Raw genomic sequence first — 72,089 nt, forward strand, 5'->3', positions numbered from 1 at the left:
CAAAACAGATAAATCAAAAATCATTTTCACAAAAAAATTAAAATAATCATTTAGAAAGATGCCAAAAAAATTATGAAAATATATCAGAAATAATATCATAATAAAGCAGGTTAAAATGGTTCTTTTTTTTTTTTAATTTTTGTTTTTCAAATTTCTTTTTTCTTAAATATTACTCTATCAATCAAAAACTTATACAGTATTTATATAATCAAATGTCTTATATATATATATATATATATATATATATATATATATATATATATATATATATAAAAGACACATTTAGTCATATAAATATTATTTTATTTTATTATAATTAATAATTAAAACTAAATTATTAATAATTTAGTTATATTGCTATTATATATTTACATTATTTAAATAATATAATAAAAAATTAATTTTTTAAGTTATTTTTTTTTATTTTTAATATAAGGAAATGGGTTGGCGATACAACCCACTGGGAAAAGGCTTTAGAAAATCTCTACCGCAGTTCAGCAAGGTAGGATTATACATGTTACATATTACAAATATATCTGGTTTGAGGAAAATTTAAAATCAGTTTGAATTTAATTTCCAAAACCAGAGTCTGATCTCCTTGTGTATTCAGCAACCAGTAGAGCTAGAGATGAAGATTTGTTCTTAAGCAGTTTCTTTGGTGAATCATATTCTTCAATCAACCCTGAAGCATCAATATGAAACGAAATCATATGATTGAAGTTAAGACAAGACCACATTGGCAAGAAGAAAGAGACAGAGTGATGCTTACCTTGATTTAAAAACAGAACCATGTCACTGTCAATGATTGAAGTTATCCTATGAGCAATGGTGAGGACTGTGCATTCTGCAAAATGATGCTTAACTGTTTGCTGAATAATATTATCTGTGGCTGTGTCAACAGATGCAGTAGCTTCATCAAGCACCAAGATCTTGCTTTTCTTCAGTAGAACACGGCCAAGGCAGACCAATTGCCTTTGACCCATGCTCCAATTTTCTCCATTTTCAGTAACTGTAAAAGCTCATAATGATAAGTAATACGCTCCCATTTCATTTAGGCATATGATTGTGACTTGTAACACCTGTTATGTCTATGTTCAAAGTTTTGAGAAGTCAAACCTGTGGAGTCAAGTTTCCCTTCTTTTTTCCTTACATCATCTCCAAGTTGGCACATCTCTAAAGCCTGAAAACATGTCTTAAAAAAAATTAGTATGTATACCATGCAGGAACTAAAGAGATGAGTTCTTCCTAATATCAAACAAACTCAACTTACCTGCCAAATCTGTTCATCTGTGTACTCTTCCAGTGGATCCAGGTTGCTTCTTACAGTCCCTGCAAACATTGTTGGCTCTTGAGGAATAATGCTTAGTCTGGACCTCAAATCATGAATTCCAATCGAAGTGATGTTAATGCTATCTATCAATATTTGTCCCGCAACAGGTTCAACAAGTCGGAAAAGTGTTTGCACTAGAGTTGTTTTTCCACTTCCTGTTCTTCCTACAATACCAGTTTTTGATCCAGCAGTAAAAGTGCAAGTAAGGCCTCGTAGAACAATAGGCAAGTGAGGAGCATATCGAACCTGCATAACCCAGCTCCTGATTACAGTTGTATACCACCAAGAAAATATAATTGTAGCCTTCAATTCATAATGGAACAAATGAATAACCATTGGAATATACCTGTAGATCCCGGATATGAACCTCACCAAATGATGGCCAATAATATTCCGGCTGGTTGTCTTTAATCACAAGAGGAGCTTCACTTGGGAGAGATGTGTATTGAAGTATTCTTTCAACAGATATAATTTTGTTCTCCAAAGTGCAAAGAAACCAGATTATATTAGTTTGTAGAGAGTTTAGATTAAGTCCATATGTCACAGCCAGTCCAGCAATGCCTTGAAAAAGACAACAATTGAAGTGAAAAAGGGAATGAAAGCTTTTAGTGTCATAAGCAGTAAAATTTGACTACTAAATGTATGCAGTTTGAAGTACTCACCTGGAGCAGTAAATGAGTTTGGAAAAGATATCAAGAAAACCAAACAGAAGGCAAATGTGAGAGTGGATAAAATATCCAATCTGAAATTCAACCATTCAATTGCAGCAGCACTGTATAATTTAGGTTGGGAATATCTGTCTATCAATTTCATATTTATGTCATTAAATCTTGATTCTTGTTCAAAACATTTTATGGTTGTTGATCCTGAAATTGTTTCTGAAAAATGTTGTATAACTGGAGCTTGACATGTACCAACTAATCGTGCCAGTTCCCTTGCAGATGCAGAATAGTATCGCTGCATTTATAGAAGCTCTATTTTAGCATAAATGATATCTTAGCACAATAACATCAGTCAGATTCATATTATTTTCCCTCTGAACGTGAGAAATATGATAAAATTATGTGCTCTTTAAACACTGATGAGGAAATCAGGCACAATGAAAAATTAAACAGAGGAAATGAAAGTCAGAATCAAATTCACTTGGTGACATCTGCAGTTCTTGTTGCTGAATAATGTAGTTCAGATCTATAAAATTACCTGGTACCATATGCATGCTGCCATTACAGGAATCAATACTAGAAAGACCTGCCATACCGCTTGAGAAATTATAACAATATTTCCGAAGATTTGAATCAAATTTAGGGTAATTGCCCATACTAATGATGGAATGCTCATATCTAGTTCACTTTGGTCTGTTGAAGCCTGCAACAAAAGGAAAAACTATATTGAATATAGTAATTTAGGGGAAAAAAATAAAGAATTGAACTCTCTAATAGAATGCAATAAGCAATATGATCAGGTAAATAAGTTCTCTCTTCAAATTAAACCATTGAAGAATTATGAACATACTATAACATACTCTATTCAGGATTCGACCACTTGGGGTGGCATCAAAAAAAGATATTGGTGCTCGAAAAACACAGAAATGCATTTTACTGAAGAGCACAGTGGCTGTTTTATATCCAGCTATCACAGCAATAAATGCTCTGGCAAGGGTGAAAATTGAACTTCCGATTGCCAATGCGACATAGACAAGCATAAGTGTAAGGCTTCCAATATCAGGTTCAGCAGTTCCTGAAACAGGAGTTGCCACAGTCATCCAGTAATTGCTTGCAATTTGAAAACCCACGGTGAGTATCTGAGCTAGTAATATGAAGGGCACAAGAGCTCCTCCATAAGCTGTTGTGATGTATTTCCAGTATACATTAAACCCAACTCTACCCTTTTCCCGTTCTTCTTCTTGAACAAGTTGTCCTTTTGATTCATTTGTGTCATCTTTATTATCCTTCTTATCATGAATGTTTTCCTCATTTTCCTCATATTCAAAATCAGTTAATGAATTTTTGTTCTCCTTGGTGGTACTTTGTTGTTTAAATGTTGGTCTTCTCTCTAGGGACTTAATTGATGAAGATAAAGCTGCTCTGTGTGCATCTACAAGTTCCATAAAATCAGTCCCTGACCTGAGAATGTCATTGAATTTTCCCTTTTGAGTTATTCTTCCTTCTCTCATGACCTGTAAGCAAGAGAAAGTTACTGTTACATAGACAAAATAATTGACCAAATGTGGATGTTTGAGTTCCTGAGCATGAAATTTATGAATTACTCACCAGTATTAGATCAGCATCAGGTAAGAATTCTACTTGATGGGTTACGTATATCACAGTTTTGGATTTTAAAAGGTCAAGCAAGCACTCCTGAAACAGTGTAGAGTAAAGGGAAAATCAGATTACAGCCTTTGTATCCAAAGGCAAAAGGAAAACTAGCATATCTACGTTTAAACTATATCATCTATTGAAGAAAAAGGAAGAATCCAAATCTGTAAAGAAGAAACTGTTGGAAAATAGCACCTTAAAAAGATGAGATCCCGTATGAGCATCCACCGCACTGAATGGATCATCAAAAAGATATATATCAGCATCTTGGTATATAGCACGCGCTATTTGCACTCTTTGCTTCTGTCCACCACTCAAATTGATCCCTTTCTCTCCAACAATGGTCTGATCTCCAAATGGTAGAACCTCAAGGTCTTTTTTCAAGGAACATGCTTCTAGCACCCTCTCATACTTTTCCCTGTCCATCTCTTTACCAAACAATATGTTCTCTTCTATCTTGCCACTCTGTATCCATGGTGATTGAGAAACATAGGCCTTTGTTCCACATATTTTCAGACTCCCAGATATCTTTGGTACTTCCCCTATAATGCAAGAAAGTAAACTAGACTTTCCTGATCCAACAGTACCACATACAGCAACCCTCGTACCATGAAAAACTGTGAGATTGATGTTTTTCAATGTTGGATTAGAGGAAGATAAATCCCATGAGAAATTTCCATCTACTAATTCAACTGCCTTATCAGAACTACCCCAAGGAAGCTTCTCTACTACATCAGTCTGCAACTCTTCTAAACGAAGAAATGATGCAATCCTTTCAAGAGAAATCCTACTTTGTGCAATCATTGTAACCGTGTCAGGAAGACCGTAGATAGGCATTTGAAGAATTCGGAATGTTGCAAGTGCAGATAAGACCTTTCCTGATTCAAGTGGGATGCCTACAAGAACACAAGTACCAAAAGTAACCACTGCGATAAAAGTGGGGGCATTATGGAAAACAAATCTAACAACTGCTGAGCCAGCTAGAAATTTCTTCAGCCATATCTCCTCTGTTTTCCTAAGCTGAATAATCTTTGATAAGAACTTCATCTCCCATGCTTGCAGTTTTAGAATCCTCATATTCTTAAGAATCTCAGACGTAGCCTTCATTCTATTATCTTTGGACTCCATTACCTTGCCTTGAAACTTTTCTTGCAATGATGCCACGGGATGGTTTAAAAACATTACAATTACAGTGGCAGCAAGAGCAGCTATTGAAGCAACCCCTACACTTCTATAGAGAATCAACAAGGCCAGAGCAACTTGCAAAACACACATCCAGGGTCGATGCATATACCAACAAAATTCTCCAATCCTTGAAGCATCAACAGTCATTAAGTTGATGATTTCCCCTGTGCTATGAACCTCCATTGATTGACATGAAAGAGTCAAACCTTTAGCATAGATCATTGCCACCAACTTTGATTGAATTTGAACCCCAACCTGCTGGAACCTGAACATGCAGTGCCTGTCTGCAAGACTCTCCAAAAGCTTTGCAGCAATAAATGCCGCAGTCAAAACATATCCTTCATTTTTAAACATGTGTTCTCCGTTGAGGTATTGAACAAGGATATCAATAAGAAAGGGTCCTACATAAGAAGCACACGTATACAAGAATGCAAATAAACCTGATAAGAAGATCCCTTGCCATGTCGACAAGAATAAAACCTTGGCCAGCTTAAGAGTTGTCACATTCCTAACACTACCACACTCTGACTCTAGTTTGCTTCTAAAAGTTTGAAAAATCCCGTAGGCACTGTCATCAGTACCAAGACGTGGGATGTCTTCATGGTTTAAAGTCCTCTCATTGCCTACTGTTATTAATGGACTGATCCACGAGAAAGTGAGAATATTGAAAAATCCAGCATTTGAATTTCGGCTTAAATTTTCATTTCCTTTTGTCTTAATGGGATCAGACTTGCTGCTTGTACAGGAGTCACCTTTTAGAAGGGCCTCTTCAAGAGGGGAAAGCTTAGCCATGTTGTTAACACAACAACCTGTGACAGAGGATCCTATATAAGAATCAAGGTATATAATTGGCAAGAAAACATGTTTTACATAGACATGTTTACAAAGTCAACCACAAAAGAATAGACACAGCACCAAATTCTTAACAAACATGGGAAGCTACGATCCTAAGCATTGGAGTCTCCGGTATGCAAGCACAAACAACACCAGAAAGTATTTTAGTAAGCATAACACACGATTGAACACAAAAAATAACTAAGTTACAAACTGCACTTGAATTACAAGAAACCAAAACTATGGAATCCAATGCTCTCACTCTTTTGTCTGAGGTAGTCTTTCACTTCTTTTCATTGCCACAACACAGGAAGCAATTAACAAGACTTGGTAGAGTAAAGGAAACACATCACTTGTGAAAAGTGGTGAGGTTGGTGAATGAGATAGATGGTGCATCACAAGAAGAATAAGAACAGTAGTGAGAGAAGAAAAAGGGCAGTAGAACGTGATATGGATATTCCTTTACTTATGAAAATATCGTAACCAAAGAAGCTTCATTATTGAATAGATTTTTCTTGTTGAAGAATAGTGATTGACGTATTGACGTAAGAGTTCTTAAAGAATAAAACACCATCGAGTAAGCGCTCTTTGAACCAAACATTAATAACACACTATAATACAAAATATATTAAATAGTATAATATCATACTGATATGACAATACAAGCTATTTCAAAGTATATACAAAATTTAAATCAAATATAGTATGTTATTTAAGTGAAGTTTTCAATGTTTATTACTTTTATATTTAAAATAAAAAAATTAATAAATTTTTTGGTTTTTCTATTTTTAAGAAAAAATAGAATAATGTTGTATTAAATTTATTGATTTGTTATAAAGTAATATTTTGTCGATTATTTTATTTATTTTTATTTAATGGATACCCTAAATAAAAATAAACTTTGTGAATATATAATCTTTGCTAATCTATTTATTAGTAGTCTTCCATAATGGGTACAATTTTCTGAGTGGTGTATGAATGCTCAGATAGCTAAGTGACTATATTAGAATTACGATATTTATATATCAAAACTTTATAATAATTTGTTAATTAGTACTAAACAAAATACATACAATTATTCAATGAAGCACGTAGGGACAAAGACAGGTGTATTTGGATAGGGTATGGGTGAATTTATTATTCATTAAATAAAATTGTGAATGTTGTTTTGAATTTGTTTGAGTTTTTGTAATTTTATTGTTTAATTCAAACAAAATCACTTTGATTACAAACATATTAGATTGCTCTAGATCAACCGGGTTTAAACATTCAAATGTTTTAAAGTTTAAACAAAGTATTACCAATTAAAATGTTTTTTAATTCAAAACTCTTAACTATAACAACTACTACTATTTGAGTAATCTTTTAAGAGTAATAATGTTCTAGACAAATCTAAGCTAACAATATCAACCACATGAACATATATATATATATATATATATATATATATATATATATATATATATATATATATATATATATATATATATATATATATATATATATATATATATATGAAAAAAGAGACATATAAAGTTGATAGAGAAGAGAGTGTGAATTTTAAATACTATATAAAATTTGAAATTTTCTAATTTTAAGCAATTAAATTATTATTATAAATTTCAAAAATTTTAATTTTTTAAAAAAAGTATTCAAACGGTGTATTTTATTACAAAGCATTTAAATTCTTTTACAAAGACTCTTCATCTAATTACAAGGTTATAGTAATAAAGTTAATGATTTTCTTGTATGACTATTTGTGATTGAAGATATTATAGCAAAAAATATTTATGAACAGTTTGAGCTTATTCCTGATGGAGTAATTAAAAATTTGCGAACATTATAGATTCGCTTATCATTTTCCTTAAAAACGTGAAGGATCGAAACATTTGGAGTGAATTAGGGTTTGTGATGTGAGATTGGCGAAGTCAATGCTTTCGGTCATCAGTGTTGGCGTGGTCCTACTAATAATGCAAGGCTTTGTGGCTTTTCTTGAAATCAACTTTGTTTCTTTCTGTTGCACGTGCTTTGACTCACTTTTAAATCTCACAATGCATTGAAGGACCAAGCCATTTTGCTTCATCCCATCACTTCAAAATAAAATCTATCAATTCAAAGTTACTTTTTGTAATGATTTTATTGGATATAACAAGTAGAAAAGTTTAAATTATTTTTGACAAAAGACATTGATAGGTTGGATTACTTAGAAAAAGAGTTAACTTAAGTATATAAAACGTAAGGTAGAAATTAGAAAATTGGAAGATGTTAAAATCATGGATCACCTAATATGTTTCTCCTTTTGCACTTGAAAAGTATATGCTCTGAACAAAGAACAAGGATACAAGCGATAGAAAGGTATGGCTGTGGAAAAAGAATGAATGTGGAGGTTGCAGATGTAGGACAAAAGTCATTGAGGTTGAAGCATGCGCATGAGAATTTTCTAAAAGTATATTTTCTTTTCTCTTTATCCTGATTAATATCATGGTATGTGAGCATTGATAATGTTAATATATTCAAATTTGAACTGATCAGATGACATAATGAACTTTCAGAGACTATTATTTTTCTCAGTTCTTCTAATTTATTTATTTTTGTTTAAGGATAGAAGAAAACAATTGAACAAGAAAACAAAATATTTTGAATTTCAGAAGCCTATAATTTTTATTGAACCTAACTTATATGTAATACACGTAAAATAACTGAATAGAAATTAATCACGTTCCATAGTTTTAACAGTTTATCAAAGAAAGAAAGTTGGAGCAAAGAAAGCACTCATGGCAACAGCGAGGGAGAAAAACATAGAAACAAAAAAACGTTGAACTAGAAGACTCATGTAATCTGTTTATTGTTGTTTGTATGTGTTACAAGAGAGAAAAGGGAACTAAGTTTATATAGGATTCCTACAAAACAGAGAGAAAGTGGAAATATAGGAAAACCCTCAAATCCTAACTAATCACAAACTTTAACTGACTAATTGCTTAAGCAGTAATATTAACTAACAACCGTTTTGATAGTCTCCTCTCAAGCTGAATGATATATATTGACTAATCCAAGCTTGGGGATAATAGATCGAAAGTGAACACAGTGAAGAAATTTTGTGAAGATATCAGCGAGTTGTTTATCTGAGCGAATGGGAGAAGATGCAGAAGATTGACTTGGATCTTCTCTGAGTAGTGCAAGTCAATATGCTTCATCTTTTTATGGAATCTTTTGTTGTGAGCTATATGCCCGACACATTTATTATTGTAGTAAAGGGCAGTTGTGATAGCAATTTGGATGTGAAGATCTTGAAGAATATAGTAAAGTCATTGTATCTCACACATGGTAGCAACTAGAACATGATACTCGACTTTAGTTGAGAACTTGGAAACAATATTTTGTTTCTTAGATGTTGAGAGAGTAACCTAGGAAGATGTAGAAACATGTAATGGACCTTCTAGTCTTGAGACAAGTGGCCCAATCAGAGTCATTAAAAACATTTATTTGAATTTGAGAGTCAGCAACAAAGAAAAGTTAGATAATGATATTTAGTAGGTGTTTGCATAAATTGACTTAACAAATTGACCGTAAAACACAAGTCAAGTCTAATGTTGGTAAGGTAAAGTAACTTCCCTATCAATCTGTGATAGGAGATGGGATTATCTAAGTAATTATCTGTTTCATACAAAGAATTTGTGTTACTAAGAAAAGGAGTAGAGCATGACTTGCTTCCTAGCATTCTTGTTTCTTTAAGAATATCCAGAGTGTATTTCCTTTGATAAAGATGGATACCCTTCTTAGATGTAGCCACATCAAAGCCCATAAAGTATTTGATCTATCTTAGATTCTTGATTTGAAATTAATGGTGTAGGAGAACCTTTATGTGATTAATCTTTATCATAGAATTTCCTGCCAAAATAATGTCATCTACATACACAAGTAGGGTTGTGAAATCTGTTGATATTTTCCTAATAAAGAGATAATGGTGAGATTTAGATTAAGTGTAATTAGCATATATAAGGAAAGTAAATAATTTCTCAAACCATTGTCTATTGGCTTGTTTTAGACCATATAAAGACTTAGTTAGTCTGCAAACATGTCCCTTCTCCTGAACATTTAGACCAGGTGGTGGCTCTATGTAGACTTCTTCATTTAGTTTCCCATGTAGAAAGGCATTGTCTACATCAAGTTGGTGTTGAAACCAATTCTTTGAGGCAATAAGGGCAAGCAGTAATCTCATAGTGGTGAGCTTGACAACAAGAGAAAAAGTGTTTAGAAAGTATATTCCTTCTTGTTAGATATAACCTTTCGCCATTAAGCGGGTTTTATACCTTTCTATGGTACCATCTACCTTGTGTTTGATTTTGTATACCCATCTACAACCAATGGAAGTTTTTCCACGAGGAAGTTGGATTAAATATCAGGTACCATTGTCCTTTAAGGCTTTGATATCTTTTTGCATAGCATCTGCCCAATTAAGATTAATTTTGACTTCATCATAGGAACTAGGTTCATTACTGATAGTTATAGCCAGGTTGTAAGTGTTTCTCAGATAAAATGTCAAAGATAGGATAAGGAGTTTTCAGACCATTTTTTTACACATAAGGATTTAGATGAGGATTGATTAACTTAATGTATGCAATCCTACTTATTGTTTTGCTGGCTTTTGTATGGGAAAATATTTTCATAAAAGATAATATTCCTACTTATAAAGATATCCCTAGTGTTGATGCAAGCATAATGTAACATTTCACACCATTTTTATAACCAAGAAAAATGCCTTTTATAGCTCTAGGATCTAGTTTATTTATGTTATTTTCTCAAGTTGAAGCAAAGCATAAGCAACCAAAGATTGTTAAATTGTAAAAGTCGAAGGAGTGTCATACAATAGATCATAGGAAGCTCTCCCATTAAGGACAAGGGAAGGAACCCTATTTATCAAATATATGGCATGAGAGACAATATAAGAGATATAAGCATTAAGAATATTAGATTGAAAAAGCAGGTGACAGGTTATGTTCAATATGTACTAGTGTTTACGCTCCACAAGAGAGTTTTGTTAAGGAGTTTCAACACAATTTCTTTGGTGCTGAATACCATAAGAATCATACAAATCAATATTGTTAAACTTAGGTCCATTGTCATTCCTAAATGATTTTAATAGTTTTTATCAAACTTGTTTTTAATTTTTATAATAAAATTCTGCAATAAATCTCTATTGTGACCTTTATTATGCATTAGTAAAGTCTAAGTATGTTTACTGTATCAAATATAGTAAGAAAGTATTTATGACCATAAACAGAAGCAATGAAGATAGGACCCCACATATCACATTGTATTATTTCAAAGCAATTCTTGGACAGATAATAACTTTTAGGGAAAGACAATTTGTGTTGTTTAACATAATGACATATATCACAATCATTATTAGAAGGTGTTAGTACATAAGTAATTTTTTGCATACATGTTCTATAATTTTGTGTCCAAGGTGACCTAGTTTATAATGCTACAAATTTACATCTATACGTTCATAAGAGAAAACATATTTAGGAATAAACTCTTGGTTAGAGATGGGAAAAGATTGCAAGTAATAGAGGCCCTTGTAGACTTTAGCACATCCAATCATCTTCAATATAACTAGGGCTGGGCATAATTCACCAAACTGTTCTAAAACTACAATTAACTGAATTATATTATACTTAAAAAAACTAAACTTATTTTAACTAAAACTAATTAAGTTATTCTACAGTTCATTTAAAACAAACTGAACTTTACACAATTTAAGTGCAGTTAACTGTGAACCACAGTTTTTTCCTAACTGAGAATTTCACCCTAAATTGAAAACCCTTGAAGCCACAGGTGTTCGAGCAGATCTCACACACCATTCAACTTAATCAAATACAAGGCACTCTTCCCTTAATCATTGCTAAAGTTCTTGCTTTCTCGGATCTAATCATTTATCATATCTTCTGTTGCATAATTTCATTGCTTTATAATATTTTTTTTATTACAACTTTTATAATACTCTCTTCTTTCGTCTTTGTATTTTCCATTATTTTATTTCTATGTTTCTTGTCCAAGTTTATAACATAAAGGTAAAATATGTGTCTTTTTAACTATCTGAGTTTTCTGTTTGTCCATATCAATCTTAATACTTTTACGTTGAAAGTGATAGGTTATTGGAGGCGGTGGTAGCAAGTGATAATAGATATTGAACACTAATAATATGCTTTTCTTGCCAATAGATTCCTCGTCTTGTCTTTCCTTGGTAATAGCAACAACAGCCATATAAGCTTTTCTTGCTTCTTCCATTTCCTGTAAATCCATCTCGTCCTAATCATCCTGTTCAACTTTTACTTGAAAAGCTCGGCATCCAAGGATGAGATATTTATGCACACTAAAACAATTCTGTTCTGGGAAACAAAGATATACACTAAAAGTCGATTTGGTAGGTAAGAAAGAAGTAGAATGGACGAATGGATGAAACTAAAAATTAGTTTACTGAACTGCATTGTACTATGAGTGGACTAAAAACCAGTGCAGTTCAGTTCACCCGAACTACTTTTAGTTCAGTTTAGTTTAGGAGAACTATTTTATAGTTAACTGCAAATTTTTATAGTATAGTGCAGTGCAATATACTTTGCCTACCCCTAAATATAACTTGTCCTGTATTTGACACATCTTAGAAGAAAAAATTAGGGTGTGGTTTATGTCCTTAGTTAAACTTTGGACAAATATTAGGTTGAAAGAAAAATCAGGAATGTATAATACATTAAAGATAGTAAAATCTTTCAAAGATTGAATTATTCATGCATGTTTGGTAGTGACAATGGAACTATTTGACAATTTAATAGATATAGGCTTGATCTTATGGAAGGTGACAAAGTGTTTTTTTCTCATGGATCACATGATCAGTGGACCCTGTGTCTATAATCCAAGGAAACATACCTTGTCTATCTTTTGTTGTGTTCCTCTATATCTAATTGATGTTATGTGAAGAGTTATCAATGCGTTTTATCATCTTTAGTAAGTTTTGAATTTGTCCTAGAGTAAAAGAGCTTACGGCAATATTAATTTTTGTTTGTTGGGTGGGATGCGTTTGTATAGGGGCAAAGTCACTCTTCCAAACATTGGTAGAGTTCCAGTCACTTTATCCTCCTCTTTCTTTACTATTGTTGTTTTGACTCTTCTTGTACCATGGTGGGTAACCATGTTTAGATTAACATTCATATCTTTTGACAGTAGGAGCATTGTTTTCTAAGTTGGGATTTCTTCCTCTCCCTCTACCTTGACCGCGAGATCCAAAACCACGTCCGTTAAGCCTCCAAGTTTGTTATGGTTTCTAGTGATTCTGTTTGTCAACAATTAATGTTAGCCATAATCTTGTTTTTCTTGCCTTTCTTCTTGCATAATGAGGGAGAAGACGCGATTAATGTTGAGAAGATGCTCCATTAATAGGATTTGTGTTCTCATAGTGTTATAAGTATCATTTAGGTCTTTTAGGAAACAAACATCATGGTATGGGTCTAAAAGACTCAATTTTTTCCCATAGGATCTTTAAATCAGTAAAGAACTGACTTACACTCCTTTCTCCCAGTTTGAGGAAGTGAATATCTTGAAGTAAGTCATAAATCTTGAAATAATCACCTTTTGAGAACCTTTATTTTAGTTCATACCATAGATCTTTAGCATTTTTCACATATATGACACTTTCTGCAATTTGTGAAGAAAAAGTTCTATTAATCTAAGATAGGACCATCATGTTATATCTTTCTTAAGTATCGAGTAGGGGGTCATTTCTTTGAGGTTTCTTGATTCCCCCATCTATGAAATTTGATCTTGTTCTTGGAGAGAAGAACTTTTCTCATGTTTCTGCTCTAGGAAGCATAATTGGTTTCATTTAGAACTTGAGAGATGAAAGTGAGGCCCAGATTTTCCCCAGGATGCAGGTAGAAGGGGCTAGAAGGGTTTATGGAATGGTTCATGTGCTCCATAATACCATGGATGAAAGAAAGATGGGTTAGGCACTACAGGATTCAAAGAACTTGGGCGCAAAAAAGGCAAAACAACAAACCTGCTCTTATACCATATTAAAGATGGTATCGAAGAGAGAAAGTCGGACCAAAGAAAGCACTCATGGCAGTGACCAAGGAGAAGAACATGGGAGCAAAAGAAGATCGAAACAAGTAAGGAAACACTGAAAAACTCATGTAATCTGTGTATTGTTATTTGTATGTGTTGCAAGAGAAAAAAAAAGAAACTCTTATTTATATAGGGTTATGCAAAACAGAGAGAAAGAGGACAAATAGAAAAACTCCAAATCTTAACTAACCACAAACCCTAACTCACTAATTATGACTCCTTAACAGTAATATTAAGGCTTAAATGCTTACTTTGTCCCCATGTTAAGAGGTGAATTTCTGTTTGGTACCCAATTTTAAAAATGAATCTATTAAGTCCTAAAGTTGTAAAAATTGTATAAATAAAATCCCCTCCGTTAAATTAGCATAAATGGAGTTAAGTCCGTGCTAACCTGGATGTACTTTTTTTCTTTTTCCTTTACTGTTGCTGCCATATTTTTCTCTCTCTCTCGCTTTTTCTCTCCCCAATCAAGGTTTCTTTGATTCTCCTTCGTATCTTTATCATCCAAAGAGCCTTCCTGAAACATTCAACCCCAGCCATTAATTCAACCAATTCATCATAATTTTTCAATTCCAATACCCATGCCCATATTGCAATCCCTGCTAAATCAAAATGCAGACCCTCCATAAACTACACATTACTTTTGACTCAATCACTTCCATCATCAGCACCCAAAGTCCCTTAACACTACTCGTTTACTTCACGCCATGGTCAAGTCTAATCATCTCCTTTCTCACCATCTAATTACTGTTGTTACGCTTCACTACCTGAGTCTTTTATCTTTGTAAGGGCATTAGAACCTGAAAGAACAACTCCATCACTATGGAGATCATAGCTTCGTCATACTCAATGAAATTTCTCAACATTAAAACCCATCACCAGATTTCACAACAATAAATAACAAAATAGCAAAAACAAACCCTTTAATCCTTGGATCAAAGTTAAAAGGGAGAACGGGTTTTTCCTGGGCTGTCATGAGGGCGTGACTTGCTTTCCCTGCTTTGGAAATGATTCGTGTTTTTTATGGTTGTGTGATTTTGGATCTGGATTGTTTGGTTTCTCTTCTTGCAGGTGCGAGGCGCGCGCCTTTGATGGTGCATCTAGTTCGCACAGAAGATTGGGGGTGGTGCATCTGGCTTGAACAATGCTGCAATTTAGGTTGGTGAAGGTTTCACAATGGAGGTTGTTGCGCGAGAATGATGGAGAAGGGGGTGGGTCGGTGGTGTCCTGGTTACGCGAAGCTATAGAGGTTTTTGGTGAAGAAGATGAGCGTGACGACTTCATAGTGGCTTCGCGATTAGGGTTTTTCTGATTGCAGGTCTGTGTTGATGGTGGTGAAGATGATCAATGGTGGTGCTAGGTTGCGGTGGTGGCTTATGCCGATCCACTTCCCACAACACACCTCTCTCCATTCCCATCCTCTCCCTATTCCTCCTCCTCCACTTCTACATCCTCATCACCACCGCCCAGGACCACTTCTCCCTCGCCACCACCAAACTACAAAAAGAGAAAAAGAAAAAAAAAATGTTCGTTTATGAAAATTATGAAAATAATTAATATAGAAAGAGAAAAAGTTGAACGTTGCAGAAAGAAAGACAAGAGAGAAGAAAAAAAAGTCAGATTTTATAGCCACGTCAGCACGGAGTTAACTCTGTTTAAGCCAATTTAACGGAGGAGACTTCATTTATACAATTTTTACAATTTGAGACTCAATATATGCATTTTTAAAACTGGGTACTAAAGTGAAAAAACTCACTTAGCATAAGGATAAGTAAACAATTAAGCCTAATATTAATTACCATAACCTTTTTTATACTTATAATGACTAATAAAACGTGAAAATAACTAATTTATTAATGACTTATGAAAAAAAAACATGTTTTTTTTTATATAGAATCCATCGTAGAACTTATTGCTAAGAAAAAACATAAAAAACACGCAGCCTGCTTAACTGAAGTCAGACACGCTACCATTGCGCCACATATCCACTCTTCTTTTATTCATAGTTGCAAGTATTTGTTTTCTTTCTCAAAAAGTTAAGGTGCAATTTAGAATGAATTGGTGAAGACATATAAATGTGGTTCCATATTTTTGGACAATAATCTTTGTATTCTCTAGAGTAGTTATAACTGTTTCATCTTTCTCTTGTTAGAATAATTTTTCCTGGTAACTTTTGAAACAAAAACTTTTAATAAAGTAAATCTTACTTTGTAAGCAATGCTCAAAAATCTATTGAAGTACTCTAATTTTTTTTTTTCAGTTTTTTTCATTCGTTAGAGTTCAAATTCCATCATCAAACTTGCATAGCTTATTAAATTCTTTCAATTTCCTGTGTATTCTTTCTTCAAATAATTCCAATTTTCTTTTTTTTCAGGATCTTGGTGAAGATGATTGTTGAAATGCAAGTAAAGAGACATGATTTTCCATGGTGGGATTGTATGACAGTGAAAGTACTTCGCAATTCTCTTCCATGACTCCCCTAAACATCTAAAGGCTCATGATAAGCCTCAATTTTTACAAACTAGAGATAAAAATTTGCTCCATCAAACCGGAGGTGTAATGTGAGAAATTTGATTCCACATTCATTTTAACAAGTCTATCAAGAAAGAACTCTAATTCGTATGGTTCTTGTAGGACAAAGATTACACTTAAATCTTGTACCATCTTAGTTGTCTAATCCATATTGATTGCTTTTCTATTCTATTTGTTCGTTTGTTTTCCTTACTCTAATTTGATCAGTTACCTACTATATTGTAGGACTGTCAGGTCAATCACATTCTAGACCGTCAATTATAACTTAGATGATCAACTATCAAATTGTTTGCAAATCACGAGCTCGAACAAATGAAATGGCTCATGCAATATGTGATTGAGATCGGATGCTCAACCTCCAGTTCGAAGAGTAAACCAACAAGTTCAACAGATCTTGAAATAGATTATTTATTTTTAGTATTTATATTTATTTAAGTTAGTATCTAGATACTAATAAAAAAATATTAAAATAAATCAGGTTATCACTGACTTAGTAGACAGTAACCTTATTTATTTTTAATATTTTACTTATTTAAGTTAGTGTTGGCTTAAACAACACTAATTTATATATTCTAAATTAGCAAGTTCCTCGTATGGAATACCAACCGTAGATTGTTTTAATCTAAATCCAAATTTATTTAAGTAAGCATGGACTAAGTTTATATTTTGAATTTATGTGTGATCCTCGATTGTATTAATATAAACCATATATTATTTTAATATAAAATGATAAAAAATCTCTACACTCATATTTTTTTCTCTAACTTCTTATAAAAATATTATCACACTCATTTTCTTTACATTAATAAATTTCCTCGTAAATTTTATTAAAAGTTTGATGGGTATTTTTTTTGTTCGAGAGAGTCATTAAGAAGATATTATATATATTTGACATTAATTTAACCTACATAAAGGATTGATAATTACTCTTAAACTAAAACTTTGAGATCATAAAATTATGTCTCTTTTTTTCTTATATAATGTTTAAATTTTTTAGTTTTATTTAATATACTTAGATTTGGATTATTCTCACAAAATGGTTATTTTTAGCCTTAGTCAAGTTGGCGCAAAATAAAATAATACTTGTATATAGCATGAACCGAACGATTATCATGATCGATCAGTCCACCCTACGACAATGATGGTCAACCAAATTAATGTTGGACCAGCGCTTAAAGGTGTCCATGTTGGGCCCAATGTTTAAGTTATTAACGATTAGGCCATAGTTGGGCCAGTGTGCAAAATATTATTGGACCAGTGGACAAATAATATCTGAGAATAATAACAGAACAGTCAAAATATTAATTAAAGATATTGATAACTGATAAGGAAGCTGTTTACGAATAACAAGACCAGATTTAAAGGTATGTTCATTTTATTGGACATGTGATAATTTTTAGGTCCATAAAATAACTAATAAATACAAGGTTAAGCCACAAAGGTAGATACGTTATACTGAATTCCAAATACTCAATTGTGAAAAAAAAGCTCATTGAGCAACGCCTAACTTAAGCAACGAAGTATTTTTTGTAGGTACCTCCCCCGACTTGGAGTTGAAGTGAGTGGAGCAGGTGTTTTGACAAGAAGGCTACGTCGGAAAGGTATATCTCTCAATGCTACACAAATTCATACAGAAACAATACTAAAAAGATAAAAAATGTCTTGGCGTCTAAACTGCTTAAATTAAAAATAAATTTAAAAACTAATGATACATTAGACTCGGTCAAACCTACACTAGCTAAAGTAAATCTTAAAAGTCGATGCCGAACAACTTAACTTCCATGAATTTAGCATCGAATATATTGCAATGCAAAGCCGACACTAATTATTAGTATCAACTTTTGGCATAACTAAATACTAATTTTATCATAATGGATGTACAATAGGCTCAATAATAACTTAAACGCTGAACCAATTATGGCCAAACATCAATAAAATCTTTTGACCTGATTGACCATTTGTTATTGTAGTGGATGGACCGAGCGGCCCTAAGTTGATGGACCGGCCATGAGAGTTAACTGTTTGGTTCATATTGTATACCATACACTCAAATGAAAAACTTGTACTCTATTTACAAGTTATACATTTTTGTCGTGAGTGTTCGACCCAACACATTCCTATTAGGACAACTAAGTATCATATCAAATGAATTGTTTCTCCTTTTGAGACTAAATCCTAATCACTTAATGTAAGACAATAGTAGCCAATTGCACTCATGTCAACAGAACAAGTTACTTATAGCCAATTGCACTCATGTCAATAGAACAAGTTACTTAGAGCTATCACTTTTTTTTAAGCCTCAAGGCTAATCCTGGTCATTTTTACACTTCACCTCATTTTTGTTGAAACATACTTCAGGGGCTTTTTTAAACCCCAAAACCCCCCACTTCACTAAGCATTTTACGGCCTCCCCCTCACTCTCGCCGCCCCTCCCTCCACCTTCTCCCGCCGTCTCCCCCTGCCATGTTGGACCCCGGAGGAAACCTCCGCCCTCATCGATGCTTACCGCGACAAGTGGTACTCCCTCGACCGCACCAACCTCAAAGTCACCCACTGGCAAGAAGTCGCCGATGTCGTCACTGCCCAGTGCCCAACGCTTCCCCCATTGCCAAAACCGTCGTCCAGTACCGCCACAAAAAGGAAAAACTCTGCAACCGATAACGCGTCCGCTCCCTCTCTCTCCCTCGTCTTAACAACAACTCCACCACCGCTTCACCCTCCTCCTGGGTTCACTTCAAATCCATGGATTCCATGGAAAAAGGCCCCAACAAACCCCACACCGACACCACCACCACCACCGCCAACAACCCCAACACCCCCACCAACAACCTCAATTTCCCCGACGACATTTATGGGAGATGAAAAAGATTATGGTATTATTCAATTGTTGTTGTCGGTTGTTTTGTTTTATCAATTATGGGAGATGAAAAACTTGGTTCTAGCAGATTCTTGGAGCGATGAGTCTTTCTAATGGCAATGAAGCACCAAGAAGGTTAGAGGTATATTATTGTTACTATGATATTTTCTTGGTATGCATCCGCCATTATTGCTATGCTTACCTATAATGGTTGGATTAATTTGTTTCGAGCAGGGAAAGTTCCAAGCCATGGTGGTTTGTTTTGTTCTTGGATTGGGATCTCTGGTTGCTTGGAACAGTATGTTGACCGTAGGAGATTATTACTAGCATACAAGCTACAAAAAATTGGGCTCGCCAAATCCTACAAGGTCTTGTTTATCTACATGGCCATGATCCACCAGTTATCCACAGGGACCTTAAATGTGATAACATATTTGTTAATGGTCATCTTGGACAAGTAAAAATTGGTGACCTGGGACTTGCTGCAATTCTTCGTGGATCCCAATCAGTACAGTGTCATAGGTATTCACTTTTTCTCTAAAGACTGTTTCACATAGAGCAGATACTATAATTTGTCATTGTCAATTAAAATTTTCCCCTTTCATGCTAGGTACCCCTGAGTTCATGGCACCAAAGTTGTACGAAGAAGAATACAATGAACTTGCTGATGTGTACTCATTTGGCATGTGTGTGTTGGAAATGCTTACATAGGAATATCCATATAGTGAATGTTCTAATACAGCCCAAATCTACAAGAAAGTGACATAGGTAACTTCGAATTCTGGTCTAAGTTTCTAGAGATATGTATAGCTGGTTGTTTTATTTAGAAAGAATATTTCATATTTCAGGGAAAACTACCAATGGCGTTTTTTAGGTTTGATGAATTGGAAGCACAAAGGTTTATTGGAAAATGCTTGCTACCTGTAGAAAAGAGGCCTTCGGCAAAAGAATTGTTGCATGACCCGTTTCTTGCATCTGATGATCCATCATCAACAACGAAATTTGCTATTCAGAAGCCATTTTTAAATGCCACTAAAATTTGCTATTCAAAAGACACAAACTAATTATCTTAAAACTTAGATTAGAAATGATGTTAATTTAAATATCTTCAGTCCCTAAAAATTTGAGTCTTCGATGATCCTCGTCCCACGAAAGCCCAAAACTTTGAGGAACATCATCCTTAAGATCTTATACAAACCAATAGTAAATATCTCTAAATCATCTCCGAAAAATAATGATCAATCCCGAAGAAAAACATCATCACTGAAAATTAATGCTGGGAGTAAACATAGAAAGGTTCAATCCAAATTCTTACAACAAAGTTTTCAAGAAAATTTTATTATGTACACACTCATATGTCAACCTAACTAGTTTTTATTCAAATTTTAGGTTTAATTGATTTGGAGGTCTGTGTTTGTGCAGATTTGCGTCAATTAGGTCATCGTATTTTGAAAGTGCTCAATTTGGTCCCTATTTATGTAAAATTGAGTCAATAGTGTCCCTGCCGTTAATTGTTGTGGACGATATTAAATTTGTTGCGTTGTGACATGCTGAGGTAGCATTTACTAACCATGTGGCATAGTAACAACTCATTACGTGAAATTATTTTATTTTAAGTTTAAAACAAATTATATTTAATAAATATAATCCTAGTAAATGAAGGGATTTCAAAGCTCATAAATGTCTTAACCATTCTAAATCCAACCATAAACAAATTCTCAATATTTTTGTTTCCACAATCAATCAACTCCACAATCTCATCAGAAAGAGAAGAACACCTAAAAATGGTTGAATAGCCCTCTTCCGCCGACACCCTCGCCCTCTTCCCTCGCCCTCTTCTGCCGCCCCACACCCCACCTCCCACCTCTCCTCCACCTCCAGAATTGCCTTCCTCTTCCTCACCCTCTCCCCTCTTTGGGAAACCTTCTTCTCACCCTCCCACAGCCACCTCTTCAACATCTACATCCACGCCTACCCCCCAATCCAACTGCCTAGTGCACCTCCCATGCCTTACAGTCTTACAGTGTTTTCTTCTTATGGCTTTGACTTCTAGGTTTATGAACTTTTAGTGTGTTTTTATTGATGAGAAAGAAGTGGAAACAAGGAGCCAATTTTTCTTCTGTGATAATTTATCTCTCACTGGTGAATTGGTTGATTTATCTTTGCACTGGATTATTCAATTCCTTTGGTGGTTTTGGCTTCTGGACATCGCTGCTGTGGTCACCAATTCTTCATGCCTGCCACATGTTTGTAAATTTGTCTCAATGGTACTATCATCTCTCTACTACCACCCTATTCCTTACACTGTAATAACCCAACGCCACACAACACCTTTCTCATTCTCTTTCTCTATCTCTTCCACCTTCAGATTCTCCTTCACTCTCTCATCTTCCACTTCCACTTCCGCCACTCACCACCCTGTCTCCCTCGACTTCTCCCCCTCCCAACTCCTCGAACTCCTCAACCTCCTTCGCCGCCAACACTGTGCAATGTTTCTATGCTAGTTTTGAGTCAACTCAGAAGACTCTGCTTCCGGTGTTGCCCATAGTGCTTCACCGCTAAGTATTTGCCGATTCCACCGAAAAATCACTGATAGATGACGCCAAAATCGTAAAACCAAACTTCATCCACAACTAATTTCTCAATATAACCCTATTTGCTCCCAATTTCAAACCAGAACGAATCCACGAAAAACCCTATTTTCCCCAATTTTCTCGCACACTCAAAATCTGACCCCGAAATACCAAACTTAATCCTAATACGTTTTAATTTCATTTCCAGAAATAAATATAACGTTTTGGTTTTATTAAATTTACCATATTTTAAAGTTTTTAAAAATTTAAAATCAAATAAATCCATGTAATGAGTTGTTACTGTGCCACGTTGTTATTAAATGCTACCTCAGCATGCCACAACGAAAAAAATTTAACACCGTCCACAACAATTAACGACAAGGGCATTATTGACTCAATTTTACATAAATAGGGACTCAATTGAGCACTTTCAAAATACGAGGACCTAATTTACGTAAATCTGCACAAATAGGGACCTCTGAATCTATTAAACCTAAATTTTAACAACAAAAATCATCAAACAAATATGTAGAAAATTGAGAATGCCAAAGTGAGCACCAATCACTTCTACCAACAATGCATGTACCATCTAATCTTTACAATTCAATACACATATCATTTCCTTCATCAAAATAGCATACTTAAGAACTTAGTAAGATGCATCACACATCCTATCACAGTACAAAAAATGTGAACAGAGCCAAACTTTTCCTTCTAAAAGTTAATCTTTTTTTACAACTAATATATTCACTTTTACAACTAATACCCAACCAAAACCCTAGTCCAGCTAAGTTGTAGGGTCTGAATTTAACAATGTTTCAGTAATGTGAAGACAGTTGAAGAAGAAATCATTGGCTTCAACAAGTTTTGGATCTTTGTCATGCCTTCACCAATTATTTCTTTCGAGTTTGCCACTCTAGGGGTCCTCCCAAAATTAACTTTGCAACGACATATATCATCAGTTTTGCATCAAAAAATTTAGAACCATATCAAGAATCACAAAATGATATAATTGTATACCTTCTTGAAAAATCATAACAACAACATTAATAATAACATAAAAGAAAAGTAGTCAATATGCTTAAGCACAAGCGTTTTGTGGTGAGGGGCCCAAAATTCTAGTTCTTCATAATTCAAACAAGATCAAACAGTAGCAACCATATAGATGAATCGGTGCTCCCCTCACCTAAGCTCTTGGAGTTATGCAAAGTAGATGATTGATTGGTTCTTCCTCCTCTAAGATTCTCTCAGTCCTTTCCAAAATAAAAATAATATTTTTGGTTTATTGATTTACATGGGAAGAGAATGAAAGGAGTAAATGGGGATGAATATCAGTTTGTAAAATTGATGTGGTACCTACCTTCTGAACTTTAAGAATAATTTCCTTTTGTTTATTAAATAATATTATATCTAACTTCTGTTGGAGTGATACAGATAAACAAATATAAAACATATACTCACTAGTGCAAAAAAGGCTTTTAACGTCACCTATTAGACGTCGGACCCACAAATATTCAATGTAAAAAATGACCGGTGGCATTTATGTAAATAAGTTAACTATCTAGACGTCCAACGGGTGAGTGCCTCGGCGTCTATACTCACGAAGACGTTAGCTCCTCCTAGTCGGACGCAAAAATGTGGTAGAAAATAACTTTTTACAGTTCTTAGACGTCCAACTAGCAAGACCCCGACGTCTAATGGTGACACTAGAATACCAAAAGTCATTTTATTTCGTAGTAGAGATGTTATGGCCCCTATGTCGGACGTATAAGTTCTATATACACGTCCGGGCCCCTATATTGAACGCCTAATGACTTGACAGGTTGGTGAAAAGGTGCCCTGTTCCATTGCTTTAGACGTCTGAGCCCCTATATCGGACGTCCAATGTCTATATAGATGTCAGGGCCCCTATGTCAGACGTTTAATGACCTGACAGGTAGGTGAAAAGGTGCCCTGTTCCATTGCTTTAGACGTTCGGGCGCCTATGTCGGACATTTAATGACTATATAGATGTCCGGGCCCCATATATCGGACGTGAATAGCCTCCGCCAAAATAAATTTTTTAAATACACATAGGCGTCGATGTGGCAAGGGGCTAAAGATGTGAACATACATAGACATCCGATGGGGGAGGGCCCCGACATCTAAGGTTGTTTTATTACACTTTGCGCGAACTCGGAGTAGTTACACGCACTATTCATCGTCTTCCTTCTCGCGTTTTCTCTCGCGGCTTTGCATTTTCCAGGTTTGTTGTTTTCTCTTTTGGACTGTTTAAACTTACTTTTGCTTCGATTAAATTAGTCTTGGGTGGATTATCTTTCATTTGAACCGATTAAAATGAGTTTTTGCTGTGCTTTGGTGCAGTTTTGCTCGTTTCCTTGGACGACGATTTCTTGCGTTCTTGGGCAACGTTTTCTTGCGTTTTCCACTCCTCCAATTCCTCCACTACGTTTGTAATCGGTTAAGAAGGTTAGCTTTCTTGTTTAAAAGTTTTTGTATATGCATGTTATTGGCTTTTCGGTATACATGTTTTTGGTATTTGGATATGCATGTTATTAACTTTCGAATTTGCATGTTGTTGGCTTTTGGATTTGCATGTTGTTGCCTTGTGGATTATACATGTTATTGACTTTTGTATATGCATGTTATTGGCTTTTGCGTATGCATGTTATTGGATTTTGAATATGCATGTGATAAAGTTAAGCTTGCTTGCTTTACTTCCCCCGACCGTAAACCTGAAGTGAAACTCTGTAGCGATTGACAGATCAACTTCATTTTCTTTTTCTTCTTTTTTTTTAATTTCTTTTTTACCTCCCCGATCAACGGATCATTGGGCACGTGTACCATGATGAAAACTGCCCTGGTATTATATTCATGACAATCCTTTGTTTTAAAGGGAAACGAGAAAGTTAGGGGTTCAAGTAATATGAATGCAGATGCTTTAGTAGGAAAAGAACACTAGTTACCTCCAAAACTATGAATTAGGAAAAGACTCAACATAGGTATTTTTCAAAACATTGTTTACTTTTGCTTTTCGAAATTACTATGCCCTTGAAAAAAATTTTTGACAACGAATTCAACATGTGTCTTTCTTTTTCGCCTCTTTTTTTCACAACATCCTTCAGGACCGAGCTCGTGCCGGCTGAATATACCCGTGATGCTTTTATTAACATGCATTATTTTCATTTTCCCTTATTTACCTAAAAGCTTAGCGCGATATGCAGTATTTCAATGAGTATGTGAACAAAATTACAAATGAGAACATGCGGTATTTATTGAAGGAAATAACACAAAATACAACAAGCTTTAAAGACAACATCAGTATCCCTTAACGACATCCCCTATCACAGAATCATCATGCATAAAACTTTTTGACCGCATCAGAATTAACCGGTAGCGGTAACTCCTCTCCATCCATCCTTGTGAGAATTAGTGCCCCACCGGAGAATGCCTTTTTTTACCACAAATGACCCTTCATAATTTGGGGTCCACTTGCCTCTATGATCCTTTTGTATGGGCAAAATCTTCTTCAACACCAACTCGCCTTCATGAAACTCTCTTGGGTGCACCCTTTTGTCAAACGCCTTTTTCATTCTTCTTTGGTACAATTGTCCATGGCACACTACTGTTAACCTTTTTTCTTCAATGAGATTAAGTTGGTCGAATCGGGCTCGAACCAACTCAGCTTCCTCTAATTGGGTTTCCATCAACACTCGTAAGGATAGAATTTCCACTTCAAATGGAAGTATTGCTTCCATCCCATACACAAGCGAGAAAGGTGTTGCCCTAGTTGATGTTCGTACCGATGTGTGATATCCATGTAAAGCAAAAGGAAGCATTTCGTGCCAATCTTTATAGGTGACCACCATCTTCTGCACAATTTTCTTGATATTCTTATTAGCAACCTCTACTGCCCCATTCATCTTTGGACGATAAGGAGAAGAATTATGAAGATGAATTTTGAACTCCTCACATAACTCGGCCATCATCTGGTTGTTCAGGTTGGTGGCATTATCGGTGATGATCTTGTTAGGGAGCCCGTATCTACAGATCAACTCCCTTTTTGTGAATCTGGTCACCACCTTTCTAGTCACGTTGGCATAAGAAGCATCCTCAATCCACTTGGTGAAATAATCGATTGCGACTAGTATGAAACGATGCTCGTTTGACGCCTTTGGCTCTATGGCTCCAATGACATCTATTCCCCACATTGAAAATATTTGTAAGTCAAATACTAGATAAAAAAAAGTAAATAGTGAATAGTAAAAAAAAATTATTTTTGGATAAGTGTTCCACGTAGCTTTGAGATCAGAATTCATCAATTTGCAAATAAAATTAATCCAAGATCGGATGAAAGCAACTCAAAGTAGACAAAAGTCATATGCCGACAAAAGAAGAAGACCGTTAGAATTTGAAGAAGGAGATCATGTATTCTTACGAGTAACACCAACTACAGGAGTCGGGAGAGCTATCAAGATGAGGAAACTGACACCAAAATTTCTCGGACCGTATCAAATTCTCAAAAAGATTGGGCCAGTGGCTTATGAGGTAGCATTACCACCTCGATTGGCAAATTTGCATAACGTTTTTCATGTATCCCAACTGAGGAAGTATATTCCAGATCCAAAGCATGTGTTAGAAGTTGATGAAATTCAGGTCAAGGAAAATTTAACACTGGAAGTTGGACCAGTGCGTATACTAGATGTTCAAATGAAAAAGCTAAGAGGAAAGGATATTCGCACGGTAAAGGTACTTTGGAATGAAGACACACAGGAAATGACTTGGGAATTGGAAGAATTTATGATAAAGGAATATCCATATCTCTTTTGTAAGTAGTCTTTTGTTAAATAGTCTTTTGTTAAATAGATAATTTTCGAGGGCGAAAATAATTGTTGTCGGGGAGATTGTAAGATCTTTGAAAATATTTGTAAGTCAGATACTAGATAAAAAAAAAAAGTAAATAGTGAATAGTAAATTGTGAATAGTAAAAAAAAAATTATTTTTGGATAAGTGTTCCACGTAGCTTTGAGATCAGAATTCATCAATTTGCAAATAAAAAATTATTTTTGTAATAGTAAAATGAATAAAAAAATGAATAGTTAAAATGAATAGTAAAAATGAATAGTAAATTTTTTTTACTATAAATAGCCAAGGGGGAGGCTGAAAATTTACACCAAAGAACTTAGAAAAATTTTGAGAGAAGAGAGTTGGAAGAATTTCTAATTGCAAAGGGGATATTCTGTAAGTTTTCAGAGAACGAGGAAATTAAGTCTGTAATAGAGGTAAGGGAAGCCACTCTTATACTTTGCTTTTCTCTAATCCTAAATCTTGAATATGTAGTATTTTGTTGCTGTATGGTCTTGAATTTTGAATGAGAACATTTATTTGTTTCTTTTGTATTTTTGGAAGGACGAGAAGTTGTCTAACCGGCTCTGCCAGATTCAACTTCTTGTTTCCCCAAAGCTTTGGTTCTTTCTTATATCTTTATATTGTATTTTTGGAAGGACGAGAAGTTGTCTAACCGGCTCTGCCAGATTCAACTTCTTGTTTCCCCACACCTTTTATTTCTTATTTATATTGTATTTTTGGAAGGACGAGAAGTTGTCTAACCGGCTCTGCCAGATTCAACTTCTTGTTTCCCCACACCTTTTATTTCTTATTTATATTGTATTTTTGGAAGGATGAGAAGTTGTCTAACCGGCTCTGCCAGATTTAACTTCTTGTTTCCCCAGAAATTTTATTGTTTTATCTATTTTTTTATTGCATCTTTCTGGAAGGATGAGAAGTTGTCTAACCGGCTCTGCCAGATTCAACTTCTTGTTTCCCCTGAATTTTTATATTAATATTATTTTGATTGTAATGGGAGCTAATTATTTTTGTATGAATTTATTTTATAAAATATTTGCATATGAATGTTGAACTGGTGTGCTCTTGTGAAACTATTTTATGACTTTTATTATATTGGGTGTGATAACTGAAACTGTGAAATTGTACATGTGATATGATGAATTTAATCTGTTTTGAATGAGTTTGTTGGCTGAAATTGATCTTGTTGGAAGGTCTGGAGTAAGGGTTCTGTAATAGCTTGTATATGGGTATTAAATAGATGTACAGATATTGTTTGAGGTTGCTGTGAGAGGAAGTGAAAATATTAAAATTTGGCATTTCAAATTTAGAGCATAAGAGAACATGGTAGATAATTTAAATAAATCAATTGTTAATTATTGAGGGCCTTTCTTTGTTGGTAGGATAGAGGAACCTTAAAAACCTGAGTTGGCACATGATCATAGAGCAGCCCTGGCCTGGTCCAGTCAGTTGTGACTAGTCATATGTGCTGGCGTCGAAGGTGAGTTTGATGCGTTCAGACATCTGGGTCCTCGCCGATGACCAATTGGGGTAAAGAAAAATCTCTACTAGGATGAAAATAAAATAAAACAAGTTGATTGTAGATGCATAATATTATCATGGTAAAAACTTCATATATATTTTATTTATCATTACATTGAGCCCAGACTTTAATATGTAGTTCCTAAGATATGTTGATGTATTTTGGCTGATATATGATCTTTGATTGGTGAAAATATGTTGAGTTATACTCATTATGGGCAAATTGAGTTTATAATATGAAGTATGATATCTAACAATATGCTTAATTTATTGACACCAAAACGGGTTATTGTGAATTTATGATTAAAGAATGAACATGATTGAGTTAGGTGGATAAAAAGGGTATGAATTGTTGATTTTATGAAATGTTGGAGTGGATATGAGAAATCATTACTTATGAAATGATGTTTACTACTGGAGTAGTATGTTCGAGTTATACCATGAGAGCTTGATATGAGCAAAGTAACACCAGAGGTTTATGAAAGCAGGCAGAAAGTGGTCTGACCATAAGGCTTTGACATAAATATATGGTTCATAAGTTTTATAGAAGCAGGCAGAGAGAGGTCTGACCATAAGGCTTCAGAAAGTAAGACATAGTATATAGGTGAGGCTTAAGGAAGCAGGCAGAGAGCGGTCTGACCATAAGGCTTCGTGAGTAAGCATGGTACACATGTAAGGTTTATGGAAATGAGAAAGATGATTTTGATAATGATGAATTAGTGACATCGGAATAATGATATTTTATCAATTGCAGAAATACAAGATTGGAATATTTTTATTACAAGTTTAATGATTTTATGATATGGTTGGCTTACCCTTATTTGTTTGTACTATGATCATATAACTCATGTTATATGTGAATAGATAATGTTGCAGATGCGGTTGAAAAAGCTTAGAGATGAGAGAGATGTGGGGAAAAACTTTCAGGGATTTTTGTAAAAAGAATAAATTTGTATTGGGAAAATTATGTTGTGTAAGACTTATAAGTTGAAATTTCAAATTTATGTTAAGTGGTGAAGACTATATTGTTTAAAGTTTGTAAGTTTGGTATTGTACTTTGGAGTAATTGAAATAAAGTTTGATTGTTTATATGAGATATCAAATTAATTTAGTCTCTACTATCAGTAATACCCTTTAAAATATTTGGGTGTTACATAGACAACACGCTTAGGGTCATAGGTGGCACGTTGATATTATCCGCATACTTCTGACAATTCTCACACTTTCTCACGTGTGTGCAACAATCATTTTTCATGGTCAACCAAAAAAAACCAGCTCTTAATATCTTCCTAGCCATTGAATGCCCATTCATGTGTGTGCCAAAGGCACCTTCGTGCACTTCTTTCAGTATCAGCTCGGCTTCCTTTGCATCCACGCATCTGAGGAGAACCATGTCATGATTTCTCTTGTATAAAATATCCCCATTTAAGATAAAACTGCCAGCCAACCTCCTTAGCGACCTTTTATCGTTTTCAGAAGCCTTCTCAGGATACTCTCGGGTCTTAAGATAATGCTTGATATCAAAATACCAAGGTTTACCACCTAACTCCTCCTCACTGAAATGACAATATGATGGCTCTGCATGGCTCTTCATTTCAATCATTGGTAATTCTGCATCTTGGTCAACTTCGAACATTGACGAAAAAGTAGTCAATGCGTCTGCCAATTGATTATCTTCTCGCGGTATGTGGTTAAACGTGGTGGAATCGAAATACTTCATTAATCCCCTGATGTAAGCTTGGTAAGGAATTAATTTTATATCTCTAGTCTTCCATTCTCCTTTCAGCTAATGGATGACCAACGCTGAATCTCCATATACATCCAGGATTCTTGCCTTAGATTTGATTCCTGCTTGAATACCCATGGCACATGCCTCATATTCCACGATGTTATTCATGCAATTAAAACACAACCTTGTTGTCATTGGTATGTGATGGACAAATTTATGAACACCAAAATATGATGTCACAAACTTGTTTTTCAATCGGCAAGTATGACCGAATCGTTCAAGTAATAAACTTGGTAAGACCAAGTATCGTTCTTCCCAAAGGACTCACGGCCTAGTTTAGTTGTGTGGTTTATTGATTAGCTAAGACTTAAAGACGAAATATTTGGATTTTTATATGCAAAAGACGAAAATTAAATATGTATGCATGAAGTTTTGATCAATGGCAAAAGCAAAAGATAAACACTTTCAATGAAATATATGTATGAATATGTTGTTGGGGGTCAATTTCATCTTATCCACTCTCATATATTTTAGGAATTCAACATTCAAATCATCATTGTTAATGTCACTCTCTAAAGTACCTTTCAAGAAGGCTTCTCCCTAATTACGAGTTCATACAATTCCTAGCATTCCTAATAATTAGTTCATAAGTGCAGGAGCTTAACGACAACCAATATAATATTGGGAGAAATTCCCCGGATCTAGACTTCCCCGTACGTGCCCGTATCGACAAAACCAATAATCATGCATCGAATGAGTTAAACAACGCAAGCATTAAGCAAAGAGGAAAAACCCTAACTAATGATGAAAGAAAGCATAGGTCTTAAATAAAAGATGTAAAAACAAATTCCATATATGAGAGCTTCAAAAGATTACATTGATTCCCCAACAAACATACAGAGTTTAGTTCACCATATTCATGGTGAACCTAGATGAATAACAATGAAAGAATGAAAGATAAAACCCTAGAAAGTTGAATAGGAAGCCTGAGCATCAAAGATCCTCCTTCAAAGGGGTGGAAGAGAGAGTGTTTGCTTCGTTCCAGCCAAAGATACCTAACCCTAGGAAACCCTAAAGCTTATATATTTTCGTAAATTACAGAAAATTAGGTCCAAGCCCATAAAAGTGCCGCTCAGCGGTAAAGTGCCGCTCAGTGGTAAGTGCGTGTCTCGTTTCTTCCCCTCAGCGACCATTTTGCCCCTCAGCGGATCTCCCGTAAGCTCCTGATTGCCGCTCAGTGGTAAGTGCGTGTCTCCTTTTGCACTTTTTGATGTCTTTTCTGATTTCATCTCTCTCCTTCTTCACTTCTTTCACCAAATTCACCTTAAAACCTGCACAAAAACACTGAAATCAAGCATAAACCTGTCCAACTCTCTTATTTCTGAAAATATCAATAAAAGCATGATTTCAAGCTAGTTTCTGAGTATAAAGGTTGCTTTTAGTATCAATTTTAAGCATGAAAATAACAGTTTTTCAACTGTTATCAGTATGTACTGATGCTCTAGGGAGATAAGCACTGCCCTTGTTCCGTGTCCCATCACATTTGATGCTCCATCGAATAATACCGTCCATGCTTTTTCATTTCGGTCTTTTCTATTATCTTCAAATAGAGCCATGATATCTTCATTAGGAAATTCAGGTTGCATTGGCTGATAATCACTAATGGGTTGGTGAGCCAAGCATTCCACTAGAGCACTACCCTTGACGGATTTCTGAGTAATATATACGATGTCATATTCTGACAATAGCATCTGCCACCGAGCTATCCTTCCAGTAAGAGCAGGTTTTTCGAAAATAAACTTGATAGGGTCCATCTTGGATATCAACCAGGTAGAGTGACGCAGCATATATTGCCTTAAGCGATGAGCAGCCCACGCCAATGCACAACAAGTTCGTTCTAACGACGAATATCTTTGTTCGTAGTCTGTGAATTTCTTGCTCAAGTAGTAAATAGCATGCTCTCTTTTCCCAGCTTCATCGTGTTGACCCAACACACAACCCATTGACTTATCCAATACAGTCAAATACAAAATGAGCGGTCTTCCTAGTTCAGGTGGACGTAATATAAGGAAAACATATATATGAGCATATAGACGAGCATGACCAAAGAGCTTAAGTATATGAAGACTTACCTTCGTAGTTTCAAAACTCTTTCTTTTGGTTATAGTTTCCCTAGCTCTCTTAGACCGAATCTTCTTTGGATTACCAAAATGTTTTTGCAGGCGCAAAAAAGTTAGGTTGAATGGGCACTACTGTTTGCCGATGGCAACGAAGGTGAAGGTCAAAGAACAAAAATATTTTTTTTACCTCTCCCTGAGGCTGTGAGGTCCTCCCCTCTTGACTGTGATGAAACAATTTTAAAAACCACCAAGCTTGCTACACTGCTTCCTAGGAGCTCTAGCATATCCTCTGACTTGGGATCTTCCTTTGTCTTTTTTCTTCTTGGTTTAATGTCTCAATAGGTCCCTATTTTCACCCAGAATTTGAAATAGGTCCCTTTCTTTTTCGGCATCTCAATTGAGTCCTTATTTTTGTAAAATTGAATCAAATAGGACCTTTCCGTCAAATTGAAATGACGCCGTTAAGAAGAATATGTTTTATTTCTGGGTGAAAATAATGACAACGTCATTTCAATTTGACGGAAAGGTCTTATTTGATTCAATTTTACAAAAATAAGGACTCAATTGAGATGCCGAAAAAGAAAGGGACCTATTTCAAATTCTGGGTGAAAATAGGGACCTATTGAGACATTAAACCTTTCTTCTTTATGTTTAAATTGGATCAGTTGGGAAAAGCCATTCAAATATCATTTCCCTCTTTGATGTATGATTGCAGTTTTGCATAGAGATTTTTAGCAATAGGAACAAAAACTTTCTCTTACTGCTGGAGTATTTTAAGCATTACTGTGTAACGTTGTAGGCTGGTAAGCACGGTTACTTTGTGTTGTAGGAAAGAAAGCTTAGTTGACTTTTGTGTTTTTTTTTTCTTTTTCTGAAAAACGTTAGCAATGCATATACATATATATTATTTAAGAAAATATTCCTTTCTTGAATCTAAGAAACAAATGAAAAGGAAAATGAAACAAATAAATAAGTAAATAAATAACATGATAAAAAATAAAATAAATATATACATAGATAGAAAAATGATAAAAATACCTAACAAAAGAGAAAACAAATAAAAATAAACACGATAAAATAAAACAAAAAGTAAAAACAAAGGATAAAATAAAAAAATAAAAAAATAAAAAATAATAATAATATATAAAGGAGAAGAAAATAAAAACACAGAAAAGTAGAAAAATAAACGAAAAATAATAATAAAAATAAATAATAATAGTAATAATAAAAGTAACAAATAAAAATAATTGAAAAAGGAAAAGAAAATAAAAACAAAAACCTTTTTTATTTCTTCCTAAAAGACAATAAATTTATTTGAAATTTGTCTTTGCCTTTAATATTTTATTTTATTATTTCCTCTTAATTCTAGAAGTTTTTATCTATCCGGACGAAATTGATTATTGACAGCAGGCTCAGGTTTCTGTACCCACTTCAGAAATTCATTTTGTGGAGAAGGCCGTAAGAACATTTATAGCCTAGCCTAAAGCATTGAACATGTCACACATTGCTACACCACACATATAATATTTTTAATATTAGTCTTTGTATGATAAATTTAAAAATATTTATTGATAACTTTGAACTTTTTATGTTCAGTTCATCGTCCCCAGAAGCAGCAGATGCATGAGCCAGTCATAGATGAAGATGATGACCTGGCTGAAGTAGAGGATGATCCTCTAGCAAAGCTCATGACAAAATTACTGATAATGTATGATTGAATATGTGATTGAATAGGATCATATAATTTTGTATGAATGTATGATTGAATATGTGATTGGAGGATCATATCATATGTGTATAATTTTGTAGGATTGAAAAATTTTGTATGATTGTATAATTTTGTATCATGGTATGATTTTAAACTTTACGTAATGTTATTTTTAAAATTTTTTATGTTGAATATGAGATTATTTCAATGCTTATTAATTCTATGATTGTATGATTGAATTGAATTAACCTTAATTTGTTGTTAAATGATCTATACAAAATTATTTTTGTATTGTAATTTTGTACAATATTTTAGAATATTTATGTATGGATCGTATGGATCAAAATAGGATTAATTTACCACGCATTAGTGTTGAGTATGAGAGAGGGGTAGAGGAATTTATACAATTTGTGCAACGTAATGAGGGTAGAAGTGATGATGGTGTGAAGTTTAGATGTCCTTATGTGAACATTTTGACTGGGAGAAAGTTGAATGCAACTCAAATTAGGGAACATCTTATCTGTGATGGTTTTCTGTGATGCTATACAACATGGATATGGCATGGCGAAGAAATACATTTTCCGACTATCTCCCAAACTGAAAATGTTATTGATTCCTCCATGGAAGTAGATCAACCGGATGAAGACAAATTAGAGGACATGATCCGCGATGTTGGCGCGAAAATTTTTTCCAAAGCTCATGTGTATGAGACGATGTCCACTGATGCAGAAACACCTTTGTATGTCGGTTCAGGGTCATGAATTTGAAGGCGACTAATGGATGTACTGATAAGAGTTTCACATAATTGTTGACGTTGTTGAATGAAATGCTGCGAGATGGAAATACACTACCCACTCGTAATTATGATGCGAAGAAAATTCTTTGTCCGATGGGTATGGAGTATAAAAGGATACATGTTTGTCCCAATGGCTGCATTTTATATAGGAAAGAGTTTGAATTTTTGAAAAAGTGTCCAAAATGTGTGTTATCACGATACAAGTCAAAAATTAATAGTGAAGATAATGGTCAGATAGAAAAAAATGGATATGCTTTGAAAGTAGTTTGGTACCTTCCAATTGTGCCTAGACTTAAGAATTTGTTTGCGAATCTAAAAGATGCTAAAAACCTTAGATGGCATGCAGATGAGAGAAAAATTGATGGGTTGCTTCGTCATCCAACTGATTCAAAGCAATGGAAAAATATTGATTAACAATTCCCCCAATTTGGTCAAGAATGTAGACAACTTAGGCTTCTTGGTTTAGCCACTAATGGGATGAACCCATTTGATAATTTAAGTACCAATCACAGTTGTTGGCCAATTATTTTGATAATTTACAACTTATCTCTTGCATTGTGCATGAAGAAGAAGTACATGATGTTGTCCATGATGAATTTGGTCCAAAGCAACCTGAAATGACATTGATGTTTATCTAAACCCATTAGTTGAAGACTTGAAGTTGTTGTGGGTATGGGGTTGAAATATTTAATGCCTTTGCTTCTGAAACTTTTGTGATGCGTGCAATGTTATTTTGCACCACTAATGACTTCCCAGCTTATGGTAATTTGTCAGGATTCAGTGTCAAAGGTCATAAAGCATGTCCTATATGTGAAGAAAACACTACAGCTCAACAATTGAAACACAGAAGGAAGATAATGTATTTGCATCATCAGAGATTTTTAAAAGGTAATCATCCATATCGAAGGTTAAAAAAAGCATTTAATGGGTATCAAGAGAGGGACGAAGCACCAAATCCACTTACTGGCCTTCAAATTCTTGAAAAAGTTAATAAAATACATCATGTATTTGGGGAAACTTCCAAGAAGTCATCTGTAACGACCCCTTGGAAGAAGAAATCAATATTCTTTGATCTTTCATACTGATCAAAGTTAGATGTTAGACATTGCATAAATATGATGCATGTAGAGAAGAATGTGTGTGATAGCTTGATTGGTACACTACTCAACATGAAGATCTGAAAGAGTTGGCACCTAGGGAGATTGGTAAACGTACTTATTTGCCCTCTGCACGTTACACAATGTCCAGACAAGAGAAGATAACTTTTTACCTTTGTTTAAAGAATATCAAGATACCACAAGGATACTCTTCAAATATGAAGAGTTTAGTGTCGATGCAGGACTTAAAGCTTGTTGGCATGAAATCTCACGATTGCCACGTCTTAATGCAACAATTGTTACCAGTGGCTATTCGTGGAATTTTTCCCAAAAATGTTAGGCAGACCATAAACAGGTTGTGTTCATTTTTCTCGTCAATTTGTTGTAAGTCATCGATCCTACAAAGTTATATGAAATTCAAGGCGAGATTGTTATCATCTTGTGTCAAGTAGAGATGTTTTTCCCTCCATCTTTTTTTTATATCATGGTACATTCACTTGTTCATTTGGTTAGAGAAATCAAGTTGTGCGAACCGGTATAGTTAAGATGGATGTATCCTATTGAGCGTTATATGAAGATTTTGAAAGGGTACGTTAAAAATTTGTATCATCCCGAAGGTTCAATGATTGAAAGGTATATTGTTGAAGAAAGTATTGAGTATTGTTCAGATTACATGACTTCAACAAATCCAATAAGAGTTCATCGCACATCATGGTTGAATAAATGTTCTACAAGTAAAAGTATCCGAATAATTGTTGCAAGCACATCTTTATATATTGAACAACACAGATGAGGTGATCCCTTTTATGGAAGCACACAAAGTCATTGTGAAGAATAAAAATCCAAGACAATAAGAGAAATGACAGTTGATGGAGCATAACAAAACATTTATGTCTTGGTTCAAATTTGAAGTTGATAAAAAGCCACATTCTTCTCAAAATTTATTGTGGCTTGCAAATGGTTTAAAGTTTGATGTCATATGTTGTACATGTTATGAAATCAATAATTGCACATTCTATATGAAGACTTCGGATGATAAAAGCTCAATACAAAATAGTGGAGTTAGTCTAGAAGCTGAGTCACTCCAATTTTCCACATCAAAAGATCAAAATCCTGTACTTGGATCAATGAGATATTTGGTATAGTAGAAGAGATATGGGAGGTTGATTACACTTAGTTTTCTGTTCCATTGTTCAAATGTAAGTGGTTTGACAATAAGAGTGGTGTGAAAATAGATGAATCGGGTATGAAACTAGTTGATTTTCGAAAGGTGGGTTATCGAGACGAACCGTTTATCATAGTACATCAAGCATCTCAGGTTTTTTATGTCAAAGATCATGCGTCTGATCATTGGTATGTCGCTCTTCAAGGCAAAAAACAAATTGAAGTTAACGAAGACAATCTAATTAATATTCATATTGTTGGCAACCATTCATTGAAAACAACGACAAATTTGGATGACCACCCTTTACTTGACGATGTACATGCAATTCGGTCAGATCATGATGAGGGGATATACATATGACCAATCCATTTATTTATGTATGAATTTCAAATTTGTGTATAAGCTTTTTATTAATATTACATAAGTCTTTTATTAATATTTCATATGACCCCTATTACATGTTTTGTTAAATTATATGATATTACATAAGTCTTTTATTAATATTTCATGTTGTTATTTATTTTGATAGATATATGACTAACCACCCACATTCATCAGGGGATGAGGCTCCCTCATCCAGACCTACTAGAGGAGCCACCACATTGAAACAACTGATGGTCAGAAGAAATAGTGGTGAAAGGATAGTTGTGGATGTTAATGTGATCACAGGTGTGACATCTGACCCAAATGCAGATGCCTTCAGATCATACCTTGGAGTATCGGCCCGTGATAGGATTAATATTCTTACTCCATCTTTCGAACATGTGTCCGAGGTTGATCGGAACATTATATGAAACGGTCTATTGGTAAGTTAATCAATATCATTTGTTTATATTGATAAATTTGTACTGATACAACTTTATTATGTTTATTGCAGACGACATTTGACATTCCAAATGTCACAACACTTAAAAATAAGTGTTTATCATCAATTGTTGAGAAATTCCAGGGTTTTAAGACTAAGTTGACCTCGAGATATATATTTGGAGGCAAAAAAAATGAGTCTCCATGTAAAAAATATAAGGCCATTGATGAGGAAACTTGGCGCCTCTTTGTACAGAGTTGGACATCAGAGGAATGACAGGTTAATATAGTTGATATTATTCAATTGCTCATTAACAAATATATATTATATGAACTAATTAATTCAATATATGTGACAGGCAACAAGAAGCAAAACACAAAGAATAAATGCTCAAAATAAGAACCCCCACCTATTATCCCGTGGTGGGTATAGGAAGCTTGAGGAGAAAATCCTCAAGCAAAAAGCAGAAGGTAGACCATCATCTAAGGATGGTAGCCCCCAACCTCCTTCTCCACCTTCTCAGCATGAGAAGTGGAAGTTGGCTCATTTAAGATCATCAGGGGACTATTCTTCTAAGACTGCACAACAAATATTCGAAAGAATTGTAAGTTATCACTATTCCTAAAACAATAATAGTTTCATTATACATACTACATTGAACTTTTTAAAGAATAATGGTGTTTTTTAATGTTATAGGATGAGCAGAGCTCCCAAGGTAAATTCACTCCAGAGGGTCGTCAGGATATTCTTACCACTACAATTGGACGACCTGAGCACCCTGGACGTGTGCGTGTTGCTGGTACTGGAGTAGGCATTCGAGATTGTTTTGGGAGTTCTTTGCGTCAGACTTCATATGCATACAACAAAGAACAAGAACAAAGGCTGACACAAAAGATCTCAAAAAAGCTTAGGACGGAGCTTAGGACGGAGCTTAGGGCGGAGCTTAGGACAAAATTGTATGATGAAGTCACTACAAAACTGACTGACAGAGTTATGCACCAATTCCAGCAGCAATTTGAGAGCTATGGGATGCGCCCACAGCCATCTCCAGTACAAGAACCTATTGTGCCTCCCACAGGTAAAATCAATAAACATTGATGTTCAATAATTTATTATTTTTATAATCTAACCTTTACTTTGACAGGGAGAAGCAGGAAAGGAAGTTGTTCAGCACCAACCGTCCCAGGGGATGACATGGACGATGCTAGTCCATGTCTGTTATACGTTTTAGATGGTATCGGGACGATGTTGGTAGCTCGTGGAACAGTGTTTAAGGCAGCGACTGTTGTTCATGGTATGGAGCTATTAGAGGATGAGGTGAAGGTCTTGGTAGACGACATTACCATAGCAGATGCCTCAATTCCTTTGCCCACAATGAGATTTTCACTGTGACACAGACATTCCAGTCTTTTATTGCTTAGCCTAAACACTTGGTTTGTTCGATTTCTGACGGGTATGGACTTTTACTTTACACTTGTCAATTTTAAATTTTACATGTTATTGATGTTGAAACTTATTAAAAATTATCTTTGATATAAGTATACTTGATATATAAATCAATTTTATATAAATAATTGCTCATAGACTTACATCATCCATAACTGAATTAATGTAATATTCAACTCTTCTCTTCCCGACGCAAGCTCCCTGACATCTTGGCTATGCAGGTATATTGGGACCTTAGAGCCTCTCCCAAATACATTAGCATCATATTCAACCTTCATAGGCTCATCTCCAATGATGTCACAAAGTTGGTGCAATGCACCAACAGGATCGTCCTCAGATAAATGAGTATTCTCTTGTCCATGCGTATGTTGTTCATGAAAAAATAGGATAAGTTTCAACCACAATAAAAATTGATACCACTCTTTACTCAATCTTTCATCTTTATATAGTGCTCTACTTTCTCATTTTTATCTGATACGGAAGTTGGATTCCCAACACATGGCATTCCCATTATTTAGTATATTATCGACACGTTCGACACGTAGCTAATATTGTACGGTTAATATTGGTTTTGCTCATAATATTTGTAATGGCAAATTAAAGTAATATTCACTTCTTTAAAAACACATGCTAGTTTGACTTTATGAGAAATGATCTTGACTAGTTTCTGAGGGAGCATGGGAGAACTGAATTTGCAATTTCTTAATGTTATTTATCTGTCACCATATCCATATCATATCAAGCTACCAAATTTTTAAATTAGTGGCCCGTATAAAAATATATGGTAAATTTTCAATTCATCCCACAGAAAGTCATCTCATCACGAAAACAAGTCACCATAGCCTGTAAGTGAAGTGATCGATTTATAAAGGCATTAGAAACGGAAAAGCGATCACTGAAATGAGCTTCAATTAAATCTAACATCAAGTTGCAGTTAGGATTCTTCACCCGCAAACTAAAAGTTAAATACACATTTTGGAAAAGAAAAGAGGGAAAAATTGAAGGAAGCTTAGAAAACATCATGACAAATAGATGGGCTTTGCAGTTTGAGGCATCAAATCGAGATCCACCGCTTCAAGGATCGCACGAGAGAGAACTTGAGGGGATATTCACTTACAGCTTTCCTAAAATTCACGATTGTACAATAGTGAGTAGAAGATCTAGAATTAAGAACATTAAAGTTAACACAATCAAATGTAGATAAATTTATAATGTGCTTCAAGTCGTAATGAAATAATACTCACTAAATTTACACCAGTATACATTTACAAACAGAAGGCCTAAACTTCTTCCTAAATCTCACGTTTTAAAGTGTTCATCTTGATGACACTTATAAACATCTAAAGTAAAAACAACGTAATTCTTGAGTCGAGGTCAACACCTACCAATTCAGAGCATAAAATACTAACATAAAAGATTATAGTAGTGAAAATCTTATAATGGTAAATACGTACCGCGAATCACATACAGCCATAATTGATGCTCCAGTGCTGGTCTTTACCAATGCGATCAATTTCCTTAACAAATAGAGTTGGCATAGAAAGGACAAGAACAAATTTAAGTTTCTTCAGATGTTGAATGCCATCGGGGACAGTTCTGAGTTCATCGAGGCCTTTCAAATTAAGATGTTCCAAAGACTGCAGAGCTGTCTCATCCATAAGGATCGAATTCAAGTTCCAAAGATGTTCGAGATTTAGCTTTCTTAGTTTCTTGAACCCTCCAGGCTGAAAATGCAAAGTTTGACCTTCATAAGCGTGGGATAAAGAGAGAACCAACAAACTAGGCATATCTTTTAGTGATTCCAAGGGATCATTGTTTAAGTCAGAGTGGCGCAAGGTCAATCTCTCAAGATGAAGGAGTTGGGGAATCCAATTTGGCAACTTTTCTAACTTCAAATCAAGGAAAAGCTTCCTAAGTTCAGATATGGTTGACGTAGTGGTCAAGTCAACTACGTTGCGATCATCAGATTTTTCAATGCGTAGTGCTTGCAAGTGTTCCATCTCATTGATTGAGGAGAAAAGTAAAGTAATGTGCTCTCCGCCGAAACAAAGCACCCTCAGAACCCTTAACTGCTTTAACTTCCCTACCTCTCTAATGGCCACTCCATCACCCTCCATACGCACTTGTGGTATCTTTTGCAGCCTTGTCATGCCTCCAATATCCTTCCATTCAATTGAAGAAGATACAGAGTCAGGTGTCAGAAGATGCCGTAACTTTCTAAGCTTTTTGATCTCCTTCGGCACCTTACACACTTGCGTTTGTCGTATATCCAAGGTCTCCAAGTTCACGAGCTTACCAATGGATTTTGGAAGAACTTTTATCTGCGTCCCCCTAAAGCTTAAATACCTCAGGTAGATTAAATTCCCCAACTTTTTAGGAACACAAAGTAATCCACAATCTTCAAAATCAAGTACCTTCAATAGAATATAATCTTTAGGGATTTTCTTTACCAAGTGGACAGACAATAGTTCTTTTTTTCCTGGAATGACTATAATTGACCGAATGTGTGATCTTTTAATACGTCTATTTAAATCATTGTTTGCTTGAATTGTCAGACGTCGAACCGACTCACTTGACTCAGATTGATCATGCCCTCCGCCAATATACTCTCCAAAACATGTATCCTTCACTTTTGTACGGATCATATCGTGTATTAAGTCATGAACACGACATTTTTTCACTTTTCCTTTCATGGAAAATGATGACACTTGCACCAAACTTCTACGAACCAACCCTAGTAAATATTCATGTGCAACTTCTTCTAAAGTTTTTCCCTCTTCGTGGGTAACAAATCCTTCAGCCACCCATTGCCTAACCAATCTCTCAGATTCAATTTCATAATCTTTTGGATACATTCCGAAATACAGTAAACATAATCTGAGATGGCTCGGCAAATTATCATAACTTAAACCTATAATTTTTGTTATAATATTTAAATCAGGATTCCTCTTCAACTCTGAACTTAGATTTTGACTAAACAGTCTCCATTCTTTTTCACTGTCATCTTTTTGGGACAAGACACCACCAATGGCCACAATTGCCAGAGGTAAACCTTTACACTTCCTAACAATTTCAAGAGATATGTCTTTGAGTTCTTCTGGGCAGCCTCCGGCAGAACCATACTTAAATGCCTTTCTACAGAACAATCTGAAAGATTCATCTTTTAATGGCTCTTCTAGCTTATGCACTTCAACAAAAGAAGATTTCTTACAGAAGACCGCAACCTTCTCGTTCCTTGTAGTGATTATTATCCTACTGTTGTTTTTATCATCGATCAAAGCAGATTGAATGTCATCCCAAAACTTTTCATTCCATACGTCATCAAATAAGACAACATACCTCTTATTGTGCAGGCGATCTCTGACTTCTTCAATCAAGGAGCCTCTATCCATCGTAGAAATTTTACAAGGTGGATCTTCCTTTCTCTCTTTGCAAAGTTTGCGTACCAAATCCCTCAACAATTCTTCTACAGTGTAGGATTGAGAGACTGTGATCAATGCATGGCACTCAAAGTATTGATGGACCCTGTCAAAAACATGCTTGGCAAGAGTGGTTTTTCCAACTCCTGCAATACCTACAACAGAAATCACAGTGCGTTCTTCTCGTCCCATTGTTAACCAATCTGTCAATCTCTCTGTAGGTTCAGCAAGTCCAACAACCTCCTCTTCCTTCATAAAGAGAGGATCCATTCGAAGTTGATTAAACGTGACATTTTTGTTTTCTCTAGAACTGTTTAGTTTTTTATCTAAAAAATATTGGCTTTCAAAACCAACTTTTTCATCACGAACAACTGATTTTTCATCCTGAATCTTACATGCTATTTGAAGTCGAAGGATGAAGGTTTTGATGCTGTGGACAGTCTTAGAGAGTGAAGCTGCCCATGGAGGACCATGTTGAGGTTGTTTCTCTTTAACACGGATGCAATATTCATCAATCACGTCTTCCATGCGAAAAGCTGCTTCTCTCAGCCTCATCAACCTTTCCTTCATTCTATCACGCCTTTTGACATCTTCTTCAGCATCAGCCACTTTATTTGCATCATCGATGAAATCTAGCAAGCTTCCATGTTCATCTGTAATATCTGCAACTTCTTTTGAGAAATCTCTCATCATTTTCAGAGCTTCAAAAGGTTTTGGTGGCAAATACCGACGAGCAAAGGGCATTGAAGTTTCTGCCACTTTTGTGTAGTTCTCCATCTGTGTTTTGCTACGTGGAAATGGTGAGTGCATTACTTTGTGCTAACGTTCTACAACATACCACAGTTCTTTTCCTTTAAAGCCTTCAAAAATATAATATAGGTTTAATCATTATCATAGTCTCGGTTTAAGTTAATTTTCTCAAGGTTCCTTTCTTTTTCTGTTTCAATTAGGTTTCTAAACGTGAAAAATAAATACAGTTGAATCCATGCGGTTAAATTAGATTAACGAGGTCAAAATTTAGTTGAATTATCGTTGTGACCTGGTTTCATTAAATTGTGTGAAAGATGGATGACATACGTGGAATATGATATATTAAACAATTAAAAAAATAGATTTCTTATAAATTGTAAATGGAAATCACAAAATTAAGGTCTTCATATTATTGTTTGGGTTTCTGATAAAAATTGAAATTGGAAATTGCGATGGTCGTTATGACCAAGGAGCTTCTTTGGCAAAAATTAGGATTTTACATTTTGGTGGCTTGGGACTTGTTGCAATGGTGGTGGCCATGAAACGATCTGTGTATTAGTTTTTTACAATTTGGGATTAGGAATTTTTGTGATTTAGAGTTCATAATTTTTTTGGTTGCAAGTTACATGAAGTTCATGATTTGAAAAGATGAGACGTAAATAGTTTGTGACTTGCCTTAGCCGAGTTCATTATAGATTTTTAAATATTTGATGGCGCAAGACTAATGGAATTCACGCACTGATAAATTCTTTATTTGCTCATAAGAAACTTAACCTATATGATTTCAGTTATTTTTTACATTTTTAAAGGAGTTTTTTAAATTAATATAGTTAGATTAACACTAGTAAATAATTATATACATATTGGTTGAATCATTTTCACCCTATTTTTCTCACAAAGAACAAAAGTCATTCACCACTTTATGTTAACGTTGTACAACATAACACAGTTCTTCCTTCAAAAATATAATACAAGTACAATAATCAAGATAACTTGCGTGAAGTTGTCTTCAATGTTTAACTGAACCTTAACACCACTACATAGTTATATTTTAAAATTAAAAATGATTAATTAATTTTTTAATAGAATTTGTAATTGAATACAATAAATAAATAAATAAATTAGAAACTAAGTCTATTTGAATGTAATGATTGTGTACTTCATACAGGCAAACCAAAGACTTTGAGCTTTCAACATTAAATGTTTCGTGTTTTGCTCTTTCCCATTTATTTTGCCGTACCACACCAAGAGGGTTAGGTTACAATTGATTGCTCTTGCCATAGTTAGTTGTGCACACTTAATTGCATTTCTAAGTTTTCAAACAAATGTTTATTTTATTTGTCTTTTACAAGTTCTTAGATAATTTATATTGTGAGATAAATATCAAGACATATTTAATTTTAACTCGTGGTTATGAACTATTTAAAAATATTAGTTTGATCTCACATGTTATCTTACATATTTGATACTTTAAATTAACTTAATTGTTAGAATTACCCACAAAAGAATCTTTTTCTTGTATTGCTATTCTTTATTAGTCTTGTTCTCTTCTCTCACATCGCAAGTTTCATTTTATAACTTTTAATAACTGAATTAAAGCAAAAATTGTCATCATATTGTGGGTAATTATGTCTCCCTGTTTTCGACTACTGTTCTAATTATATTATAATATAGTTTATAAGAATCCAGTAGTGATTAGTGAATGTTTATAAAGCAAGCTATATATCAATTTTAATAGATAAAAATTATATTGTTGTACTTTTTGAAATTAAGGTATTTGATTAAACATTTTATTGAGAGGGTGAAAGTTGAATAAATAAATAATTAAATATAATGTTCTAGCATTTTTTGTTCATTTAGGTGACTTCGACCTTTCAGCGTATATATTAAATGTTTTGTGCCAAGTTGTGGTTTGCTTTTTCCCATTTATTTTGTGGTACTTCTACAACCACTAAATTGTATTTATTGAATTCTCAGATAGGTTGTTGTTTCCATTAACTTTGTTTGACTGGTGGTAGTTTTACATTTAACACTTTCTTTACTATCAAAATTTTGGAAAGAAATTGCTTTTCTTTAACTGTGATTTTTAAACCACTCTTCGTCTAATTTTATTCTATCTATTTCATGCGTTATTTAAAATTTTTTTATAAATTTTAAAATATTACTTTAAATATATACTCAAATTAATATAAATTCTTCTATTATTAATTTAAAATTTGTTAGATGAAAAAATATTGTATTATAAGCTATAATCCAATTAGATGGGAAAGCAATTCTAAGTATGTTATTTATAAAAAATATATAAGTGAGATGAGTTCATAAAAAATATATATAATTCACTTAATAAAATTGGAATTACCCATAGATATATCTAATTGGCAATATCCAAAATTTGTCTGTATGTTTCCTGCTAGATTATCAATTAGTTATGATTCGTCGATAATGGTCAGAAACAATTATCCATGGATGGATTAATTGTTAATTATCGACGACCTATATCTGTCAATAATTATCGACAATCATGATTTATCGATAATTATCGACGACGATGATTAGTCGATAATTATCGATGACCATAGTTCGTTGGTGTTTATCAACAAATATATCTATCAGTAATCTGTCAGTAATGTGTAAAACAGGTTCAAGTGCAGTGGAGCATTTGTTTCCTACCATATTAATTCAACCTAAACACAATCAAATGCAATTAAAATCATAAAATCCAAATATATCCAAACATCAATAAACCAATAATGTAGTGGTGACAATGAAATCCATATCACTAAAAGCATAATACAATGTCAATAATACAAATGTAGAAGTGTTTTTAAGTCCTATAATATGTAAATAAACTAAGTATCTAATAATTGTCATAATCATCATCAGAGTTATTTCCTTCTTCTTCTTCATCGTGTTGTTGTTGGGGAGGTGACTGGACTAGGGTGGGCTATACGGGGGGACGGGGCGTCGTTGCTGAAACGATGTTGGGGTGGACTGAGGTTGTTAGACCATAGGTTGTGCGTCTTGAGGCAAGAACAAATGCAAAAACTTCATAAGAAAATTTTGGAGATTCTCAAATCGCTATTTGAGATAATCATAAGCTTGGTCATGAGCTTGTAGTTGTTGTCTTAACTCATCATAACCTTAGTCAGCACTACTGCATGTAGATGGTTGGTGCTTAATGTACCTCTTCCAACAATGTGATAGCAATAATTTTTCCTGCCCCATATACTCGTCCTTTATTTTATCTACTGACGACGTCCACCTACCACTATATCCTAATGATTTCACCGTCATCGATATTTACTTGTGATACATCATCATAAAACCATGATCCTTTCTCTGATCTGACCTATAAAAGTCTAGTGGAGAATTATTTCAGTTAAAGAATATGCAAAGTGTCAGCAAAAGGAAGAAGTTTAAAAAGAAAAAATTAATACAAGTTTCAAGTTTGCAAAAGAGTTTGCTTACATGTGTCATCCACGACCTCTCATCATACTGGCCAGATCCTTTACATAAATGAGTTTGGTAAAACACCTCATCAACGTGGACAGTCCGTCCCAACTTTACTACTTGTAAAATTATAGAAGTTATATATATACATCAATTCAAAGTACATAACTTATATCATAATTGATAGGAAATGAATGAAAAGATTTGTTCCATTCGAATGGCATGCTAATGAGTGGTAATTGAACCACCTATATACAAAACACCATCCTTTTCTGAAGCCCTATTCCTTTGGAAGGTAGCACATTTGTTGCAGTAATCTGGCAAATTCTAATGTCCCAACAAGGAGTTGCATATGTGTTCCCCAACCCAATAAGGGCATACTCCTACATCGCATGCATCTCTAAACATTTCTAATAGTCTATGAGATGTTTTGTTGTGAAAATTTTGTTTAATTTAAGTTTTTGCTCATGTCTTCACTCGACCTTCAGTTGTTATAATAAATCATGTTAAAATAAAGTAAATGGACTTAATAGCGAAAATCAATGAAAATGAGATTAAGTAATATGATGTTTTATCTTAAATCGCTGCTAGAACGGTTCTTTGTCTTCTGGGGGGATTACTGCAAAATTAATTGGAAATTAATGTAAGAAAAAAAATGACGTAGGAAACCACAAAACTATGTTTCTTAAGGGACAAAATAATCATATGCTCTTTCTCCCTTGCTTCTTAATACGGTTTTTGATTATTTGGTTTGGAGATCTAAAGCAAAGCTTTTTCCAAATAAGGAATTAGTGACTATATGTTATAGGTTTGATGAACAAAGCTACTTTAGCAGAGGTGATCCAGGGCTACATTAATCATATGGTGAACAAAAACAAATAAGATGCTTTAACTAAGTTTATATGGCTATCTTTGGGTACTACCTAACCTCTTTTTGAGCCTCTCTAATTGCCTTTAGCTCATAACAAAAAAATCAAATGTTTTAACTAAGTTTATATGGCTATCATTCAGCATGATGATTTCCAATGGTTGTGTTCAACTTAATTTAGGTAAGAAAAAACTTCCATTATGCAAAAAAAAGGCAAATGATAGTGAGACCCATGGGAGACTGCCACTGCAAATAAGGTCATTCAATTCAATTAAAATTTAACCCTAGCTAGTTTGTCCCTAGTCTTATTCTCAATGGAAACCCTAAAGCCTAAGAACTCTCTCTACTTTCAATCTATGACAAGCTTTAAGTGTAGAATTTGGTTCCATGCAGATGGAAAGCAGGACAAGCTCCAGTTGACTACCTTAACCACCTTTTCTTTCTTTTTTCCTTCTCTGATATGATATCATTACCATACATAATTGAGACCATGGCAGGCCCCCACTAGGTTCAAAACCCTTCTTCAAATTCATCATGAGGCCAAATGAGCTTTTCCATTTCGTTTGTTTAAGTTGAATCCTATACGTGGCATCACAATCAATCTCTTCGTCAAGAGTTAACTATAAAAGAAACACAAGCCTAAGAACTAACCACTACATTTCCAACCTAAAAGGAACACAATTCTAGTTTCAAAGAATTTGCAACCTCATAAGCATTTCAGAACATGAAAATGAATTTCCAACCTCATAAAAACAATACACGAAAATGAATTTGCGAGGGTCATGTTTTGCCCTTTTCAAAAATTACAACATGGAATCACAAGCAAGGCAAACAATATCAATAATATCCCAAACACAATCCATAATGCAACCCAAACATACAACTCATAATAACCTTCGAGAGAAAAAAACAACTCAATCAAAATCCAATCCGACCAAACACAAAACACATTAATTAGGGCACGAGCAAGAAAGGAAGAAATGAAAAAACCTAGTCTCTCAATGAGGCTTCGCTAGAGCTTTAATGCACCACAAAAATGGCCTGGAGGAGGCGCAATAGGAAGAGTGTTGACAATAGGAGAGGTAATAAAAAGCTTTACCAATGACGCGCGAGAGAAGCCTTTGCGACGAAGGTATGAAATATGACAAGGTTGCTCAAAATGAAGGTCACCAGACTTCAAACGCGGGCTGGACTGATGCGTGGGGGCACTATGGAAGCTGTTGAAGGAGGAAAGCACAATGCATCATATTTTGAGGAAATGGGAAAGTGAAATTGGGAGAGGAAAACCTAAAACGTAAACTGATTTCATCGAGGAACTTACTGGTGGCATTTAATACAATACCGGTGGATATATCTGCTAGTAAATGAACAATGACCTCCGTGACTAATTAACATTTATTGACAGATCATAGGTCGCCGGTAATGTTATGTCAACAATTCTCAGTTTTTATATAGTGATTGTTTATTTAAATATGCAACAATAACAAGTGATAGAAATGAAAAATGAGTATAATGATAGTTTAGCTAAAAAATATTTATTTTTCTTAGTATATAGAGAAGAAATGAAATGGAGGGAGCACTACTTTCATATGGTTACAACAAAATGACCTTTGATGTATATCAAGTCACATTTTTGTCATTTTATTAAGGAGTTTGATGGGTTTTTCCATGTGACTTGAGTCGAATCAACATAAGAAATTGAAATCACTTTTAATCTAAAACCTTAAGACATGAGTTTGTGGGTTATTTTGGTATTTGATATTTAACTTTGTCATTTCTGTCAATGTGAGACTTAGACTCACATTGGGATTATTCTCAACAATCTCTCCCTCAAGACTAGTCATTTGATATATTTCTCCTCAAGTGTAAAGTGACCCTTAATTAAATTGTAGTTGTTGTGGTTGTGACGATGATGTCTTGTTATCACAACGGTCTAAGTCGGTCAGAAAGGTAAACCATATGCTTTGATATCATTGGTGGACATTTTTAGGAGGAGGTTTATCAAGAAGAGATTATATAAATATGACATGAGTCCAACCCACATAAAGAATTGACATTACTTCTAATCAAAATCTTAAGTCATTGAGTTTATGTGTTTTTTTTATATTAAATTTTATATTTTTATCTAATATGAAACTTAGACTCACACTTGCATACCTGAATTATTTCCAAATTAATAATTTTTTGTGTTTGATGGATTTTTTTTCATGTCTCTTTATCATTTATTACTTAATGAAATTAGATTTCTTTTAACAATATTTATATATAGTTTACTTTTTGTTTCCTAATTCATTTTTTTACCCACATGTTAGGTAGTGATAACATAGAAAGATCTCTTCTCCACTTTTATTTTATTTCTATTTCATATTTATTAACATTTAACCTCTTCCTTTATTAGAACTTCAATATATAATTTCCCTTTTACTTCATACTTATTTGTTTATGATGAATCTCTAAGAAATTACGTTCAACCAAATCAATCTCTTTTAATGAAAGTATACATATACAAGCACATAATAAATTTAATTTACATTCTGCATCTTAAGTTTTACATTCAAGAATACTCAATATATATATTCATACAACTTTTACAATAATAAAACTGTAATCTCTCTCATGTCAACCAAGTATCATATACACTTAAAAGACTTATTGACTTAGAATAACAAGACTGAAATAAACTTTTCATTCTTAGTCTACTACATTTTTTACGTTCAATGTGAAACTTTGGTAATTACTTCCAGATAACAAGACACCCTCCCTTTAATAAAAATCTCACATATTACAGCAAGTAAGCCCACAACACAACTTCAACATTAACAAATTTCACATCAACACTATCTTGAAGCAACGCAACAATATAAACATGTTCCTCATATACATAAACCATCCATCCTTCTTGTTTTTCGTGTTTCGACACGAACACATGACACACCACCAACAGATCAACTTGCATTCCTCTCACCATCAGAGACTTACATAGACTTATTTATAGTGACAATCCTTCCTCATTGTCTAGTGATTGATCTTTAATTAAGATTTTTGGAGTGCCAAAACCTTTTTATAAATATATACAATTTTATCGGTGTCAAATATATAATATATATTAAAGTTTTATAAAAATATTTTAAATTATATATTAATTTATATATAAAAAAATGAGGGTCAAAGCCCCTTCAACCTCTATTATAATCCACTACTATATTATTGTCGATCTCAGTCTTGCATCTCAAACTCACAGCTAGTAACTCCGACGTCATCTCCCTGGATAACTCGCCAGTATTCAAGGTGGAATTTATTACTAACATCATCGAACCGATTAATCAATAACACCACATATGCGTCAAAGAAGTTATTGCATAAATAAATAAATAAAAAAAATCATCGACACTAATATTTTGCTCATGCCAAATTGGTTTCTTTTCTCTCTTAATTAGAATCTCAACTCTAGTACCACAGATAGGAATTACATAATAGAAAAGTAATATCTTCTAGTAGAAAAACACACTCACACTGCTAATACTAAACAAAAATATTATTATTCTATATATTATTATTTTTCCAAAGCATTTTTACAAGAATATCATTACAAAAGTCTCTCATTCAGCTTTTACAGATAAAATTACAAACCCATGATCAACTAATCAAGCCCATTAACTCAAGTCACTCATGCATTTAAGTTCTCTTACATATTTTTATTCTTCAACATGGTCTAGACCATATCAAGAATTTCCTCTCGGCTATACCATTTTTTATGGCGAGTACATGCTTTCAAGAATATTCTTATGTTGTGATTCTCACAAGACTTCATGGAATCGCCTTGTGAACTAGGGGAAGAGTAAACTGAACAGCCTTAATGTGTTTACTGGTTTTCTTTTCAACCGTCACCCTGAATTTCTTGAACACCTCGAATACCTCTGACTTTTTGTTTAAGAAGTATACATGTTAAGAGAAGATCGTATAGAAGACATGACCGTCTAACACCTTCATATTTTAAAGTTTAACAAACAACGATAAACGAAATGAGTATTGGAAGAAAGACATCTTATGAAACAAGCGTTAGAACATCTAAATGAACAAAGAAAAGTTTTAGTAAACATGTTATTAAATGAAATTTTAGAAAACACAATATTAAATGATATTTTAGTAAACGCGCTATTATGAGAGACGCACCATTAAACAATATTTTAGCAAACAAATCAATATACTACAAGATATCTTTACTAAACACGCTCCTAATATATCTTACTTAATAATGCAATATTGTGTTACATGATATTTTTGGTAAACGTATTAAAACTATAAAGGATGCTTCAAAAACAATCTTGTGAACAACAGTTAGTTAAGCGTGCTCTTGTACTAAACAAAAGATCACTGAATGATGCATTGTTAGTAAACGTCTTTTAAAGGCTAAACGATATCTTGATACAAAATAATATTTTTATCTACTTTTTTTCACTTTAGGCTCTCAAGGTTTGATGCCAATGTTTAGCAAATGACCATTCTTTTGTATAATCTGATTTACTTTAGTGTATATTTCATGTCAACTGCACATTACATCTGACAGACATTTGGTTTTTCATCTCCAAGCCATAAATCTCCGATCATTACAAAAACGCAATACTATAATAATCATTAATATCCAAAACATAACATACTAATCTCCTAAACTTTCCTCTCCTAAAACATCAAATTATTATACTACTCATAAAAATTGTTGAATAATTCTTAAATTTAAATTTATCCCAATAAAAGCATCAAAGAAATAAACTTCAATTACATATAACATCAAGTTGCTGGTAGGATTCTTCACCCTCAAACTAAAATTTAGATACATATTTTGGAAAAGAAAAGTGGAAAATATAGAAGTAAGCTTAGAAAACATCATGATAATATAAGGGGCCTTGCACTATGCATCAAATCCAGATCCACCGTTTCAAGGATCGCAAGTACTGAGAGAATCTTCGGTTACAGCTTCCCTGAAATTGACGATTGTACAGAATGAGTGTAAGCTGTAGAACTAAGAACATTAAAGTTAATACAAATCAAATGTACATAAATTTATAAGGTGCGATAATCATAATAAAATATTAGATACTCACTCAATTTACGAAAAGTATTCTTTAAACACCACAAAAAGACTAAACTTGTTCCTTAATCACCCGTTTAAAGTGTTCATCTTGATGACAGTTATAAACATCAAAAGTAAAAAAAACGTAATTCTTGAGTTGAGGTCAATACCTACCAATTCAAAGCATAAAATATTAACATAAAAGATTATAGTAGTGACAATCTTATAATGGTAAATACGTACCGCGAATCACATATAGCCATAATTGATTCTCCAGGGCTTGTCTTTACCAATGCGATCAATTTCCTCAACAAATTGAGTTGGCATATAAGGGACACGAACAAATTTAAGTTTATTCAGATGTTGAATGCCATCGGGGACAGTTCTGAGATCATCCAGGCATGTCAACTCAAAATATTCCAGAGCCTGCAGTGCTGTCTCATCAATAAGGATCGAATTCAAGTTCCAAAGATGTTCGAGATTTAGCTTTCTCAGTTTCTTGAACCCTCCCGATTGAAAATGCAAAGTTTGACCTTCATAAGCGTGGGATAAAGAGAGCACCAACAAACTAGGCATATCTTTTAGTGATTCCAAGGGATCACTGCTTAAGTCAGAGTGGCGCAAGGTCAATCTCTCAAGATGACGGAGTTGGGGAAACCAATTTGGTAACCTTTCTAACTTCATATCAAGGAAAAGCTTCCTAAGTCTTGACCCACCAGACATTGACGCAGTGTTCAAGTCAACCACAATGCGATCACCAGATTTTTCAATGCGTAGTGCTTGCAAGTGTTCCATCTCATTGATTGAGAAGAAAAGTAAAGTAATGTGCTCTGCGCCGAAACAAAGCACCCTCAGAACCCTTAACTGCTTTAACTTCCCTACCTCTGTAATGGCCACTCCATCATCCTCCATACGCACTTGTGGTATCTTTTGCAGCTTTGTCATGCCTCCAATATCCTTCCATTCAATTGAAGAAAATGCAGAGTCAGGTGTCAGAAGATGCAGTAACTTTCTGAGCTTTGTGATCTCCTTCGGCAACTCAAGCACTTGCGTTTGTCGTATATCCAAGGTCTCCAAGTTCACGAGCTTACCTATGGATTTTGGAAGAACTGTTATCTGCGTCCCCCTAAAGCTTAAATACCTCAGGTAGATAAAATTCCCCAACATTTTAGGAACACAAAGTAATCCACAACCCTCAAAATCAAGTACCTTCAATGGCATGTCATCTTTAAGAACATTCCTTTCCAAATCGGAAGACCATGATTCTTCTTGTTTTCCTGGAATGCTTATAATTGACCGAATGTGTGATCTTTCAATTGGTCTATTTAAATCATTGTTGGTTTCAATTGCCAGACGTCGAACCAACTCACTTGACTTAGATTGATCATGCCCTCCGCCAATATACTCGCCAAAATATGTATGCTTCACTTTTGTACGGATCATATTGTGTATTAAGTCATGAACACGACATGTTTTCACTTTTCCTTTCATGGAAAATGATGCCACTTGCACCAAACTTGTATGGACCAACCCTAGTAAATATTCCTGTGCAACTTCTTCTAAAGTTTTTCTCTCTTCGTGGGTAACAAATCCTTCAGCCACCCATTGCCTAACCAATCTCCCAGATTTAATTTCATAATGTTTCGGATACATTCCGAAATACAATAAACATAACCTGAGATGGGTCGGCAAATTATCATAACTTAAACCTATAACTTTTTCTATAATATTAAATTCAGGATTCGTCGGATTCGTCAGATTCCAGTTCAACTCTTCACTAAACAGTCCCCACTCATGTGCACTTCTATCTTTTTGTGACAAGACTCGTCCAACGACCTCGATTGCTAGAGGTAAAGCACTACACTTGCTAACAATTTCAAGAGATATATCTTTAAGTTCTTCTGGACAATCAGAACTATAACCTGCCTTCTTATGGAGCAACCTCAAACATTCTTCTTCAGTTAAAGGTTCTTCAAGATTGTATTTTTTAAAAAGAGTAGAATTCGTAAAAGATTTCGCAACACTCTTTTTCCTTGTTGTGATTATTATCCTACTTTTATTTTCATTTTTAATCAAAGCCGTTTCAATTGTTTCCCAAAATTTGTCCTCCCATACATCATCAAACAAGAGAACATACCTCTTCCCACGCAAGTAACCTCTGACTTCATTTTTCAAAATAGAATAATCGGAAGGTGGCTCGCTTTTCATGAAATGCCTGTACATAACCCCCAAAAATTCTTCTACAGTGTTGGACTGAGACACTGTGAAGAATTCATGGTGAACAAAGTTGCTACAGATGACCTTGTCATAAACATGCTTGGCAAGAGTGGTTTTTCCAACTCCTGCAACACCCACAACAAAAATCACAGTGCGTTCCCTTTGTCCATTTTCTAACCAATCTGTCAATATCTTTGTAGGTCCAGCAAGTCCAACAACCTCCTCTTCCTCCATAAAGAGAGGATCCATTCGACAATGATGAAATGTGACATTGTTGTTGTTTTGTGTTGATTGTGGACGATTTCTTTGTAAACGCTCCTTTGTGTTACGAACATCTGATAAAATATCATTAACCTTATATGATATTAGAAATCGAGGGATGAGAGTTTGGATGTGGTAAACAGCCTTAGCGGGGAACGCTGCCCATCCACGATCATCTTGAGGTTGCTTTTCTTTAATACGTGTCTCGAACTCGTCAATCACATCTTCCGCGAGAAATGCTGTTTTTCTCTCCTTCATCAACCTTTGCTCCTCCAAATTGATTAAGTTTTTCAACTCGTCAAGTTCAGTTTGAATCTCGTCAACTACTTTTGGGAGATCTTTCATCCTTTTGAAGGCTTCCCAAAGTAATTTCAGAATACATTTACCAACCTCTAACGCTTCCTCTTCCATTTTAGTGTAATTCTCTCTCACTCTGTTTTTGCTGTGTGGTAGTGATGAGTGCAATACTTCAAGTTAACGATACATATATATACACTACGAATAATAGGCTTGAGATTAATCTTTACTTAATAATAATAAGTAGAGCGCAAATTCAAAAAAAGACTTTCTAGGCTGCTTTCATAATTGGTATAAATACCACCGACATAAAAAATTTGCGATTTCTACACAAATTTAAAATATATAGAAAGTTGATATTTTATGTTGATTCTGGACTCACCATAAAAATTTTATTCGAAAATAAAAAACTCTGTAATAAAAGTCACTTTTTATATTAAATATGACCACAATCACATAAAATATCATCTTTTATGTTAACTAAACTTACAATCAACTTTAAAAAATCCTGTAGTTTATTATAAAATAGTCATTATTCTCATTTTTAAGTCGATTTCAATGATATTCAATATAAAAAATATCATCAAATTTATAATTATATTAACGTTATTGTAAGTGAATATAACTTACATAATAATAAATAATCTAAGAATCCAATTTTTTCACTAATAAATAACATAGTTCTTTCACTTCAAACTTATTTAATGAGTAGAATGATCATTATTTGTCTCACATTGTTTCCAATATGTTCTTTATCTGAATCATGTACTTCTTCTGTAATTGTCTCCTTAATTTTATTATTTTCTATATCTTTTCAACTTAATTTAATTTTTAAATATGTAATGATATGACGATTTTTATCCAGTTTAATTAAATTGTTAATAGAATATCAAATTGAATAAAATATACAAGTAATTAGGTCTACTTTTATTCATGCAATCATTGTATATTGTATAGCGTACCATGACTTTGAGCTTTCAGCATCCTTATTAAACGTTTTGTTGGTTGGTCTTTCCTATTTATTTTGTAAGAGCGGTAGTTGTACAATTAATTATATTTGTCCGATACTTTCTACAATTAATTTTACTCAATATCTATTCAAAAATAAAGATTTAATTAAGTTTAAATTCCCTTCTTATATATTTTCAATTGAACCCTAAGAAAATTACAATTAGAGATATTAAAAAATTGATATTTTTTAATTGAATTCATATTGTATAAAATTTTCATTAATTGAGTGACATGATTGTTGTCTACTTTTTTGTTATGTGTTAAGAGGTTTTATTAATATAAAAAAATGATTTTATTCTTTGAATCAAATTCTCACATTTCTATTTTATGTGCAATTTACCATGGCAAAACTTGTATCCTATAATTCATTGAGTCGGGTTAACATTGATCCAACCAACACAATCTAACTTATCCCAATTCAATTTTAATTATGTTGAAATATATTTTATTTATGATTAAGTTAAACAGAAATTTGGATTATCATTGAGTATTTTTTTTTTTAATTTTTCAGTATCGTGTTTTTAAATACACCTACATTAATTTTATTGTTTTAAAATATACTAAAAATCTTTTTAATATACTAAAAATCTTTTTAATATACCAAAATTAATGTATTTTAAAAACATAACAGACCAAAAAATTTAATAAAGAAATAGGACACGTTAAATATGTTATTTTATATTAATCACAAAATATCATACTTTTTTCAATATGTGAAAGCAAAAAAATAAGATAAGATCACATCTACGTTACCAATTAACGAAAAAAATTAAATAACATGAATTTAATTCAAAAATATAAAAAATTTGAATGCTGAGAGAAAAATTTTAATATTAAATCAATTAAAAATACATAAATTTATAAAAGACTTGAAACTTATTTACTATAAGATCCATGAAAAATATTTACCTTAATTGTAACAATTTTATTACTAGTAGTAATAAATTTCTTTGTGAATGGAAAATATAATTAATAAGTTAAATATAGAAATTTTGGTAGCTTAAATGGTAGAAAATTGTAATGATTTCAAGAATATGGGTTCAAGCTCTTTTCTACTTTTTTGTAAAAAAAATTATTAAAAAAAATTATTAAAAAAAAATTAAATATTGATAGTGGATAAATCACTTCAGATTTGAAGACATTATTGACGAATCCATTATGTAAGTGGTGATTAAGATATTAATATAATAAAATAATATTAAAATAATAAATAATATTAAAAAAAATTGATGAATAGTAAAATTTTTGGACTATAAATAGTCATGAGAGGGGAGGCTATTTTGCACAAAGAGAGGAAGAATCAAGTGAGAAACCTTGAGAAATAGAGAAGAAAGAGTTACGAAGAAATTTTTAGTTGCAAGAAGAGTAGAGGCTCTAGAGGGTTTTCAAGAGCAAGAGAAGTTTGGAATAGAGGTAGGGGAGCTAACCTTTCTAAGCTTTTATATTATGATTTAGTATTGTTTTATTACTATTCATGTCTTGAAATTCTGTGTGAATACTGTTAATGCTTACTGTATATCTATCTATATTGAATTTCTGTGTTAATACTATATTATGTTGTTTTGAATCTGTAAATAAGAAATTTGTTAAAACTAGTTGAGGAACACTTTGGCTAAGGAAAGACTTGGTACTTAAGTTGTCCATTGTGACGCACCTCACTTTCCGGGAAGTCTACTCGACAAGCTTTTAACTTAAATCTTGTTGAACAGATTCTGTACTGTCAAAATTATTGTGCAATATATCTTGTTGGAATAAAAATTTCTGATGAATTCATGTTATTGTGATAGATATGGAATTATGAATTATAATTGTGATGGTAGGATAGAGGAATCTTGAAAACCGAAGTTGGTACATCCTTGATCATAGAGCAGCCCTGGTCAAATCCAGTAAGTTGTGACTAGTCATATGTACTGGCGTTTATGGTGAGTTTGATTCGTCAAACATTTGATTCTTCTCCGATGACCATTTATGGTGATATTTTAGAATTGTTAATTTATTTTGTGATATATTCATTTTGTATGATTTTTGTGATGATTGTAATTTATTATATTGGATTTATATCTGAACATGATATGAGTATTATGGAGATATTTCGTAAGGGTATAATATGAGTTGAGGAATGTGAGCATGGTATGAGCCTCGTGGAGAGATTCTGTAATACCATGGTGTGTGTATATGTTGATGTTGAGGGTCCTGAGTTGGGGGTTATCCTGATACTCTAATAATCATCAAGTCTCAAGTAGAAAAGGATGAATTATGTGGTGAGAGGGGCAGGAGGTCCTGGTCTATGTGCCGGTTTTGGACATAGTGTTGAGGACTAACCTTGTGGATGGTATGGAGGGCAGGACGTCCTGGTCCATGTGCCGGACATAGTGTTGAGGACTAAGAAGGCATCATAAGTGGGTATAACCTCCCGTTGACCGCTCATCAACATATCATCGGAATGAGTGTCTATTGGGTATTGTGGAAAGAGTGTCTATTGAGTACTGTGAGATGAGTGTCCATTGAGTACTGTGGGATGAGTGTCCATTGAGTATTGTGGGACGAATGTCTATTGTAGTATTGTGGGATGAGTATCTATGATGCGATTGTTGTATGATGGTATAAGTATCTATGATGCGATTGTTGTATGATGGTATGAGTATTTATGATGTGATTGTTGTATGATGGTATGAGTATCTATGATGCGATTGTTGTATGATGGTATGAGTATCTATGATGCGATTGTTGTATGATGGTAGGAAGGTGTCTTACACAATTATTATATGAGGTTTTTTTAGTAATGGATGAGTATCTATGATGCGATTATTGTATGATGGTATGAGGGTATCTGACATAATTATTATATGAGGTTTGTTGAGTGCATCAAAGTAATTATGCATGTTTTATAAATGATTGGTTGCATGTTAGCTCACCCTACTTGTTTGTGTTTGTGTTTGGGTATGTGCGATGATCGTATAATTCGTTATACGGGAGCAGATGAAGGAATGTCGTTTAACCCAGTGCCAATGAAGGAAAAGATAGAAGAATAAAGCAGAAGAACTCAAGTTATAATTATGATTTTGTAGTTGAAATCTGAGTTTAAAACATATATAGACATATATCAATTATGAATTTTTAAGTGTGAGATTACGAGATGTTACCGTAAATGTAATGTTACAATATATAAATTATGAATTTTCAAGTGTCACTAGTAAAAAATTGGGTTTTTACAGCGCACATTATGCCACGGTTCACTAGAAACCGCAGCATAATGGTGCGCGGTGGCAGTTTTGTAAATAAATCGAAGGAATATGCCGCGGTTCAGAGGGGAACCGCGGCATATACGCCAGTCAACCATCCCCTTTGACGCCACGTCTGAAAAAAAAATTAAATAACAGCCTATATGCCGCGGTTCTCTGGAAAACCGCGGCATATACCCCTGCCAATTTATTGCAAGGGCTGACTGAGTCAGAGAATTTCAGAAGTTACAGGGGTATATGCCGCGGTTCTGAGAGTAACCACAACCTATTCTCCTACCTGAAATAAATTTAAAATGAATTTGAAATATTTAGAGGAATATACCGCAGTTGCCCTCCGAACCGCGGCATATAGTTTAAAAATAATTTCAAAAATGCCATCTTATACCGCGGTTGCCGCCGAACCGCGGCATATAGTTTAAAAATAATTTCAAAAATGTCATCTTATACCGCGGTTGCCGCCGAACCGCGGCATATAGTTTAAAAATAATTTCAAAAATGTCATCTTATACCGCGGTTAAGTAGTGAACCGCGGTAGATTCCCCAGTCAGAGTTAAAAAATAAAACTTTGGAACAGTATCGTCTTGTTCGCGCAGACGCTCAACAACTTCGAGTTTTCTTCTCCCGCCGACCACCCATCTCAGTTCCCTCGTTTCTTCACCGTTTAAACTCAAAATTGTTCGGTCATTTCCCATTTTTGACGATAAAAAATAGTTTTAACCGATCGAAATCGTTTGAAACGCCTGTCATTCCTCTCCGCTGCCATTCCCCTTTGTTGCACCAAGCTTTTTCGTCGCCCTTGTTCCAAGTATTTATGCCCTTTTGCATTCTTAACATGATTTCTTCATTAGTGGTAACTTTAACAAATTTTGATTTTTTTCCCAAATGTTGAATTCATATACACTAATTAATATGAATTGTCTTTTGCAGAGATTCAAGACACTACTATATGCAGGTCTGTTTTTGTGGTAGTGGATATCACAAAAACAGACCTGCAATTTTAAAAAACTACAGGGGAATATGCCGCGGTTGTAACCCCAACCGCGGCATATAGTGGACAAATTTTTTTTTTTAAAAAAAGGATTTAGGCAGCGGTTCTTTGGACAACCGCGGCATATTCCGCAACCTATATACCGCGGTCATAACCGCGACCTAAAGTCTCTGACTTACTACCGCGGCTGAATATGCCGCGGTTCGTAAACCGCGACGTATAGTGAAAAATAACCGCGGTAAAAGCCCCTCGCTGCACTAGTGTGTGATATTATGGGATGTTACATTAATGGTATCAGAGCAGCTCGTCCTTAGGATGACCTGTGTGTTGTGGGTCTGTCGTGCCTTCTTTGTGAAAAATTGAGTCTAAACGATATAATTTACCATTTCCTCCGAGTCTAGATAGTAGAGTATTGTATCTAACTAGAGGTTTTGAGAACATAAAATGTCTTAATAGGAGTGATGAGGATGCACACTCATGACTTTTACCAGAGATGATTTTCCTTTCTTAATTCTGAAGGTTTGGGGAAAGATAGAGTTGTGGTTCCAGTGTGGTTGTATTTAGAAATCTTGGTCTTCTTCTTGCCTTTGTGGTAGTGTACTGTGCTCTATAGTGGTAGAGGGATGCAGATTCAAGGACAACTTAACCTGTATACCTTCATTAGAATTGGTTAAAGCCTTTGAGGCAAATTCTTGCCTCGAAGATAAGGAGATAGAAGACCAGAGTTTAGGTTTCAAAGGATGGGTGAAGATGTTGGTGTTTAGAAGTAATGTTTTGTGTGAAGAAGTTTTCAAGAAAAAAATCAGGAGATCAGATATCTTACGTTTTACAAGAAGAGTTGAGTTCAAAGGCTATAATAAGAGGAGCTTTGGGTAAGCATTGGTGTAGCAAGGTTTAAGGAATCAGCTTGGTTTTGTATATTAGTGGTGTCAGAAGTGGATTCATCATACGAACTCATTATGAATCATACTGACAATAATTCTCTGTGTGAACAGAGAAACTATCAGAGTGGTTCGTCCTTATGACGACCTAAGAGTTGTGGATTTATCTTACGAACTCATTACGAATCATAATAACAATAATTCTCTATGTGAACAGAGAAATGACACGTACCCAACCCAACTGCGAAACCTCTAATATGCCTAGCTTGGCAAGGGCTTTGGGGAGTGAGCTCATCTACTTTCTAGTACGTGTATCGAATGAGCAAGTGAAAATTAATTACTTGGCATTACGATGCGTATATGTTTGACTGTTTATTGAAATGAATTATAAATTAATTAGGTAAATGAGTCAATCTTTTGCTACTGATTTCCACATGATATTATCTTTGGTTATTAGTCTGTGTGGAATTTACATACATTATGTCTAGTATAGGGCTGATCATGATTTAATAATTCACATGATGAACAAATACTACTTGTCATTGTTTTATGGTATCAGTGTAGCAATTCATGGTTGTTTTGAGTGAACTTCAATTCTATAAACATGTTTGATGCAGTCTCAACTATTACTTGTCATTGATTTGTTGAATTTATAATTTTTATGGTGTGGATACCTGATAGGATTAGGAGTTATAAACGTAAGGTACTACTGGATAGTGTACTAAATTATATTAGAATAGGTCTTAATATTATAAGTGTAGATACCAATTAAGTGAATTAATTAATAACTAGCATTGCACGTTAAATCGGCTAGACACATATATATAGATAAGTAGGAGATGTTTAAACTGAATGAAACATAAGATTTAATTAATTTCATCATCAGAGTAAAAATTTAAAATAATAGATTTTCCTTCCTAAGCCTCTGAGAATTTCACTTCTGGCTTGAGTCTTGTAAATACTCAAAATCAATACAACTCTTCAAGTGTCCAATTTTACCTTAGTATAGACCGAGGAAGGAAGATTGAACATCTATAGAATTATTGAGGAAGAAACACCAAATTGGGTAGAGTTATTGAAAAACCAAATGTCTTAACCATTACACCGAAGATGGTCTTACCCTTGTGATAAATCAAATCTATCTTACACTACTTAATCAAAATAAATAAACAAATTAATGCTCCTAGGTAAAAACAAACCGACAGATCTGACAGTAAGGATGCAAAGTTACCTTACCGTGAATCAAGGAATCAACTTTAAACAAAAAAAAATGATGATTAGCTAGTTTACGTTAGATTTAAGTCTATAGATAAATACATAATAATACTAATAATAATAATAATAATAAAGATGTTCAAGAGTCGATCACAAGTGATCGTTAAAGATTACAATCCATAATAGAAATACATAAAGATAATTGTAGTCTCCTCGAGGAGACTATTCTTCGGTGGAAGGCAATCGTAACGAAAACTCAACGGAAGTAGCCTTCACCTGGAACTGCAGGGGAGGAGAAATCTCTCTTTTTTCAGGAACGGGAGGGATTGGAAAAAGATCCAACGTCACCTGATCTGGAACCGACAACGATATCCATGAAAGATCTCCAAATAAATAAAATTAGAAATGTTAAGGTAATAATAATAAAAAAAAATACAACATATCTTATCATTCATAAAAGGCAGCAAGAGGGGTAGTGGAGAGTAAGATGTGGTGGTGGTGCTTTGTTTCAAGCATCGCTGCTTTTCACGATATCCATAATTTTGAAACCAACAATAAACTCTATACTCTCTAATTTCCCCATAAACTTTAAGTCTCGTTGCAATCTCGTGTACTTGCTCTCTATTTGGATTTCGTATCCCAAATGCAAAAAGGCCTCTAGTAGAGCAACTTGTTCTTTAGTAGGACTCCATCGTTTATATCCCAGCTTGTCTTGAACTTCCAAATTTCTTAAATTTTTGTTCATTTTTCTAAGAGGCAAAAGTGAAGGAATATTATGTTTGTGTCAAAGAGGGTTGATACAATTAGTTTTCTTTTAACTCAAATTTGTCCATAATCTAGTTTGAAGTCCAGTTTAGATGTATCATCCGGTCCTCGCAAAGGATCTTACTAGATCTAAGTCCAACAAGTTTATATCCATGATTTGTTTAAGTTAAATTAAAATTTTAGGGTACGTAGTATTGTTCTACTCGAATTCCACTATTATACCTTCAAATAAAGGGAAGTTAACAACGGTTTTCCAGCTTATTAACCCCATTATTAGTTTATTAGTATAAAAAAAAGGTGAAGAGTGGTGAAATAACAAAACAAATAAACAAGTATAAGAAGAACAAGAAACGAACGTAAATGCAAAAGAACATGGATTAAAAGAAAGCTTAAAAGAAAGAAAGAACAAAACGAAAGATTGAGAGGATGAAACACTTACACGGATGCGAAAAACGAAAGGCATACTTAGAGAGAGACGCTCCTCACAAAATGAGGACACTCTCGAAGGACACTCAAGGAGAGTAAACTCACGCTTCACTATGAGACTTAAGTGTCGCTCAACGTGGAGGAATACTCTATTTATATCCAAACATTTTCACTATAGCAACAGTTTCGGTTGTTGCTACCGGTTGTGTCATAGTGTCAGTTATAAAAAAAAGTAATAATAATAATAATATTGGTATACGTGAGGAGTATGGGAAATTATTGGATAAATTTCTTGTGTATGGTATTTTGATTTGTGAAAGGGCTAGATGTTTGTTATATTTATTTATTTTTTTAAAAAACAAAATAATAAAAAATGCTTTGGTATTTGTATGTAGAGTAATTAGTATAAATTGAATGGACTAGGTAACCCATAAAGGAAGTTAACAATGATATACAGTACATCTGATATATATATATATATATATATATATATATATATATATATATATATATATATATATATATATATATATATATATATATATATCGTACTATCATAAATTTTCTTAAAGTATAGAATTTTTGAGGTTAAAAATTTTTTGTTGTTGGGGAAAATGTAAGATCCATGAAAAATATTTACCTTAATTGTAACAATTTTATTACTAGTAGTAACAAATTTCTTTGTGAATGAAAAATATAATTAATAAGTTAAATATAAAAATTTTGGTAGCTTAAATGGTAGAAAATTGTAGTGATTTCAATAACATGGGTTCAAGCTCTTTTCTACCTTTTTGTAAAAAGAAAATTTAAATATTGATAGTGGATAAAGCACTTTAGATTTGAAGGCATTATTGAGGAATCCATTATGTAAGTAGTGATTAAGATATTAATATAATAAAATAATATTAAAATAATAAATAATATTAAAAAATTTGATCAATAGTAAAATTTTTGGACTATAAATAGCCATGAGAGGGGAGACTATTTTGCACAAAGAGAGGAAGAATCAAGTGAGAAAGAATCAAGTGAGAAACCTTGAGAAATAGAGAAGAAAGAGTTAGAAAGAAATTTTTAGTTGCAAGAAGAGTAGAGGCTCTAGAGGGTTTTCGGGGAAAACAAATTCGGAGTAAGAGAAGTCTGGAATAGAGGTAGGGGAGCTAACCTTTCTAAGCTTTTATATTATGATTTAGTATTGTTTTATTACTATTCATGTCTGTGTGAATACTGTTAATGCTTACTGTATATCTATCTATATTGAATTTTTGTGTTAATACTATATGTTGTTGTTTTGAATCTCTAAATAAGAAATTTGTTAAAACTAGTTGACGAACACTTTGGCTAAGGAAAGACTTGGTACTTAAGTTGTCCATTGTGACGCACCTCTCTTTCTTGGAAGTCTACTCGACAAGCTTTTAACTTAAATCTTGTTGAACAGATTTTGCACTGTTAAAGTTATTGTGCAATATATCTTGTTGGAATGAAAATGTCTGATGAATTCATGTTATTGTGATAGATATGGAATTATGAATTATAATTGTGATGGTAGGATAGAGGAATCTTAAAAATCGGAGTTGGTACATCCCTGATCATAGAGCAGCCCTGGTCAAATCCAGTAAGTTGTGACTAGTCATATGTGCTGGCGTTTATGGTGAGTTTGATTCTTCAAACATTTGATTCTTCTCCGATGACCATTTATGGTGATATTTTAGAATTGTTAATTTATTTTGTGATATATTCATTTTGTATGATTTCTGTGATGATTGTAATTTATTATATTGGATTTGAATTTATGCATCTGAACATGATATGAGTATTATGGAGAGATTTCGTAAGGGTATAATATGAGTTGAGGAATGTAAGCATGGTATGAGCCTCGCGGAGAGATTCTGTAATGCCATGGTGTGTGTATATGTTGATGTTGAGGGTCCTGAATTGGAGGTTATCCTGATACTCTAATAATCATCCAGTCTCAAGTAGAGAATGATGAATTATGTGGTGAGAGGGGCAGGAGGTCCTGGTCTATGTGCCGGTTTTGGACATAGTGTTGAGGACTAACCTTGTGGATGGTATGGAGGGCAGGAGGTCCTTGTCTATGTGCCGGTTTTGGACATAGTGTTGAAGACTAAGAAGACATCACAAGTGCGTAACCTCTCGTTGACCGCTCATCAACATATCATCGGAATGAGTGTCTATGGGGTATTATGGAAAGAGTGTCTATTGAGTATTGTGGGACGAGTGTCCATTGAGTATTGTGGGACGAATGTCTATTATGATATTGTGGGATGAGTATCTGTGATGCGATTGGTGTATGATGGTATAAGTATCTATGATGCGATTGTTGTATGATGGTATGAGTATCTATGATGCGATTGTTGTATGATGGTATGAGTATCTATGATGCGATTGTTGTATGATGGTAGGAGGGTGTGTGACACAATTATTATATGAGGTTTGTTGAGTAATGGATGAGTATCTATGATGTTATTTTTGTATGATGGTATGAGAGTGTCTAACATAATTATTATATGAGGTTTGTTGAGTGCATCAAAGTAATTATGCATGTTTTATAAATGATTGAGTGCATCAAAGTAATTAAAATAGTCTATATACATACTCTCTAGCCATATCATAAAACTAAATTATACTTTTAGTTTTATTATATATTAATTTAATTTAATTTTCTTGTTATTATTAAAACTTTCGATCAAATCTACAAATTTATAAAAATAAAATAAAATACAACGGTTTCCCATCCAATTAAAATACAATACTGAATAAATAAATATAAATAATATTAATTTATGTATAATATTGTTTAAGTTTTTATATAAAAAAAACAAATGATATTAATTTTCATAGATAAAATATTATATTAATGTATTTTAAAATTAGGGTATATAATTAAACATTTTATCAATAGGAATTAAGCATATAAATAAAATTAAAACTTATTTAAATTTTTTATAAATTTTAATATTTTTAATTGAGTTTCTCTTATTGATTTACTGAGTATTTAAATTTTTTGTATATTTTTAATTGAGTATTTATTGTTCAAAGCTTCCATTAATAAAATAATATAGTTATTATTTTATTTTTTTTATTGTTTTTATAGATTAAAAATTTTATAATTAATATATAATAATATTAAAATTAATATAAAATATTATTTTGAAAATTTGTTAAATAAAAATATATTTTTATCATGACCTACGTCAATAATAATGATAAAGACAGTCCTATTGAAAAAGGTGACAATTTCATAATTCATCATATATTTAATTAAAATAACAAAGAATTACTTGTTATTTAATAGTTATCACAAACTCTCTCGTTGAAAAAATAAGATAACAAAATAAAAAAATATTAAAATATAAAAAAAATAACAAAATATTCAACTAAAAATATATAAACGTTTAAATAGTCAAAAGATTAATAAAAGTTTAATTAAAAATAATTAATTGTTTCATTTATAGCAAATTTTGTGTATTTATCTGACTTTAAAAACTATTGCTTCGTTTGGAGTGAAATAATATTTACAATGGGAGAGAAGGATTTGAGGATGAAATTAGTTTGTATTTACGTATTTGAAAGCGAGATAAAGTGAAATTCTGCGAAGATTAATTTTTTGAATCTCTTTTTAAATATGCTTATGTGAAGATATTATTTATGAAAATACATTTTTACTATCAACTTTATTTGTTCATTGGATTGATTGGTTACTCTTTTGACCATGGAAAGATTCTTATAGAGCCACGAGCTACACAATGTGATTCCCAACCTAACAGGAATGATTATACAAAGTTTTTGTTTTAATTTTTTTTTACCAGAGTGTGTTCAACTAGTCATTAAATATGTATTCGATGGCGAAGCTGATTGGTATAGGTGGTTGGTAAGTATATAAATTTTGAGACGTAGAGAAGCTGAGTTCATTTTCATTCACTATGGTGGAAAGAACGGTGTTCTGAATTGTTTCGCGGGTGAGTTATGTGTGTACATGGTTTATAAGTTTATAGTTTTGTGTTCACTAATAGGAGGTGTGCTACCAAGTTGTGAGGTACCGAACTATGTTGCAGAACTATCGAGCTATTGAGTTATGCTATCGCGTTGTTAATATTTTGTCATTCGCATCTTCCATGGTAGTGAAGATGAAGATAAACCAAAGCTTATGGTTGAAGATGAAAGAGACAGAATTGATTCCCCTTCAGGTGGAACTGATTCCACCATGCAACAAGACGAAACATGAAACTGATTTCGTAACTGATTACAATGTGATTGATTCTAGGAGCTTGGAATCAATTTTGTGAGGCGTTGTAACTCATTCCAGAATGTTGTAATTGATTACTTGACATTCTAATCCATTCCAATATTTTTTTTTTTACGAGATTCATGGTCGAAGGAGAAGTTGGAGTAATACTCATACACGTGAAACTGGGTTCGTGTAATGGTGTTGATCTCATGATGACTTTATTAAGTGTTTGATCATAGATATTTATTTATTATTTTTTTTAATTTTAGTATTTCTAATAATTTTTCAAAACATATATAATTCATAAATATCATTTTATATTATTTATAATGTTAAAAACAATTTAATAATATTTATTTTCTATTTATTAAAATATTTTTTAATTTAATACATTTCTCAAATCTCTCACAAATTTTTCTTTCAAATATTTTTTCTATCACTTCCAAATTTTTTATAAAAATAACATACACTCTCCTTTTAAATGCAGTCAAATTTATCTAGTAAAAAATTGAATACGCATAAATGCTTTTGGATAAAGTTTTTGCTTTGGTCTTTTCCGATACTTCGAGAACCATTAAATTGTATTTAATGTATTTGTCGGGTAAGTAGTTGTTTCAATTAATTTTATTTGTGAGTGGTAGTTTAATAATTAATAAAACTTAGTACTATCAAAATTTTGAAAAGAAACAGATTTTTCTTTTTGTGATTTTTAAATCTCTTCATCTAATTTGTGCTCTCACTATTTATGTCTTATTTAAGTTTTTATTTATAATTTTTTAAATTAACTTCCATTTAATTCTACTAAAATAACAAGTTTTAACTTAATTATCACTTTGAATATATGCTCAATATCACTTTGAATATATGCTCACATTGATAAAAAAAAAGTTATTTATTAATTACAAAACAGTTAACTAAAAAACTTATACGGGAGAACAACTCTAATCTAACTTACTTTTTTTTTTCTGAAGAAGAGAAAGACACGAAAAAAATAGAAAAGCCAAGTAAACAAAAATATTATGTATTCATATTATGTCTACATATATATTGTTAAATTTTATTAATATTTATGTATTTCTTTATCATAATAAAATGTTTTTATTATAAAAGTAGTATATTAATAATAATTTATATTTTTTTCTCAGTAGAAATAATTTTGGTTTAATTGCTTGCATTGTCCACAGTTTGGCTGCAACGTGTCAAGTTAGTCCATCTTTTTAAAAAAGTTTCAATTTCGTCCAAACTTGGTTTAAAAGTGTCAATTTTGTCCAAACGTATGTAAAATTTGCATCAATCAAGTCCATTCCGTTAAATAGACAGAAACGGCGTTAACTTTTCTTTCTCTCTCTTCTGCTCTTCTGACTATAACAGTTTTTTGTCAGAACACCCTTCAATATTTTAAAAATTTTGTACTGTGTGTCAGCCACACAGTCATAAGCAATAAATTTTAAATAATTTATTAAAAAATAATATATTATAATATCCATGGATAACATTTTTTGTGCATTTCAAGAGTTGGATAGAGAAGGTTTAATCATTCAATTACTGAAAAGTGCTAGTTCCTCTCTCTTACCCTGTTCAAAATTAAACAATATTAAAGATTGTTAATCCTACCGTCATAACAATTTCTTTTTATCTTTTTTTTTGTTTGAAAAAAACACTATGGTGAGACAGTTATCTCGTTACACTGTATACATATCTTTTCCTAAAAAATAAATATTAAATCTATTTATGTTACAAACAAATAAATTAACGGTAGTTCTTTTAACTTATATTAGCAATATAATTTTTAAGTTTCGTAAATTAAAAAATCTAGAAGAAACATTTACAGAAACATACAGTAAACTTCAGAATTCAAAAACAAACATTTACAAAAATTGAAACATTTCAATCAACATTTACAAAAACTGAAACAAATTATTAATAAATAATAATATTTGTGTTGACAGTAAAAAAAAAACTACCAACTAACAACTCATAAAAAAATTAACTTTTTTTTCATAAGCTCTCGTTTTCTCTCTTTTCGTCTATATTTTATTTTTATTTATTAAATTTATTTAAATACTACTGAGTTTTTACAAATTTTATTTGTATTTAACTTTATTATAATATTTTTATTAATTTAATATTCTTTTGAAACTGGGTGTCAAACAAAAAAAACATATATTTTGGTTAGATATATTTACACAATAATATACATATATTGTTTTTGTCCTTTTATATTATTAAAACATTGTTTTTTATTTAAAGAAGGGTATATGTGTACACGTAATAGTAATAGTTAGGTTGAAGAGTAGAGTGGAACATAATATTATCATTTTCTTTGTACAGAGGTTTAATTGCTCCTTTGAAATAAAAAATGTTTAATTGTTTTATTTGGAAAGTAATCATTTTATGCTGCAAACACTGACAAAAAGACTACATTGCATAGAAAAGCAGAAGAGAGAGAAGAAAAAATTAACGCTGTTTCTGTTTATTTAACCGAAAGGACTTAATTGAGGCAAATTTTTCTAAGTTTGGATGCAATTGACACTTTTAAACCATATGTAGACGAAATTGCAACTTTTTTAAAAGAGTGAACGAACTTGACACACTTCAACAAAACTGGGGATATAGCAAGCAATTAAACCAATAATTTTTTTATTTTTTCTTCTCTTCCCCTCCCCCAATCAAATAAAATATCTCATGTATTTATTACAAACATATATTATCATGTGTGGTTATGAAAAATGATGTCATATTATCTATTCTTTATATGTTCATTTTATCATGTACTAATAAAAAATTGTTTTTATAAAGTAATATATATATATATATATATATATTATTTAATAAATAAAAATATTATTTTAACATTTTAATATATTTTATATATTTGATATTTCTGAAATGTTTTTGAAGATAGAATTTCTCTTTTGATCGTAACAGTAATAGTACGTTTGATGTGGTGCAACTTCATAAATGTATATAAATGGTTCAGTACGCTTTTTGGTATGCATTATTTAATATTTGTAAGTATTTATGGGATTAATTTGAGACTATTTGTTAAAATTGCTGGTACTTAATTAAGATGATTTCTGAATCGTACCATATTTTTTTGGGAAATTATTTGATAAATTACTCATCTCTATATTTTATATTAGATTTTAATAAAAATAATTTTATTTATTTGACTTTTCTTTAAATTTTTCTATAATTAGTGTTGAAAATTAATAAATAATATTTTTTAAATAATTATCATATTATGAAATAATTTATTTTCATTTACTTTACTAAGATTAATATTTATACTAAAACATCACTGATTTACTAACTATACTTTTTTTTATTTATCTTGTAAGGACCTGAAAAATGGGCCAAGAGCAGTTGGACCTTATGTTGAGGCAGTCAGGCTCGTAAGACTAAGGGCACTATGACCTTAGAAGGAACCTTTCGAAATCTGAGTTCATTAGCCAACTTTTCCTTTTCTCTCTAGAACTCTTATTTTTCCTAACCTTACTCTGCCTTCTCTTTACCATTCCCTTACATTCAGCCATTGCATGTTGGATTAGGTGGTGCTCAAGTGACCACGGCGCAGTGAGCTTCGCAACCATCCGATTAGATTTTCCTTCTTTAGTGGGGTTTGGTCGGGTCCTTGCTGTGTGAGGCACTATTAGAGCATTCTAGTGGGCTGTACTGCTCAACTCCAAGGTAAGGGGAGCTAGATATTGTTTTCAATTTGCTTGTAGCATTTGTATGTATGTTATATTCCTTAATGGGTGTGTTGTTTGGTTTGCTTGTTTAAGCTCTAAAGTAAGTGGGTCATACATGTTGATGCGTGTGATGTATGAAATTGTAGCATGAGGTTTGTAAACTGAATTGGTTGAATCTAGCTGCTGTAATTGGGCGTGTTGGAAGTGCTTGGAGTGATAAATTTGTTATAGCTTGAATGAAATGGAAAGTTAAGTGAAATTATGGTGTTTTAGGGCAAATTGGGGGAAGT

General features: G+C 33.3%; 4 protein-coding genes and 1 long non-coding RNA gene across 5 annotated transcripts; 2 read left to right on the forward strand and 3 right to left on the reverse strand.

The window, feature by feature from the left end:
* Positions 1–397: 397 nt before the first annotated feature.
* LOC124834349 (ABC transporter C family member 3-like) lies at positions 398–6,094 on the reverse strand. Its single transcript, XM_088115795.1, has 11 exons — positions 5,927–6,094; positions 3,841–5,639; positions 3,601–3,687; positions 2,853–3,506; positions 2,531–2,695; positions 1,993–2,287; positions 1,677–1,891; positions 1,271–1,576; positions 1,117–1,180; positions 770–1,009; positions 398–682 (listed from the first exon to the last, which is right to left on the reverse strand). Exons 2-11 carry the CDS (start codon positions 5,620–5,622, stop codon positions 570–572), a joined length of 3,921 nt encoding a protein of 1,306 aa, XP_087971921.1. The 5' UTR covers positions 5,623–5,639; positions 5,927–6,094; the 3' UTR covers positions 398–569.
* A 13,321-nt stretch (positions 6,095–19,415) lies between these two features.
* On the forward strand, positions 19,416–20,367 carry LOC148198595 (uncharacterized). Its single transcript, XR_015786711.1, has 3 exons — positions 19,416–19,696; positions 19,785–19,942; positions 20,023–20,367. It is a non-coding gene; the product is annotated as an uncharacterized LOC148198595 (long non-coding RNA).
* A 5,730-nt stretch (positions 20,368–26,097) lies between these two features.
* On the forward strand, positions 26,098–33,701 carry LOC148198596 (uncharacterized). Its single transcript, XM_088115868.1, has 2 exons — positions 26,098–26,575; positions 33,580–33,701. The coding sequence occupies exons 1-2, from the start codon at positions 26,098–26,100 to the stop codon at positions 33,699–33,701; spliced, it is 600 nt and encodes a 199-aa protein (XP_087971994.1).
* A 6,140-nt stretch (positions 33,702–39,841) lies between these two features.
* On the reverse strand, positions 39,842–43,256 carry LOC124847402 (disease resistance protein RPM1-like). Its single transcript, XM_047324887.2, has 2 exons — positions 40,455–43,256; positions 39,842–40,124 (listed from the first exon to the last, which is right to left on the reverse strand). The coding sequence occupies exon 1, from the start codon at positions 43,227–43,229 to the stop codon at positions 40,461–40,463; it is 2,769 nt and encodes a 922-aa protein (XP_047180843.2). The 5' UTR covers positions 43,230–43,256; the 3' UTR covers positions 39,842–40,124; positions 40,455–40,460.
* Positions 43,257–52,168: 8,912 nt separating this feature from the next.
* Positions 52,169–55,495, reverse strand: LOC124847401 (disease resistance protein RPM1-like). Its single transcript, XM_047324886.2, has 2 exons — positions 52,802–55,495; positions 52,169–52,466 (listed from the first exon to the last, which is right to left on the reverse strand). The coding sequence occupies exon 1, from the start codon at positions 55,445–55,447 to the stop codon at positions 52,808–52,810; it is 2,640 nt and encodes an 879-aa protein (XP_047180842.1). The 5' UTR covers positions 55,448–55,495; the 3' UTR covers positions 52,169–52,466; positions 52,802–52,807.
* Between the last annotated feature and the right edge of the window lie 16,594 nt (positions 55,496–72,089).

The sequence above is a fragment of the Vigna umbellata genome, chromosome 5, assembly GCF_029865625.1.
Source record: "Vigna umbellata cultivar VRB3 chromosome 5, Vumbellata_1.0, whole genome shotgun sequence".
NCBI classification, from domain to species: Eukaryota; Viridiplantae; Streptophyta; class Magnoliopsida; order Fabales; family Fabaceae; genus Vigna; species Vigna umbellata.

Coding starts and splice junctions, on each gene's coding strand:
- LOC148198596 (XM_088115868.1), top strand. CDS start 26,098: ATGAAAGCAACTCAAAGTAGACAAAAGTCATATGCCGACAAAAGAAGA. Junction 26,576..33,579: donor GGAATATCCATATCTCTTTT/GTAAGTAGTCTT, acceptor TTTTATGTTCAG/TTCATCGTCCCCAGAAGCAG.
- LOC124847402 (XM_047324887.2), bottom strand. CDS start 43,229: ATGCACTCACCATTTCCACGTAGCAAAACACAGATGGAGAACTACACA.
- LOC124847401 (XM_047324886.2), bottom strand. CDS start 55,447: ATGGAAGAGGAAGCGTTAGAGGTTGGTAAATGTATTCTGAAATTACTT.
- LOC124834349 (XM_088115795.1), bottom strand. CDS start 5,622: ATGGCTAAGCTTTCCCCTCTTGAAGAGGCCCTTCTAAAAGGTGACTCC. Junction 3,688..3,840: donor CGGGATCTCATCTTTTTAAG/GTGCTATTTTCC, acceptor ACACTGTTTCAG/GAGTGCTTGCTTGACCTTTT. Junction 3,507..3,600: donor CTGATGCTGATCTAATACTG/GTGAGTAATTCA, acceptor TCTTGCTTACAG/GTCATGAGAGAAGGAAGAAT.